This window comes from Salminus brasiliensis, chromosome 12 (genome assembly GCF_030463535.1).
Source record: "Salminus brasiliensis chromosome 12, fSalBra1.hap2, whole genome shotgun sequence".
In the NCBI taxonomy this organism is placed as follows: domain Eukaryota; kingdom Metazoa; phylum Chordata; class Actinopteri; order Characiformes; family Bryconidae; genus Salminus; species Salminus brasiliensis.
The window spans coordinates 31,143,387-31,214,377 of record NC_132889.1 but is presented as its reverse complement, the minus strand read 5'-3'; the positions used below and the strand labels follow the sequence as shown (position 1 = coordinate 31,214,377).

At 41.5% G+C, this 70,991-nt stretch overlaps 5 protein-coding genes across 7 annotated transcripts; 2 read left to right on the top strand and 3 right to left on the bottom strand.

Moving 5' to 3' along the window:
* Window positions 1-28,327: 28,327 nt before the first annotated feature.
* On the bottom strand, window positions 28,328-32,741 carry lrrc3cb (leucine rich repeat containing 3Cb). Of its 2 annotated transcripts, none has more exons than XM_072694052.1 (3): window positions 32,665-32,741; window positions 30,390-30,567; window positions 28,328-29,281 (listed from the first exon to the last, which is right to left on the bottom strand). In XM_072694052.1, exons 2-3 carry the CDS (start codon window positions 30,472-30,474, stop codon window positions 28,554-28,556), a joined length of 813 nt encoding a protein of 270 aa, XP_072550153.1. In that variant the 5' UTR covers window positions 30,475-30,567; window positions 32,665-32,741; the 3' UTR covers window positions 28,328-28,553. The 2 variants fall into 2 exon arrangements, with proteins under 2 accessions (XP_072550153.1, XP_072550152.1); XM_072694051.1 differs by having other exon boundaries at window positions 30,408-30,567.
* A 1,637-nt stretch (window positions 32,742-34,378) lies between these two features.
* tmem86b (transmembrane protein 86B) lies at window positions 34,379-35,560 on the bottom strand. Its single transcript, XM_072694326.1, has 3 exons — window positions 35,510-35,560; window positions 34,927-35,170; window positions 34,379-34,839 (listed from the first exon to the last, which is right to left on the bottom strand). Exons 1-3 carry the CDS (start codon window positions 35,558-35,560, stop codon window positions 34,379-34,381), a joined length of 756 nt encoding a protein of 251 aa, XP_072550427.1.
* Window positions 35,561-37,402: 1,842 nt separating this feature from the next.
* On the top strand, window positions 37,403-41,910 carry aspdh (aspartate dehydrogenase domain containing). The gene is made up of 8 exons (XM_072693764.1): window positions 37,403-37,439; window positions 37,623-37,679; window positions 38,233-38,377; window positions 38,498-38,582; window positions 38,688-38,837; window positions 40,010-40,233; window positions 41,418-41,557; window positions 41,637-41,910. Exons 2-8 carry the CDS (start codon window positions 37,625-37,627, stop codon window positions 41,672-41,674), a joined length of 837 nt encoding a protein of 278 aa, XP_072549865.1. The 5' UTR covers window positions 37,403-37,439; window positions 37,623-37,624; the 3' UTR covers window positions 41,675-41,910.
* On the bottom strand, window positions 41,718-54,747 carry gys1 (glycogen synthase 1 (muscle)). Its single transcript, XM_072693763.1, has 16 exons — window positions 54,688-54,747; window positions 51,488-51,606; window positions 49,573-49,754; window positions 48,498-48,689; window positions 48,096-48,281; window positions 47,693-47,837; window positions 46,937-47,054; window positions 46,725-46,845; window positions 46,489-46,595; window positions 46,248-46,307; window positions 45,971-46,163; window positions 44,910-45,036; window positions 44,684-44,779; window positions 44,309-44,472; window positions 44,081-44,161; window positions 41,718-42,864 (listed from the first exon to the last, which is right to left on the bottom strand). The coding sequence occupies exons 2-16, from the start codon at window positions 51,603-51,605 to the stop codon at window positions 42,625-42,627; spliced, it is 2,130 nt and encodes a 709-aa protein (XP_072549864.1). The 5' UTR covers window position 51,606; window positions 54,688-54,747; the 3' UTR covers window positions 41,718-42,624.
* A 1,110-nt stretch (window positions 54,748-55,857) lies between these two features.
* On the top strand, window positions 55,858-69,895 carry pold1 (polymerase (DNA directed), delta 1, catalytic subunit). 2 transcript variants are annotated; one of them, XM_072693251.1, is made up of 27 exons: window positions 55,858-55,929; window positions 58,718-58,913; window positions 59,541-59,654; window positions 59,740-59,880; window positions 60,078-60,203; window positions 60,317-60,485; window positions 60,861-60,972; window positions 61,490-61,619; window positions 61,740-61,906; window positions 62,106-62,210; window positions 62,369-62,509; window positions 62,629-62,739; window positions 63,185-63,376; window positions 63,493-63,581; window positions 63,698-63,814; window positions 63,938-64,051; window positions 64,523-64,670; window positions 65,840-65,935; window positions 66,162-66,299; window positions 66,386-66,561; window positions 66,676-66,828; window positions 67,716-67,818; window positions 68,233-68,365; window positions 68,901-69,014; window positions 69,145-69,197; window positions 69,479-69,576; window positions 69,671-69,895. In XM_072693251.1, exons 2-27 carry the CDS (start codon window positions 58,727-58,729, stop codon window positions 69,756-69,758), a joined length of 3,315 nt encoding a protein of 1,104 aa, XP_072549352.1. In that variant the 5' UTR covers window positions 55,858-55,929; window positions 58,718-58,726; the 3' UTR covers window positions 69,759-69,895. The 2 variants fall into 2 exon arrangements, with proteins under 2 accessions (XP_072549352.1, XP_072549351.1); XM_072693250.1 differs by lacking the exon at window positions 55,858-55,929 and adding an exon at window positions 57,496-57,606.
* Window positions 69,896-70,991: the final 1,096 nt, after the last annotated feature.

Sequence of the window (70,991 nt, the reverse complement as noted above, 5' to 3'; positions counted from 1 at the left end):
GTCAGTCACACTGAGGCAAGATATCGCCTCAGTATTTACAGGTGGAAAGTTAAAATGCTACTGTTACCAGAAAGTGTGGTATTGCTAACAAAACACAACTTTGTTTGTTTATGTTTTCTAAGGTACTAATCCCTCTGCAATTACAGCTATCACTGTAGGCCCGTCTTATCATTGATCTGATTAGTCAGCACAGATAAATGCTTATGACGTCAGCTCCTTGACCAATCTGAACCTTGACCAAGTTGACTTTTCTTAGTTGAGGTCACCCAGAGCTCTCTGCACACAACATGGCCACACAGGACACATAAAACACAGCCATAAAAACTATATACAGGTGGCTACTTTATGTTGTGTCCAAATGTTTGTGGACACCCCTTTTAATTAAGGCATTCAGATAATTTAAGTTGCACCCATCCCTCTCACAGATGTGTGAATACTTACACAGTTTGTCTAGTCTCTGTAGAGAAGTACTGCACTAGTATCACACTATTGGAATCATGTCTAATGCCAGGTGTGGGCTAGAGGGGTATAAAGCCCCCCTCTATCCAATACACTTTTGGGATGAATTGAGGAGTTGGGGATGAGGTAGGGTGGGGACCATCCAACATCCTGACATCCTGACTAATGCTTTTGTCGCTGAATGCAATCAAAACCTCACAGCAATGCTCCAAAATCTAGTAGAAAGCCTTCTTTCTTGGACAGTAGAGACAGTTACTCAAATAAAAGCAGGATATTGTTTGTTTTTTTTTTAAATTACCCTTGATTTCGGTAGAAACAATGAATGAGCAGGTGTCCCAATACTTTTATTGTTTTTGTGAGTGTGTGTGTGAATATGTATGTGTGTGTGAGAGAGAGAGATGGTAGTTCTTCCATTTCAGACAGCCTCAAATCTCAATCAATTCTTAGACAGCTCACCATCCAGACCAGTGTGAGCAATTATTTAAGGGCCAGTGTCCTTCTCAGAGTCCTTTGTACTTTTCCTGCTCAAATCACACCTGATTTGCCTCCTGTTGCTCACCCATGATCCAGGCCCTAAACAGGGTTGTTTTTATTAGTACACAACACCAGAACATCAGTATTTGCATAAACCCTTTCTCAGTTCTCAATTAAGTTCTAAGACTCAAGTTGATTTATTTGGGAGGGTCACCATACGCCCTTTTTTCCTGGATATTATTACTTATTACTAAATTACTTCTGTATTGTGTCTGTTAAGTCCCGCCTTTTCGTCGTCACACCTGGTCTTTACAGTCATGGGAAAAAACTAAGCACACCCTCTATGACTTGTATGTATCAGGACATAATAGAAAACACCTGGTCTTTAGTGGGTCTTAAAATTAGGTAAATAAAACTCAAACGAGATGGAGGGTAAGTAGTAGCCAGGTGCTGCTAATTAAATGCCCTTGATGGATTGATCATCACAAGCGTAACCACCTCTATGAAAGCAGAGGTTTCGTGAGCTGGTTCGGAGCATTCAGATGTTTGGAGCATTCACAATGGAGGAAAGACATCAGCAATGATCTTAGCAAAGCAATTGTTCCTGTCCATCAATCTGGGTAGGGTTATAAGGCCATCATTCTACAGTGAGAAAGATAATTCACAAGTGGAAAACATTCAGGACACCTGCCAATCTTCCTGGGAATGGACATCCCAGTGAATTCCGTGTAATGCTCAGAGAAATTGCAAAAAGCCCAAGAGCTACATCTCAGACTCTACAGTCAAAAATGTTCACGCTCATAAAAATGACTGGACAAATTGGGCTTATTTGGAAAGACTGCCAAAAGAAAGCCTCTTTTTTCTAAACAGAACATGGCAGCATGGATTAAGTTGCATCTGGACAAACCACAAGACTTCTGGAATAATGTTCTTTGGACAGACGAGACCAAAGTGGAGGTGCTTGGCCATAATGCCCAGAGCCTCGTTTGGCAAAAACCAAGCACAGCATATCAGCATAAACTTCTCATACTAACTGTCAAGCACGGTGGTGGAGGGGTGATGATTTGGGCTTGTTTTGCAGCCACAGAACCTGGAAACCTGTGAGGCCTAACATTGGTTCATGCAACAGGACAATGATCCCAAGCACAGCCGCAAATCTACCTCACCCCAACTGAAATGCTGTGGCTAGAGCTGTGTATAAATTAGACGAGTCGAAGTTCCTCCAGATTTATGTGAGAAAACCATTACTTTAAGTTACTGCTGCTAAAGGTACTTCTATAAGTTAATGATTCACAAAGTTTACTTTTTTCCCACATGGCTTTTTGATTTTGGCTTAATTTTTGTTAAATAAGTAATGGCATGGTGGAATCTGTTGTGGTGATTTATAAGTTATAGACCCTATTTACACCTGCTCACTTCATGTGACTGGTGTCTGTATTGTATCCTGATGGGATTTTAGCCACATGCATTAACAGTGGGTAGTCAAATGTGTCTCCGGTTACCAGACTGAAATCTGATTGCTGTGTGGGACCAAATATGCAAATTTGCTTATTGCACAGCAATTATTTCTGGGGTTTGGGTTGTACTGGGAGGAGTTGTGGTTGTTGAATGTGTCTTGGAGAGACAGATGTGTTTATACTTGTATAACCTGTCTCCAGCCACATCATCCCAACCACAATGGATGCTTGTGTGTCTCCAATGTCCTCTTCTTTTTGTAAAACAAAATATGGTTCAAGTAATGTTTTACCCTTTAACCTTCCAGTGCTAATCAGAATGTATTCTTACTGATCAGAATCTATGGATTTTTGTCTGATGCATTGTTCTCCACCCACTTCACACATCTTCACTGCAGCTTCAGCATGAGGACGGTGTTTGTGTTTGTGTGTGTTCAGCTGTTTTTTCACTTTTCCAAGAAAAAGATCTTGTGCTGCTTTATAACTGCCCACCCACACACAACGCACACCCCACACCACACACACACACACTCATATTTTCTCTCTTTTGAATAGTTAAGAAAGAGTGAAAGTGAATAAGCGAGAGAGAGAGAGAGAGAGAGAGAGAGAGATCCACAGTAAATTTTAACAGACTGGCAAATGGGGGAAAATCTTAGAGAATAGTGTGTGTGTGTGTGTGTGTGTGTGTCCCACTAATGATTTGTGTTTGCTGGCTGGTGTCACCACGCACACCACAGTGGCTATAACTCTGACATCACCTGACAGTTTCTTTCTTTCTCACTTACTCTCTCTCTCTCTTTCTCTCTCTCTCTCTCTTTCTCACAGACTTTTCTTTTCTCCCAATCTGTCCCTCTCTCCAGAAAAAAAACTCTCCAGAGGTTTTCCTTTCTCCCCCCCTTTCTATCTCTCTCCTTCTCTCTTTCCATCACTCCCTCCCACCCTCCCTTTGTCTATTACTCTCTCACACACTCTTCATTGCCCCCTTCAAATAAATGTAAACGATAAACCTGTATTGGTGTGACTCTTTTTGCTTAAAGTATTGCTAAAGCATCATTGCAATAACTTTCTCTCTCTCTCTCTCTCTCTCTCTCTCTCTCTCTCTCTCTCTCTTTCTCACACTCTCCCCCTCAGCTGTTTAGAAGGATCTGTGTATGTATGTGTGCGTATGCTTCCACACTGACCTTCCTCCTTCTGCTGTTGACACAGAAACGCACCAACGTGAAGAAGAATGTCACCCTCACACAAAAGCTGTCGAGGTGTCCCGACCGCTGACGCAAAACTCCGCTGACCTCACCAGCATCCTGCCATCTATGGGTGCTACGTTGCTCTGTCCAGCTGATGTAAGACCAGCCCCACTGCCTAAACCCTGGTTAGAATGACCCTGAGAGGAAGACTACAACTGGCCTGAGATCAGACGATTCATTCCACAGACTAGTCTTTGGATACTTTTAGTCAGTCGTGTGATAGAATGGGAAGGTCTAGGTGAAAAACACAGAGAGACAGAGAGAGAGAGTACCAAAGGGCATAACAGGCCTCGCTCTGTGAGTGGGTTGGATGGGTAGGCCTGTAGCACAGTGGATTTTAGTGGCAACTAGACCCCCCAATAGCCTTTTTTGGACCCCCTTATAATATGGAGATCACAGAATTTGCTGTCAGATTCATTCACATGGATTTTTTTGCATGACGGTGTGGTGTTATGGCATGCTAACTGCACCAGATAACACAAAATAGGAAAAGCCACATATAACAGGTCAGTAATCGTGGTTTATGGATGTGCAAATGTATTACAACAAGATTATTTGCTCTTAATACCACAATAAATCAGCATGTGCATTTTTTATCTGACCTGTATTAGGGATAATCAGTTTCGTATCAAGAGACATTCATACATATGTACCAAAAAGACCATTTCAGGATTCGCACAACATGTACTAAAGGCAAGTCGACCTTTAAATTCCGTTCATCATCAGATTTCTGCAGTTATCTGAGCAAAGGGCAAAGGGCAAAGGGAATTTCTCAGTGCATGTATACCCTTAATCTAAGTACTCTTGGTTTTCTCAATCTGCACTTGCATGAAAACCGTGCTAAAGCTGTGGTACCAGAAATAAGCAAGCTGCATTTAACACAGCACCCACAAGATGACTAAAACTATGCTGAAACTAAAAGACTTAATATTCAACATCTTCTTGATGTGTGTGTTTATATTTTGGGATTCGTTAAATTAAAAAGAAAAGTCGCAGCATGAAGAAACATTTAGGTCATATCTTACTCTGTGTTTATTGGCTGAAACCTGTCTGACTCACGCAGACCCATTTTATTCCCATTATCTGATTACTCAAGTGTATGTAAACGTGTTGATTGGTTTACTGACAAAAATCTGATTTTCTGCAGTTGTCAGACTGATGTGCATGTAAACACACTCACTGATGCAATCCAGACATTTTCAACAATTTGAACAGAGACTGACCTTAACCTACTAAACCTAAACCTAAACCTCAATTTAAACTACTACATATAAGCCTAATTCTAACCTAAACCTAAACCACAACTAATCTACTATACATAAGCCTAATTCTAACCTAAATCTAATTTAACCCACTACACCTAAACCTCAATTTAACCTAACCTACTACACCTCAACCTAAACCTCAACTTAACCCACTATACATAAACCTAAATCTAACCATAAAGTACTACACCTAAACCTAAACCTCATCTTAATCTACTACACATAAGACTAATTCTAACCTGAACCTACTTAGACTAAACCTAATTTTAACCTTAACCTACTACACCTAAACCTCAACCTATCCTACTACACCTAAACCTCAACTTAACCTACTACACCTAAACCTAAACCTCAACTTATCCTACTACACCTCAACCTCAACTTAACATACTACACCTAAACCTAAACCTAAACTTAACATACTACACCTAAACCTAAACCTCAACTTAACCTACTACACCTAAACCTAAACCGAGATAAACCTCATCTTAATCTACTAAACATAAGCCTAATTATAACCTAAACCTGAACTTAAACTACCACACCTGACCAATAATGTAATCATAGTAGAATGTGAAATTCTCACAGTTACAGCAGGAGGTTCTCTCTAGTAATTCCTGTTTTAGAAGCTCCATAACAAGAACAGCAGCATGAATGTAGCTATGGCAACACTGGTTTCTTGTGATACACTTTTAGTCGTATATGTACAGATTTTATGGGAACTTTTAAGGAGCACAAAACACCAATTCTCACATAATACTGCTGTAAAATAAGCCATAAAATGCCTGGAAATTTGTGAAATCACAATTTTCTTATAACAATCTCAAAACAATATTTGATTTATCAACTAAATATGAGATGATTTAACAATGCAGAGATGTTTTTTTGCAGTGTAATTTTCTGGTTAATGGCTGTGGCAAAGTTCCACGCCACAGTTTATGGAATTCACAGATGCTCTGCTGCCCCTGTGCCCAATTCTGACCAGCCAGAGACTCTTTTCCTATACTCCTGTGAGGTCAGTTTGAAGGAATTCTGACCACTGACAGAAAGCTAACATTTGCTGCTATCAATATAAACAAATACCCACCCATTAGGATTACAGATAATGATTAAATGCTGAACAATGGCCACTGGCATGCATTAGTTATGCCACTGGTCATCTTTGGTTAAAAAATTCCTTTAATATGACAAATCACAGCAGTAACGGACATGAGCTATTATGCAATTACACTCAAAAAGACAGATTGCAGGCCAAACGCAGACATGGGAGGAGAGGTCAGATAGCCAGGGCTCTTTAGTCAGGAATTTGTCCAGTGATGGGGACGCATGCTTCAAGGCACGTCTGTACTGCGAGGCATGAGTATGCCATAAAGTTGTCGGTGTGTGACTTTGCTGAAGACAAGCAGATGCAGGCTAATGCTCACAAAGCACGTACATCCTTGTTTAGCGGGGGTAGGACAGCACAGTTCATTCACATAACTTTTAATAGCAAGCCCCCCTTTGGAAATGATGAGCTTAAAAGATGTACACTGGAATGTGCTGTGCTGTGTGCGAAGGCCTATATGTGTGTCTGTGCAATGTGCTGATGTAGGTAGTGTGGCTCCATTTTACATTATGCCCCCCAGCACAAGTTAATCCCATAGGTAACAAAGTAATGTCTGAGTCCATTCTCAAGCTTTAAGTGCACTATATGGACAAAAGAATTGGGACACCGGCTCATTTACTGTTCCTTTTAAAAGAGTTTCTGCTGCTTTTGTTGGAGTAATCATCATCTCCAAACTCTTCAGCTCATCCCAAAAGTATATGATGGAGCACTGTCATTCCAGAGGACAAAGTTCCACTCCTCCACAGCTCTACATCTCTAGCCCATGCCTGGCATTAGGTCCCAATAGGTTCATATTTATCTGCTCCTGAGAGTCCTATTCTGTTGACTGTAATTTTCTACGGGGACTAGACAAGCTGCGTGTGTGCATTTGCACATACATCTCAGCAATGGATGCAGTGGTAGCTGAAGTAGCTGTGTCCACAAACATATGGACATTAGGTGAGGACACTGATTAGGAGACTCTGATTCTGACTCTGTTTTCATTGGATCTCCTCCGTGATGTGGTTCATTGTGAGAAGGTGACATCCTGCCATATTTATCTTTTATCACTGTAAAGATCTACAGTGACACAGTTACCAAGAATAACCACTGTTTTTTCCACTCACTCTTTTCCTCCATCTTGCTTACCCCGGTCATTGAGGGCCCGTTGGTCTTCAGAAGTTAAGGTGGTTTCAGATTTTTATTGAGGCCTTGGAAACTCTTCTAATTGCACTTTTGCTGTCAGTGAAATTGATAAAATTCACATAATCTTTGCATACTTGACAGAGCTTGACAGGCTGTATCTACATACATATCATGGGACACAAAATCCTAAGAGGACAGTTAGATATTTGGAGGGCCTTATATTGAGCCCCTTGGTTGCCAAGCAACTTAACAATGGAACAAGAGAAACCCTGACCACACAGATCTGCTAATATGGTATAGCCCCCCCCCCCCCCCCCCCCAAACACCAAAACAGCTAATCAAGACATGGTGTTCTATGGTATCTGGCACCAAAACATTACAGCAGATCCTTTAAAAACTTGTGGCTGTGTCTTGTGGCTGTGGATCACATTAATGAGCTTTGGTCACCCATGACCTTACCAAATGTTCACCGAATGTTGTTGTTTGGGAACATCCCACAAGATCAACTTCAAGAACTGACTGTTTACCTACTGCCTAATATGTATCCCACCCTGACAGGTGACATTGGAATGAGATAATAGTATTATTCACTTTTCCGGTTAGTGGTTTTAATGTTATGGCTGAATTGTATATTGTCTTTAGTAGGACTAAGACTAGTCCCCTAAATATTAGCATAATTACAGACCTGTCTTTTCGAGTTTCCAGAAATCCTTACGCCTTCTCTTAAGACCTAGAATGAGGTCCTGACAGTTTCACTCTGTGTAAATTAAATCAAGGAAGCACTGTGTACAATGCCTACACTAACTGATACAGTCTTTGGCATAATACACTATATGGACAAAAGTATTAGGACACCTGCTTATTTATTGTTTATTTATTTATTTAACTGCTTTTTTTTTTCAAAATCAAGGGCATTAAAAAGAGTTTTCTGATTCCTGATTGTTGACTATCCACTGTAAGGTTTCTACTAGATTGTGGAGCATTGCTGTGAGGATTTGATTGCATTCAGCGACACAAGCATCACTGAGGTGAGAAAGCTGGATAATCACCACCCCCACCTTATCAGTTCCACTGCTCCACAGCTCAAAACTGAAGTGCTTTGTATCTTAGACATGGTGCCAAAGGTTCACGTTTATCTACTCCAGAGAGTCCTAATCTATTGGCAATACTTGTCTACAGGGACTAAACAAGCTGTGTGTGGGTGCATTTGCACATCTGTGTCAGCAATGGGTATAACATAAAGAAGCTGAATGCATTCATTAGATGGGGTGTCCACAAACATTTGGACATGTATTATAGATATGGTTATTTTGTTGATCAAAGGGGCTCAGCTCCTCTTCACATCTACACCCTGGTTCAGAACTACGCAAATGAACAGCAGCTTAGGTCCAGACGCTTGTCTAAGCTTGTTCTCAATGGATAAGTGATGTGATGATGAGAAGATGAGGAGTGTTATTATTTCAGAATTTCTGAGGTCGGGGCACAGTAACTCCATACTGCGCAGGGCCACCAAGCAGTGTTAATCTGGCTCTGCCAGTAAATAAACAGTCAGTAAATAAAACGCAAGTGTGGAATCCAAGTGTGGAATCTGAAACTGTATATGAAGCATAAAGAAACCGTTCCAGAGCACTTCATAGTGCGCTTAAGGCCATTTATGGTCAAAATCAAAAGTGCCATTGCTACTGTGGAATGTTCAGAATGAGGCCAGGTGACATTTCTTGTGAGTGAGTTCTTGTTTTTGTTTCAGTAAGTTCTCTCACACAGGCATCAGGATTAGGCCACGCATGTTAGAAATGCGGGAAAACGCCCAGCGCTGCTCCAGCCTGACACTGAGCGCTCATGTGACGGCTAAGCTTCTGTAATGCTCGGTGTGAAGCGAAATAATGCACTCAGACAGCACAGGTGCGTCACTGTATCACATCACACAATTCACACACACTGAAACAGCTTCCCAGGAATGGCACAAAAGGGAAAGAAAATGCGTTGGTGTCCGTGGAATTTCAAAGCCTGCTGTTCTGGTTTTGATTCTTTAAATAAGCTGTTTATGGGAATATTTGTTGACAGTTGGTCACACATGTTTCTATGGAAATCACCAATACACTCCCTTTTTTGGTCAATTACGTCATTTAAGAGTTGCAATGAGGAACCCCAGCTACAACTCTCTGGATACAGTTAGGGCATGGACATTCGGGGGAAAAATGGAAAAATAAAAAAAAATAATAAAATGTGACACGTCATTAAAAACAAAACAAGCATACTTCTAATGTATACATGAGTAACGTCTTGTTTGAGATACATATCCTTCCAAAGAAGATGCCATAGAAGACCTTGTGGTTTCGATGGTTTCCGTTTTCTTTGGTGTATTAATAGTAAGTATGTGACCTCGTTTGGGGCGACAAAATGCTCAGATGCAGTTTTACAAACCTATTATTTTTATTTACCACCCTGTTATTTTACCTCAGAAACCTGCTGTTTTTCCTTTCAAGGGGGGCTCATGAACAAAAAATATGAGCTCTGCTGTTATTGGCTGATTTCCATCACCGTCCATTAGCCTAGCCTAGCCTAGCTTAGCAGTGTATCATGAACAAATTATTTTCTTACTGGATATTGTTGCTGTCCACTCACAAAAGCTCACACAGTGTCTGGTTAGCTGGCTTAAAAGATTGGAGCCATATAGTCCTTCCCCTTTCTCTGGTTGGCCTAGCAATAGCTTTTAGCCTTTTAGGTCTTCCAGAACAGTGCCTTGGGTTCCTCGCTAACATTGTACCTTGGTTTCCATGTGCCGGCTTTGTGGTTGCCTCTCTGCAAGCACCTTGATGCTGCCCCTTGTCTTCCCTATGCAGATACCTGCAGGGGAGCCTCCTCTGCTGGTTCATGGTATGTCAGTTCCATGTACTGAAATCTCATTATTCCACCATACCAAGCTAAATACAGTTCTAGGGCACCTTTTGGTGGCAATTTGGTAATCATTTACCAGACACACATGTTGGAAATTAAGAAAAAACAATGATATAGTCACTGGCCATTTTATTGGAAACGCGACCTGTATGGAGTATAGGTCATTTGTGTTCTTCTTCTCCTAGCCCTTCATAAATGGTCATTTTCTGGCCACAGAAGCACTCCTGGATATTTCAGGGTGGCATCCTGATAACACATTGATGCATCTGGTATAAAAGTACTCTAAAGACTAGTGTCTGCATTGTGATTTCATGTGTAGCACTGTGTGTATTTTAATGGCTCATGGAAAAGTGTGCTTGAAGGATGTGAGAAACAAACACATGCAGACTAACATCCTCACCTCAAAGAAAGAAAACAGGAACAAGTCCTTAACATGAGTATGAAACTGTTGAGAGGAAGAAAACAGGAAGCACTCTAAGACATGAGCAGACAAGAGACGTGTGCACCTACACCTGAGCTGGCCTACAAGAGTCTGCCTAACAAAGACAGTGTCTTAGCTACTGTCTTACTGCACATTCTTGCATGTTGTTGTTGTGTATAGGAGAGAGGGTGGGGGACGTTCTACATCCTTGAGACAACAGACTTATTATTCAGTTACTAAGGGAATTAGAAACAGTTTAAGCACAGCAGTACAACAAAATCCTACCTGTGCATTTAACCCATCCCTAGTGATTAGGGCAGTGAACAGAGACCCGAAGCAGTGGGCAGACATCTCAGTGCCCAGGGAGCAATTGGTTAGGGGTTAGGGGATGAATGTTGCCATGAATGTTGCTGGAGAAGAAGGCATTGTTCCTTAACTCCCCTCACCCTCTACGTCCTGCTGGTCCAGGGGATTGAACCGGTGACCTTCCAAGCCCAAGCTGTTTTTCTGACCATTAGACCATGCCTGCTCCCCATTTATGAACTGCTCACTTTTCAGTCCCATCCCAGTGTGCTGCATTTGACGGTATGGTCAATTACCCAATGACTACAGATCTAATATGTAATCTATGTACTTATAATAATGGGGGATTTGAGTGTAGGCCACCATACAACCCCGTTACGACCCAGTCTAGGGTCAGGCCACAACAAAAGATGAAAGTAGGCTCTGCCAGAACCAGTATAGATTTAATGTTCATCAGTGGAGAAAATCTAGTTATAGGGGTGAGCATATGCCAAAATAACCAACGAACCTACACAAAAAACACTCATGATGAACATTATGAACATGATGGGTCCTGACAAACCCATATATGTAACATTTAAGAGATCAAACAGACATTTTTGATCATTTCCTTTTACCCATTTTCTACTAAAATAGTCCTGACATGTTCTTATTATAGCAGCAATCTGCATTTAGTGGAAAAATAGCAGTTATGCCTCCAGACTGATCAGGCATGAAGATTGCTGCCACTCCCTTTAGACAGAATCCTTCCGGAATCTTCTGGAGCTGATTCAGTCTTTCTCACCTGAAGTGCAGGTGTGGCTCCCAGCCATCTGCCCGACATTCCTGTCCTCCCTCTAACTCTCTCTTTGACTCATTTTCCTCTGTCTCTCATCCACCTTCTGCAGGAGATCAAAACATTCCACTCCTTGGTTTCATCAAAGCAATTATAAGGTACAGCAGGAGAATGACAGGGGCTGTAAGCTTCTCTTCCTTCAGAAGTCTGGCAGAAGCTCGGCTGGGACAGAGCAAAGCCCAGAGGCCTTTCTGGAGGCCATGACCTTAGCGTAGTAGCAAAAAGTTGTGCAATGGATGACCTCGGGTGAGTTAAGGTGAACTAAAACATAAAACCCTAAAAACTAAAGAAAATCTTTAAGGCTCAATAGAACATAAAAGTGAAGGTTTGACAAAAAAAAAAAATACACAATTTCCCCTTTTTCCCAGAAGCAGCTGATCAGTCAAGACACACTTGGTGTTTCAGTGCTTCAATGCTAAAGACTTCTTTAGTGCACTGGCGGTATGAGGCAGTATGAGGCTAATGTTGTTATAACAGAAGTCAGTAGTCGCCCATATTTCCAAAATATGGATGCTTATGTAGTTCTTTAGTGCAGGACCTATGAATCTAATATTGTGAACAAACAATATACCTCAAAACTCATCCAAATTCAATAAAATAAAATGTATAAAATTGGATTGTAGCAATTTTGAGCTATGAATCTAATGTTAACAAGCAAGATAAGTCAATATTATAGTAATATAGTCAGAATTTCCAAAATATGGAGGTCCAGTTTAGCTTCTTTAGTTTTTAGCACTGAAGCTATGAAACTAATGTTGGTAACAAACAATGGAAGTTAACAGTCACCCAAATTTTCAAAATATGGAGGCTTCTTTAGTTCAAGGTGCACGTATTTGTTACTGCACTATGTATAGCGAAATGTGTCCTCTGCATTTTACCTATCTGTGGTAATGAACACACACACTAGTGAACTAGGGGCAGTGAGCACACACATACACCCAGAGCGGTGGGCAGCCAACTCCAGCCCCCAGGGAGCAGAGAGGCTGAAGGGCTTTGCTCAAGGGCCCAATAGCGGCAGCTTGCCGAGCCTGGGTATCAAACCTACAACCCTGTCATCAGAAGCCTGGAGCTCTAACCGCTGAGCCTCCACTGCCACAAGGGTGGCAGGATCTATGAATCTAATGTTGAACTCAATGCACAATCTGTGTGCAAAGTTGGCTTCTTTAGTTCTGTGGCACGGGAGCTATATGGTTTTAATAAACAGGACTTCAAAAGTCATCCAAAATTAAAAAAAATTAAATAAAATGATGTTCAAAATCAGCTGGTAGTAATTTTGAGCTAGGAAGCTAATGTTAACTAGCAGTAGAAGTCAATTGTCACCCAATAACCCCCCAAAAAACATGCCCTTCTCTCAACCAACTCAAACCGCATGCCAGTCTTCATTAAAGTAGTGTAGTCAAGTTAATGTGGTTTAGACTTACTGTGAACCATAAAACTAAACCACACTTCACTGGCCAGCTCAACATCAGCATTGTGCAGACCCCCCCCCCCCCCCTTCAGTACATGCTTGTCCCGCAGGCATATGGATGGATGCTGCAGACTATTCGTGATTTTTTTCACAGCAAACACCAGAACAGTGGCTAAAGCAAAACAAAGAATCAGACACTGATGGCTTATTTAAAAAATTTCAAATAGTCGCTATGCCTGTGTGACATGCACGCAAAGGGGAGTTGACATTTTAATTGCATAATTTCAAGCCTTGTAGATGAACTTGTTTAGTAAACTGGCTTTATTGCTTTCTCAACAAGGCATGAGAAACAAGAGCCTAAGAATGCAGCCCATATTAAGCAGTCAAGTTCAGCTTAAACCCTGACATATTGTGCAAGGTCAGAACTGGGACCCTTCTGAACATACAGTAATAAAAACGGCAGCTTTTGACCTTTTACAAACACACACACACACACACATAGTAGCAGCAGCTTTGACCTGAAAGCACAGGGAGCAGAAAGCATGTCTCTCAGCCATACAAGCTCCGGGCCACTTCCCACGGACCAATTCCCAAGCTCCCTTTCCCTCTAGAGCCGAACCAGGGACTTAAACCAGAGCTACCCTAAAGTCTTAAATCTGTTGAAGTCAAAAGAAGATCTCCAAAGCTCTCCTCAACAGAGTCTAGTATTATTTATAGTGATGATCCAATGCATGCTTTGGTAAATCAGTGCTTAATGATGTTAAATCAGGTGAGCAGGTAATGGCGTCCAGGAAAACCCTAGAACCAAGCTATGTTCTTTAGATTCAGCTCAGAAGATCTCTTGTTATTTTTGACTGTGTTTATGTTTACCTCTCACATGATCTATTCTACTGTGATCTGGAATTTCGACAGCAAAAATTGGCCTGACAGCAATGACACATTGGAATATATGTGTGTGTGAAATGTGTTTGAAAACATTTTTGAAAGGGTTGGACCAAGATGTACACTCCCTCATAAACACATCTAGGCTTTGAAATATGGTTCAGCCATATTTCTGTCAGAGTGACCACCTATGCCAGATAGCTAAACAGTCAAACAGCCTTTGACCTCATTTGCCTGGTTTCCCTTGTCAAATAATTAAAACCCAATCCCCAAAACATGACTTTCAACGCTGTGATATGACAGAAATGATACATATTTGTTAACATTTTGAAAGGGTTGGACCAAGATCATCTACAGCGAAGATCTACACTTCCTCATAAACACACGTAGGCTATGAAATATGGTGCAGACATATTTTGTCAGAGTGACAGTGTCCCCCCTCAGGTCAGACAGCTAACCAATCAGATGGCCTTTGACCTCATTTGCCTGGTTTCCCTTGCTTTCCCTCGGGCCCTGGTCAGAACATCTAAATATGACCCAGAACAAATAACAAGCCTCTCTCTGTGGCCGTTTGTTTTGAGAGTGGAGTTCTTCTATTCTGGTCTGGCTCCTACGCTGTCCATTGACCACAGAAGAAAGAATGCGCTGCAAGGGGCTGATCGGAGATCAGCTTTACTGCCCTCACTGGGGTGAACGCCGGGGCAAGGCTGGCCTTGATCAGCAGTTCTGTTTAAAAGAAGTCCAATAAGAGTTTCAACAACATTTCACCAGTGTGTCATCAGTGCACTTTCGATGGACCTAGAAGAACACCTTCAGGCTGCCTCTTTGGCAATTCATGGTCACCCTACTTATTTGTTTGCCTTAGCCAGGTAGCAGTATGACCCCTTTTCTACTTCAACTACACTATATGGACAAAAGTATTGGGACACCTGCTCATTCATTATTTCTTCCGAAATCGAAGGAATTAAAAAATTTGTTTATTCGGCTTTTGTTGGAGCAACTGTCTCTACTGTCCAGGACAAGTTTATATTCGATTTTGGAGCATTGCTTTGAGGATTTGATTGCATTCAGCAACAAGAGAGTTAGTGAAGTTAGGATGTTAGATGATCACCATCCTACTTCATCCCCAAACACCCCAATTCATTCCAAAAGTATTGGATGGAGCACCACCATCATTCCAGAGAACACAGTTCCACTGCTCCACAGCTCAATGCTGGAAGGCTTTGTACCCCTCTAGCCTACGTCTGACATTAGTGTTTATCTGCTCCAGAGAGTCATATTCTATTGGCAGTACTTTTTTAATAGATCATACGCTTTTATTGCTGTTTTTCTACGTAAGGAAATAAATCAAATTCAGCAAACCTTATACACCGAACCACAGCTTTAATGCTAACTGATATGATATAACATGAGAGTTACCTATGGGTGTGTGCTTGTAATGTTTGCACATGTACATGGAAACAGACTAACAGATTAGTACACACACACCTCGAGGCAATACCTGTCCTCCATATAACTCTCTCATGCTCCGCATCTGCCACACTCCTGATGACTTTCCCAGAGAAACCCAAACTTATCCTCCACTGACACACACTGGAAAAAATGCTCCACTGGAGGATTCCAAACACACACATTCACACGCACATACACAAACACACTCACACACACACTCACATACATACATACACATTCTTCTAGTCATAGTGCTTGGTAAGCAGAGGCACTGTAAACTGCTGTTGGCCTTCAGTCCTGCTGCTGTGTGATTCTGATGTGTTTTGCAGGTCTTTTCTTTTTTGCGTTTTGCAGAGTGTATTTATACCCCCCAGAGCCAGAACACTGTATATCACTGCATCACAGGAAAGAGGATACAGCAGATATCCAAGGATAGGCCTGTTCTTTGTGTTTTTACAGACACTGGTGGGTGATTCTTCAAGTTGGGGGACTTTTATGTCCCCAGGTTATAAACTCATGTTGGAATTACTTTATAGCTTAGATATTAAACATATTATTTATTGCACCACCAAAAAAAAACAACTATGTTTATTTTTATGTTTTAAACATAAATATTTTGCTACTACAAAACTACTAAAACCATTTTAACATTTTAATAACATGTATTGTTTACATTATTTTGCATACTGTTGAACATATCATTAGAGACGGTTTTAAGAGTAGTTTTTAAAGGTAACGCTTGATTATGCCATAACCGTGGAAACATGGATACTGACAGGGGAGCATATGTCTGTTATGAGAGAAGAGGGACACTTTGATGTCTGGAGAAGAGTGATATCACTTTAAAGCATGTGAACATTGTCTTGACACACTGTACATGTTAGGATGGTAAAAGGATCCCCCAACCAACAACCTGCCTGTTGCAATCAGACAAAATCATGCATTATAAACTACTATAAAGACATTGAGCAGATGTTACTATGCACTCTACATAGACAGGACAATGTCGACTCTAATTGGTATAGAATGGTGTTCTTGTGCAGGCGTATATTGAGATACGCAGTGTTTGCATGCTTACAATTCTGCACTGTATTTTGTAGGTATTTTCCCACTTGTTTGACCTAAAAACAACAGATAACAGCCAGGGTTTACCCAGCTATCTACTGAGGCCATCAGCAGTAGCAATGGCCCATAATATCCCTTACCATCATCACATTGCAGCTGGTGCAGCTGATGAGTGTGCATGCAAGAAATTTCATGGTGTTTTTTTTTTTTAGTACTGAATTGGGGCATGAAAATGCGTGTGTGTGCATGCGTGTGCCCTACATCAGTACTCTTACAAAGTCCTTTTTAGTAATTTGGTCAAAGTCCAAAGTACCGATAGTTTATTGAAGTATTTGCATTTTTAGAGTCTTTTACTTTAACCCTCTTAAGCAGCCTATGGCCCACAGACAGGCCTAAAGTGTACTAACTTCTATTACCAAAGAATAGCCCACTAGTTTGTACAGAAGTCCCTGTAGTTACTGAATAATACACCTTAGTGTGTAATAAACCTTTCTTCCCTAAGGGGCTAAATATTCCACTTTGTTCTGCATAAATGTGTCATTCTTCATTAATGGGAAGTTTGAAGTTTGAATCCCTGACATAAAAATGCAATTTTCCATGCTACCAGTGTCTTGACTGGCTGTCCAGTGGTTTTTAGGCTGAACAAGGAGGAAGAAGAGCTTTACTGAGGGTTTCAGATGGTAAAAAAATATGTGTTATTCACACTTTTCCTCGCAGTTGTAATTTAACAGGGTGACTGGAAATTCCAGCATTTGTTAAAAATGCAACAGATGGGGCTCAGCGGTCTGATGTGCTACCATGATGCACATAATGCCGAGCCATGCCACTTTGCCATCAGCGGCCGGAGTCTGAGAGAGCACAACTGACCTTGCTCTCTCCAGGTGGACAGATGGTGCACTCTTCACTCATCACTCATTGCCTGATAGCTGGTGCTGCGGAGCTGGCAATACAGGGCTTTTCTCTAGTTCGAATAGAGGTGGTTCGTCTAGAGGTGGGTCAAATAGAGGTGGTAGATGGCCTCACATGTATCGAAGAAGCCGTGTTAAATTCTTCCCCTCCCAGTCGGGAGCATTGCTAGGAGGAGCTATGATTGGGTGGGTAAATTGGCAGTACCAAATTGAGAATTTAAAAAAATTATATATTTTATAAAAACAATTATTACAAACCACAAAAAGTTATAAATGCCTAAAAGACATCCCACCACTCCTGGAAGCTGCTGCAGGAGTTTTCCCACTTATTGATAGTGATTACCTGACAATGACAAATGGTATAAAATATCCTGATAATCAGAATTTTGTATATTTGTCTCATTCTCACACTTTTTGGTGGTGCTACCTCCTTGAAATGATTTTCTGCAGGGTGAGATTTTGGCTGACATCACTTCTGCAGTGTTGCTGCACTGATAATAGTAATGCATTGATTTAATGCATTGAATGCAATGATTAAAATGTGTCCAGCACTTTGTGCATATATACAATTAAGCTACTTCAATATATTTTGCCTTTTATTTTACTTCCCTTTTGCAGTAACGGCACATGTAATATACTGTATGAGAATTTCATGTGGAAATGATGGACACCCTTACACTGAACATTTAGTGCATCACTTTTCTGAGTGTGTTTGTTGCTCTGAGGAAGGAGAATGCTTTGCATGTGCAGCTATAAGTGTAACATCCTGTCTGAGTGCGTGAGAATGTCTTACCTAAAAACCAGTGTGGTTGTGCAGCTTTGAATCAGTCTTTCACTTCAATAATAAGCTGTTTTGTTTTTCTGCATTCTGCAACCAACCCCCCCCCCCCCCCCCCCCAACCCCAAGCACACAAAAACACTACAGCACTGTTTACCAAAACATGCACTGTAAAATTTAGACATACAAACTCATCAGTCCAGCTGCAACATAATGACCGTAATTGTCATTTTGGGACATTGTTAGCGCTGATGGCCTCAACTGATAGCTGAGAAAAGATTTGCCCCTTATCTGTCGGCGGTGCAGCCGGACAGCAGCCAATCTGATCTGAGAGCCGCTGAAGGAATCTGTAGAAATGAGCGGAAATTCCACTTAGAGCAGCTCCTAGCAACAGGGAATGCCCTGAAAAGCAGGCTAAGGGAATGTTACATAAGGATATAAGGACTTTAACATAGACGGAAGGAATGCTTTTCCCAGAGAAGCAGAGGAAGACGACATAGGCAATGACTTCTGAGGGCATAGTGCAGCTGGAGATGAACTGAGGTGGGGGGGTGATTAGGGTCAGCTGATGCTGATGATCCTGCAGGCTAATATATAATGTCCATTGGGTTATTTATGTGTCATATTTTCAACCTGCTGATCAGCTGACCATTATGATTGTAGAAAATGGAAGTGTGTGTATATGTGTGTAAGCCACTATGTTGAGATGTCATCAGTACAATTACAGACAGTAGCCAATGGACCTTTTAAAAAAACTCAGAGGTGACAACAATGTGTTTTGGTCAGAAGTGCACAACTCCAGTCCTGGAGGGCCGGTCGGCTCCAGGACTGGACTCCAGGACCAGCCCCCCCTGTTGTAGTGGTTAAGTCATCACACTCAGGCTGCATTGAACTGTCACTGGGGTAATAGTACCTTAGACATATGTCTCTCTTCCATACCTTCCACACCTAGTTAAGATACTATGCAGATAACTTACATTATGGCATACATACTTTCCCCACTCCAAGCTTTTTAATTGCATTTCGATTTAATAACAGTTGGGTTATGAAAAATGTGCATCTTCCACTGGAAAAGTGTGTCTGGAGAAGCTTTAAGGTGCACATTTGGACCATTGGTACATTTACATTGTTTGCATCTTGGTAAACCTGAATATACCTAAGTATTATCCGTTCTATCTGACAGTTTCAGAGAGGTCTGCCTGTTTTGTCACTACTTCTGGCCAGAACCATCTACTAACAGGAAAGGGTCTTTTGACTGATAAATGAAACAACCAACCACAGACTGCTGTCTTCCTTAAATTCAACATACACTCACTTTCCACTTTATTAGAAACACTTACTGTGGACAGCACAGCAATGACACAGATTTAGTGTTATCTGTCCACTTATTTTATGTCCCTGCTACAAATATATATGGACACTTATTGACACATTTTTAAATAAGCATCGACAGCTACTGAAGCGTCTTCTTGCGGTAAAACATGAGTAAATGGTACCCTGGGCGCTTTGCACTGAGGAGATAAACACAACAGTGAAGTTTTACTACCATCTGGTGGATAGCATGGAACGTTCAAATCTTTTTCCTGAAGTGATTCTTCAAGCTGATTCATGATTCTGAATCAGACATCTAATTTCACTGATTCAATTTAACTTCAGTCTTCAGGGTTTGATTCTGTGCCAGTTGTTAGATGCAGGCAGATTCAGTAAAAATTACTTGGTTTTTATGCATTGGATCGGTTGCTCCAAGCTTTCGCTATTTTTCCAAATGAACTGGTGCAATAAATCGACTCTTTGACCAGTGAAGTAAAAAACATTATCTTCATCTAGAGTGGCATCTGCCAAGCTGTGGATATATTATTAATCAAGTGAACAGTCAGGTCTTGAAGGGACTGTATTAATAACAGGGAAAATGGCCAAGCCTAAGAATCTGAGCCACTTTGACAAGAATCAAATTGTGATGGCTAGATAAGGGGGTCAGAACACCTCCTGGTATGCAATGGTCAGTACCTACCAAAAGTGCTCTCAGAAAGGACAACAGCTGAACTGGCGACAAAGTCATGGGCACCTAAGACCTCAGGCGATCCAAAGAAGCCCCACTTCACAACAATCTGCTGATAACGTCTTGGTGCCAGATACACCAGGACGCCTTCATAGGTCTTGTGAAGTTTATCTTATGGAGTCCATTGCTTGAATTGTTAAGAGTGTAATTCCTTATATATTTATTATGATGCATAAAAATAAACATCCAATTGTCACTGTCATGCAATATTTATAAATATATATCACCTGCTATCTTTACTGAGAGCACTTGGTAGGTACTGACCCTTGCATACCATGTTGTGTTGCAGATGTTCACATCACCATATTTATAGTCTTGCATGTTAATAGGACAGAAACAATGGGCCTCATGCTTTCTTTTTAAACCCCGATTTTAATGAAGATTCTGATATTCACCAATGTTTCTTTTTGGGATTTGTTTAGTTTATGAGGTCAGTGGGATCCATCATTATAAGAGCAGAGCTGTGAGTCTTGTCATGAATGAAACACAATATGAATCTACTTAGACTTTCTGTTAGGACTCTGTTTAGGACAAATCTAAGAAAATTCTTACAAAGATATCTGGGAATGACAGCCCATTGTGGCTTGGCAAAATGTCCAGGTGAAAGAGAAGAATCTAAAACACCTTCTGTGAAACTCTCAGGACTTTCCCAATTATGTTAACCTTACAACATTGTCCTGTGACACCTGTCGGAGCAGCTTATCATGTATCGTGTAAAACCTGTATGTGCGAGTATGTGTAATGTTCATTTGATGAATCTTTGATGAATCTTTAATTTCCTGCATGGACAGTGTCATTCATCACTCTTTTAAATGCCGAAGTGAGACTGATTTCCCTGCGGTGCTTATCTGAGCATGTCACCAGACACTGGACTTGGCGTACAACCACCCAGGGCTGATATTCTATCCACTGTTTCCTGGGTTTTGTTACCGTGCTAGTTTTACTATCACTACAACATCGCCAGAAACAAGCCGACAAGCAAGTGTTTGCATCAGCTGTTACGAGAAAGAGAAGCAAAAGAGCCTATCTCTGTAATGAAGTGTAGGTTCATTTCATCTTACATACTGTCTGCTCTTTTAACTGTACATGAGAGAATAACATTAAAACACTTCCCTTCTTTTCCAGCACTGATCTTACACTTTCAATGACTGGCCACTTTATTAGACAAAACATACCTTATAGGACCACTATGTGTATATATATGTATAATTGCAGTTTGTAGCTCATCTGTTGCAGCTTCTCTACCCTATGACTGTATCACAGCAGTGTTCACATACAATAGCGTCACAGCTCCCATGTCTAAATAAAAATGATAATATTAATATGAATTTGATGCTTTAGGTGGAAAAATATTTTTTTTGGAGGTTGAACATATTTTTTATTAGATATTTTTATTAGAACATATTTTTTTGTGGTTTCAGTAGATGGAAATTATGAACATTGCAATGTGGAAAAGTCTCTGCACTACTTTACACCAGCAAGGCAGAGTTACAAGGTTGGGTTTCTAAATTAACTGGTCTTTCTAAAATATTTAGGGCATTTTCACATCTGTACTTTTAAGTCTTGTTAAATAGGACGGGACCAATTCGATTTCACCCCTGGTGCAATTCAGTTGGGCAGGTGTGAAAACAGTAATCACACTTTTCCTGCTCCCGTCCCAGACAGGTCTGACCAATCAGTGAATAGAGCATTGTCACGTGGTGAACCAGAGCAAACCAACTACAGATGTGAAAACGCCTGTAAACCAGGGGTGAGGTACTGAGGGCCGGAGCCCAGCACGGTTTGGTGATTTTCCTTCTCTTACACGCCAACTAAACCTGGCAATTAAGATGTGAGTTGAATCAGATGTGCTTGAGCTGGTAAACCACAACACTGTGTAGGAATCCATGCATCCAGGACTGGAGTTCCCAAGCCCTGATTTACACTGTGTTCTCATGTGTCTCAGAAGGTATGAATGTCGAACTCGACCTTGTGCTCCTGTGCCCTGTGAGGTAGGAGGCACAAGCTTTAGTACCGAGCTTTACTGTGGGTGGTGGCCACAAAGACCCTTCATCATCATCGTGCCTGAGAGAAACGCTCCTGGTTGCGCCCTTGAGCTCCGACATGTGAATGTTTTGTTGCCTTTCAGTTCATGAAGAAGCTGTGCCACGTGACCAGCACTTTTCAGAGGTGGAGAGGGAAAAAGACATACCAAAGACTGCAGGGAAACACATCAACAGAGACATACACCTGTGGATAAGTGGTGAATCATTAAATATTGCATTTTTTACAACACTATCATTCTGAGATCAATGCTAAATATATACACAGACCAGTCATTACATTAAAGCCATCTGCCTAAATATTGTGTAGGTCCCCCTCATGCCTGTCCAGGCATGGGCTTCACAAGACATAGCCAGCATGAACATTTTCAGCAGTTTGTGCTACAGTATTTCTTCAGTAGAATCACATCAGAATCACATCCCCATGTGCATTAGTGAGCCTACAGCACCCATGACCCTGTCTCTGGTTGACCGGTTGTCCTGCCTTGGAGCACTGTTGGTATGTACTGACCACTGCATACCACTGACCACTGGACTTACCAGATGTTTTGGAGATGTTCTGACCCAGTCATCAAGCCATCACAGTTAGGCCCTTGTCAAAGTAGCTTAGATTCTGGCCCTTTTCCATTTTTCCTGCCTTTAATACGTCGCCTTCAAGAACTGACAGTTCGCTTGCTGCCCAATACACTATATGTCCAAATGTTTGTGGACATCCCTTCTAACGAATGCATTCAGATTCTTTAAGTTGCACCTATTGCTGAAACAGATGTGCAAATACACATTCACACGTTTGTTTAGTCCCTGTAGAGTATTGCCAACAGAATATGACTTTCTGGAGCAGGTATGACCCTTTGGGAGTGCTGGGGATGAGATGGGGTGGTGATCACCTAACAGCCTGGCCTCACTAATGCTTTTGTCACTGAATGCAATCAAATCCTCACAACAATGCTCCAAAATCTACTAGAAAGTCTTCTTTTCTGGACAGTAGAGACAGTTACACCAACAAAAGCAGGATAAAGACTCAAGAAAAGTACTCTTGACTTTGGAAGGAACAATGCATGAACAGGTGTCCCAATACTTTTGTCCATAACGTGTATGTATATCTCACCTCTTAACAGGTGCCACTGTAACCAGATAACCAATGTTATTCACCTCACCTGTCAGCAGGTTTAATGTTATCAGACAGGTTTAATGTCATCAGACAACCTCCTAATTACACTGTTTATCATTTTCTTTTCTCCAAATTTGTTCTACAAATCTTGCTGTTTCCAATATAGCTGAAATACAGTATTGAGTAAAGGTGTTGTTTTTAATATTGTATTATATTGTATGCAGTGGATTTAAAATTTTCCATTTGCTAATTTAACATGTTATGATGAACATCAACCTATAATTAAAAACCAATGAACATTTTTTGTATTCTCCTGTAAAGATACCAATTTGAGATACAGTTTTACATGATAAGAATAATGTATAATAAATCATCAAAATAAATATTGGTCCTAAACCAGCACTCAATTCACAGTGCACCCAATACAACTCCTTGGTCATTTGCACCTGTTGTGAGGTGCTCTGGGAATAGCACAGCAGCTCTAAACCTTTAAAGACTCTCGCTCGCAGTCTGGGCCACATGCTATACATAGTTCACTCCACACAAGGAGCAGGTGTTGGCCAATAAAGGTACCTAGAGGCGACAGGGTTGACGTGTTGGGACCTTATGCCCAGTCGTGCATGAACTACCCTGTGGTAATATGAGTAGGCTGAAGTCTATGTCCAGCCTAGGGGGGCAACAGTACTAGCTGTGTCATCCTACATGGAGCAGAACAGGGCAGTGGTTGCAGATGTGGCACTAATGAGTATGAGGTTATTACAATACAAGCAAACGTCACGTTGTATTTTTGGTTCAAAGCAGAGTCTTACACCAATCATTGCAGTTAACATTTGAACTAAAATATCTTTCATTTTCTCCAAATCTGAAGTGTTTGACTGATAGTAGTAGTTACTGCCCATTTTAAAAGAGTGTACCAGTGCTGGCAGGGTGAAGTCACATAAGGTCACTCAGTCCTCTGAGTCACATAAGGCCAGCCTAACACTTCTTTTCAACTGTCACTATTGCAACATCACTGAGAGCTGAACACTCTCAGAGATAAACACTAACTGCCTATTCTGTTATGTCAGTTAACAGATGCCCACACTGCCTAACACCGTTCTGAATAATGGGGGAGAAGGAGAGCCTTTTCCCAGAGGTTCAAGTTGTCAGTTATGCTCGGTGCTAATGGGGAATCACACTTGCAATCTTGCAATGTTAGGGCAACTGCACGATCTGGGAGACCCCTATTTTGTCATTTTTTATAGATAGCATGAAAGGCAAAGTAAAACAACTCTCCACTAACTAACAAAGCGAGGCAACTCTCCACTAACTAGCAAAGCGAGGCAACTCTCCACTAACTAACAAAGCGAGGCAACTCTCCACTAACTAACAAAGCGAGGCAACTCTCCACTAACTAACAAAGCAAAGCAACTCTCCACTAACTAACAAAGTGAGGCAACTCTCCACTAACTAACAAAGCGAGGCAACTCTCCACTAACTAACAAAGCAAAGCAACTCTCCACTAACTAGCAAAGCGAGGCAACTCTCCACTAACTAACAAAGCAAAGCAACTCTCCACTAACTAACAAAGCAAAGCAACTCTCCACTAACTAACAAAGCGAGGCAACTCTCCACTAACTAACAAAGCGAGGCAACTCTCCACTAACTAGCAAAGCGAGGCAACTCTCCACTAACTAACAAAGCGAGGCAACTCTCCACTAACTAGCAAAGCGAGGCAACTCTCCACTAACTAACAAAGCGAGGCAACTCTCCACTAACTAACAAAGCAAAGCAACTCTCCACTAACTAACAAAGTGAGGCAACTCTCCACTAACTAACAAAGTGAGGCAACTCTCCACTAACTAACAAAGCGAGGCAACTCTCCACTAACTAACAAAGCAAAGCAACTCTCCACTAACTAGCAAAGCGAGGCAACTCTCCACTAACTAACAAAGCAAAGCAACTCTCCACTAACTAGCAAAGCGAGGCAACTCTCCACTAACTAACAAAGCAAAGCAACTCTCCACTAACTAACAAAGCGAGGCAACTCTCCACTAACTAACAAAGCAAAGCAACTCTCCACTAACTAACAAAGCAAAGCAACTCTCCACTAACTAACAAAGCAAAGCAACTCTCCACTAACTAACAAAGCAAAGCAACTCTCCACTAACTAACAAAGCGAGGTAACTCTCCACTAACTACCAAAGCGAGGCAACTCTCCACTAACTACCAAAACGAGGCAACTCTCCACTAACTACCAAAACGAGGCAACTCTCCACTAAGTAGCAAAGTGAGGCAACTTCTCACTAACTAGCAAAACAAAGCAACTCTCCATTAATTAGCAAAACAAATCAACTAACTAGCAAAGCGAGGCAACTCTGCACTAAGTAGCAAAGCGAGGCAACTCTCCACTAACTAGCAAAACAAAGCAACTCTCCACTAACTAACAAAGCGAGGCAACTCTCCACTAACTACCAAAACGAGGCAACTCTCCACTAACTAACAAAGCAAAGCAACTCTCCACTAACTAGCAAAGCGAGGCAACTCTCCACTAACTAGCAAAGCGAGGTAACTCTCCACTAACTAGCAAAACAAAGCAACTCTCCACTAACTAGCAAAACAAAGCAACTCTCCACTAACTAACAAAGCGAGGTAACTCTCCACTAACTAACAAAGCGAGGTAACTCTCCGCTAACTAGCAAAGCGAGGTAACTCTCCACTAACTAGCAAAACAAAGCAACTCTGCACTAACTAACAAAGCGAGGTAACTCTCCACTAACTAGCAAAGTGAGGCAACTCTCCGCTAACTAGCAAAGCGAGGTAACTCTCCACTAACTAGCAAAACAAAGCAACTCTCCACTAACTAACAAAGCGAGGTAACTCTCCACTAACTAGCAAAGTGAGGCAACTCTCCGCTAACTAGCAAAGCGAGGTAACTCTCCACTAACTAGCAAAACGAGGCAACTCTCCACTAACTAGCAAAACGAGGCAACTCTCCACTGACTAGCAAAACGAGGCAACTCTCCACTAACTAGCAAAGCGAGGCAACTCTCCGCTAACTAGCAAAGCGAGGCAACTCTCCACTAACTAGCAAAACGAGGCAACTCTCCACTAACTAGCAAAACGAGGCAACTCTCCACTGACTAGCAAAACGAGGCAACTCTCCACTAACTAGCAAAGCGAGGCAACTCTCCGCTAACTAGCAAAACGAGGCAACTCTCCACTAACTAGCAAAACGAGGCAACTCTCCACTAACTAGCAAAGCGAGGCAACTCTCCACTAACTACCAAAGCGAGGCAACTCTCCACTAACTAGCAAAGCGAGGCAACTCTCCACTAACTACCAAAACGAGGCAACTCTCCACTAACTAGCAAAGCGAGGCAACTCTCCACTAACTAGCAAAGCGAGGCAACTCTCCACTAACTACCAAAACGAGGCAACTCTCCACTAACTACCAAAACGAGGCAACTCTCCACTAAGTAGCAAAGTGAGGCAACTTCTCACTAACTAGCAAAACAAAGCAACTCTCCATTAATTAGCAAAACAAATCAACTAACTAGCACAATGAGGCAACTCTTTACTAACTAGCAAAATGAGGCAACTCTGCACTAAGTAGCAAAGCAAAGCAACTCTCCACTAACTAGCAAAGCGAGGCAACTCTCCGCTAACTAGCAAAGCGAGGCAACTCTCCGCTAACTAGCAAAGCGAGGTAACTCTCCACTAACTAGCAAAGCGAGGCAACTCTCCGCTAACTAGCAAAGCGAGGTAACTCTCCACTAACTAGCAAAACGAGGCAACTCTCCACTAACTACCAAAACAAAGCAACTCTCCACTAACTAACAAAGCAAAGCAACTCTCCACTAACTAACAAAGCGAGGCAACTCTCCACTAACTACCAAAACAAAGCAACTCTCCACTAACTAGCAAAACAAAGCAACTCTCCACTAACTAACAAAGTGAGGCAACTCGTCACTAACTAGCAAAGCCAGGCAGCCCTCAACTAACTAGCAAAATTAACTATAATATCACTAACTATAATAACCATAAAACTGAACCTAAAGAACATGAAACAGTTACTGCATCCTCTACTGCATCTAAAGGCCTTGGTGAATGGTCAGTGCCCTGGATACTATGTGACAAGTTTATGAACCGTTACCTTCGAAGCAAAAGCGAGGTGCAGTTACAGCTACATATAGGCGGCGGCCATGAGTGACTCCTTAGGAATGAGTGTAAATGATTAGTTTTGACCTCTACATGCTTGGAACATAAATATCCCATACACCTTGACGTCTGTGGTCATGAGGACATGAGGTCAAAAAGAACACACTCACCCAAGTATGAACTGTGGCATCTTCTGTGTATCATGTCAGGCATTACATACATGATCTGCAGTCACATGAATTTACACAACATATTGCACTGGCTATTGGGTTTGACCCCTGAAAGGCATTTTTGGGACATGTTCTAAATCACTGACTATAGTACATACATTTCCTATAGTTCATAATCAGGTAAATTGATAAAAATAAAAATAAGAAGTTTACATGCACTTTCTTAGACTGACATTAGGGTAAATTGCACTTCCAGTGTCAATGTTTATACGTGTAAAATATTAAATTCACAGATGGGAAAGACCATTTATGTAATTCCCAGCTGCCGTCCACTTCCTTTACTTATAGCAACCACCTCCAATTACCACAGCAGAAGACAGACAGATGGACAGCACAGGAATCACAATCAGTCTACGCAGTACAGTTAAGTAAAAATAAAAAAGGCAATGCATCACTTATCACAACATAGCCTGCATACAGTGATCTACCACTAAATGAATGCTGTATTTTGCAGCGTCCACTTTTAACTGTGGATAAACTAGACCATTATTACTGTTTGATGATTACTGCAATGCTAGATGACATTACTTCAGTAATGTTCAGTCCAATTAAAGTCTCATTCTAACAAGGGATGTCACGATCCACTATATTAGTAATCTACTGATAATTTAGAGGATAAGTCAATGAATCAAAGCTGAACAATAACAAACCGTCTTTCAGAGATGGCGTAACTGGAAAAAGATAAAAATGGAACCATTCAATTTTATTGAAAATATTCAATAAAATAAAAGATTGTTAAAAGATATAATATGTGTGGGGGAAAACGTGTAGATGAGTATAATATAACATCTTTATGATCAACATGCAAACTGCCAACTAATTTTTGCAGAAATTAGTTCTAAACCCAGGAATCGTGTCCCTAATTTTAACATGTTCTTCACGACTTGAGCCAGACTCATACCATGGTGCTGAGAGTGGACGCCTCATCTTTCCAGCCCTGCTTATTGGGCAGTGACTTGAGATACTCCAGGTGTCGTCGTGCATCCTCTCGGTTGTGCCTCACATAGTAAACCAGGTAGGAGATAACCATGGTGAACCAGCCAAACATGGTCACCAGCATGGCCACGTCGGTGGTCCTCTTGAGAGCAGCGCAGAGGTCCAGATCTGCAGCTACCAGCACAAACGGCACACCGCGGGCACCCACGTCCTCTGGCTCCGAGCTGTTACAAACCACTCCAGCCAAGGAGGATGGCTCCAGCTGCAGCTTGGGCATGGCCACCTGCAGGCGACAGTCGCACATCCAGGGATTGTGGGTGAGGTTGGCCTGTGCCCGCAACTCTCCCAGAGCCTCTGGGTCCAGCGTCTCCAGCAGGTTGGAGGAAAGGTCCAGGCTGGTCAGCGAGTCGGCCAGGCCGTGGAAGGCTCCGGCCTCCAGTTGGACCAGCCTGTTGTGGGAGAGGTCCAGCTCGGCTAGAAGGGGGAGCCCCAGAAAAGAGTCTGGAGGCACACTGACTAGCAGGTTGTAATCCAGGTAGAGGCGGCGCGTCTGGTTGGGCAGGTCACGGGGCACGGCCAGTAGGTTCATGTTGCTGCAGCGCACCACCAGCCCACCGTCCCAGCTCTCTGAGCAGTAGCAGCTCTCTGGACATCCAGCCATCAGCTGCCGTGACCCAGACCCCAGGCCTGAGTGATGTAATGACAATTATTTTTATATATTGGTATAACATATTTCAGACACAGATTGTGTATAAGTGTGGGCTGGACGACATCCAGTATTTTTGTGTGTGTGTTTTTTTAATTCTGCAAGCTTCCCACGTTAATGCCCCCCTCAATTAACACGTTGAGACAGCTAATACTGACCACTAATACTAACCACTCAATACTGATTCTGTTTTCTTGTTTCTAAGGAAAGTTTAGTCACCGTGTGCGCTGTGTACAGCGACTATATCTCGCTCTAAAAAGCTTATGCTAAAATGCTTCTGCAATGCATTCTTCACACCTCAAACCACAACATCTGCCACTTGCCTCTTCTGGCAAGCTATCAACGAAACACTTATTTCTGATAGGACAAAAGCTATACACTCTAGGACACTTGCATTTTTTTATAACAGTAATTATGACTTTTTTGAATGGCTAGTTGCCTAATAAAAAGTTAATATTCATGCAACCCCTGCTAGCTAGTTATCTCAAATGCTTAATGGGCGAGAAAATGATAACCATGATCCTTGAAATCAAAATTGTTCCAATATTGGTAATTGTTTTTTTTTTTATTTAAATTATTATACTGTTCTGTTCTTCTGGCCTGTATTATTATCAGCATACTGCTACTCTGGCATAGTAGAAGGTAATAAGCACCTTCACTCACTAGACATTCACCCATAATAGGGAAGGAAAGTAGAAAGTCTATGTTTTGTAGTTTTACAACATAGTGTGCCATATTCCTATACATATACTTTATTTTACTGATTATTATGTTCAGTTTTTGCCCCAAAACAGAATACAATGTTGGATAATGTTATTGTTACACATACTTTTAGGCTTCTACATTATATGACTGTGGCTAATGTATTGTGCTTATAGTTTTTTGTAGCTACTGTGTATAAGTACAGATTTTTGGTCATAGTGCCAATCTGACTAGTGAAGTTACAATAGCAGCACATATCATTAGAGTGCTGTTTAATTCTTAAAGGTAAAAGAGTCTCGTGAACTGATCTGAGCCTGTGTCTCTCTCTGTCTGCGTACACCTTAAAGCCATTTTGCTTTTATTTTTGACCATACTGCCCAACCCTACCAGACACCCAGTACAGACCCAGCACTCGAAGCAGCAGGCAAGGCAGCGCCAGTCGCAGGAACAGGAAGCCCACTGGGTGCAGCATGGCAGGACACTGGCATCTCCTACCCGGGGGCGGGCACTGGGATGCTGGACCATCAGAGAGAGGCGAGCTGTGCAAGCTGCCTCACAAACATGACTGCAAAGAAACAAGCAGGATGCAGACGCAGGAAAACAAGTTATTACAATTGACACCCTGCAATCACTGCCACAGCTGATTGTTGTGGAGTTATTCTGAGGGCAAATGGGCCCTGTCGTTAAGCTTAATTAGCATCTAGAACAAAGATTGCAGCGTGTGACACTGCAGCTGTGGGGAAATCAATGAGCAAGAGAAAGACAGACAGATAGAGATGAAAGCAATGCATTTACACTACACGGACAAAAGTATTGGGACACCTACTTAGTCACTAAGTCTTCCAAAATCATGGGTCTTAAAATGAGTTCATGCTGCTTTTGTTGAAGTGACTGTCTCTACTATTCAGGGATTATTCCTTGTTTTTTAGCATTGCTGTGAGGATTTGATTGCATTCAGCAACAAGAACATTAGTGAGGTCAGGATGTTGGATGATCGCCACCCAACCTCATCCCAAAAGTATTGAATGGGTCATCTCCATAATTCCAGAGAACACAGTTTTTCCACTGCTCCACGGCTCAGTGCTGAGGGGCATTATACTCCTCTAGCCCACGCCTGGTATTCCAGAGAGTCCTATTTTATTGGCAGTACTTCTCAGCAAATAATACACAAGCTGCGTGTGTGTGTGCATATGCACATCCGTATCAGCAATGGGTGCAACTTAGAACAGCTGAATGCATTAATTAGAAGGGGTGTCCACAAATATTCGCACATATAGTGTATGTATGTGTGTGCTGCCTAACGTAAGGGCCAGTGTTTCCTTTTTTTAAGCTTCACACAATCAGTTCATAACACTCCCTCCCTGCAACATTCTCTTAATCAACACTCACTGTTGAACCCGCAAATACCTAAAAGAGGATCGAGCTAATTAGCTTGTCAGCACCGTTTCAAGATGAAGGTAATGTGTTTTGACATTCTGCCCTACTTTCAGAGTTTCCTTGTGGCGCCTGCGGACCATTCCTTTTAAGTACATCTTAGGTCAGTGCGTCTCGTGTTTCTTGGTCAGTGAGTAATCAACAGTTCACTGAAACATAACACAGGGGGTATTCAGCACATTCTCGGTGTCTAGCAGGGTGCATCCCTGCCTTCATGCTGCATGCTAAGGCCTGACCTAAGTGATATATCTAGTTCACAGCACAGGAGTACGGGTCAGAGAACGTGTGACAGGTCACCATGGCTAGCTTCACAAGCTTTGTGTTTTCCAGTTGCTAGCTTAGCATAGTTCCTCAAATGACACACAGTGGGTTAAATAGGATGTTCGTTTGATGTCCATGAGGCTTATGTCTAGGTAGAGAGAGAGAGAAAAGGGAGAGAGAGAGGGAGAGAGAGAGCATGAGCAAGCGAGAAAGAGCCCATCAGCACTGTGGGATGTGGGCATACATGCAGATGCATTAAGGAGCTATATCTCCAGCTTTACCTCACTATATTAGAGCTTTAAGTGGTGTACGCAGAGATAGGTTAAGACAGAGGGGTAATGTAGTCTATTACATCACATGCTAAAGAGGGTTATAGAGGTTTATGAGAATATTTCAATAAAACAACACTGAAAGTTTGAGATCCACACTTCAGCCATTATCAGGTGCATCCAGAGCTCATAGTCTCAACAACTTAAAATTACTTGTAATATACGATATATATATATAAATACATATATGATGATTATATATATGTGTGTGTGTGTGTGTGTGTGTGTATTTCATGTTATCTACACCAGTTATAGCAGTATATTATATAAATCACTGTGTAATACATGTATAATAATGTCTTTATTAAGCATCCTCTAATAATCATTTAATAGTATGTGTAGTATTTAACATTTTATAAGAAATCTATCTATTATTTTTCTAAATTGACAAATATAGGGAAAAAATATTAGTTCTGTACAAAACATATATATATATATATATATATATATATATATATATATATATATATATATATATATATATATATATATATCTTCATAAAGTTAAGAAATACATGTATATACATATGTGAGTGTTAATGTGTGTGTGTGTGTGTGTGCTTATTTTTCATTTACAGAAATCCTGTATTATTAGAAGTGACTGTAGTATTATTATAGATATTTTAAAGGGTACTTGCCATATCCCCTGTTTAAACACTCAGCTCCTTCATCACGAATCTTCTCTTCAGCTTCTTCAGCAGCTCCTCAGTAACGAAGCTGATCCACACAGCCGGACAGCCTCAGCCACGGTGACTCCCGGGAACTGAGCACCAGCGAGCGGCTCACACAGCCCTGGCAGCCATGTCCCCTCCACACGCTAGATGGCGCCAGATTGCTCTTCTAAGGCTAATGTGTGTTATTGCTGCTGAGGCAGGCGTTTGCTAAGCTGTGCAGTTCATTCTCAGAAAGTGATTCTCCATTAGGACAAGAGCAACCCGAGACCTAATTACATATTTCCTAGTTCTGCAGAATCAGCAGCTGAAGTCTGAGTGCATCTGCACGGCTAAAAGATCTAGGCTGGATTTAGGCATTAAGATCTTGGGTAAAAGTGACACTTAGACTTCCCTAGTTTAGTACCTTGTTCATACCAGTTTCTGCTGAAGCTTAGCATGTTTCTTTTAAATTCCCAAAAGAAAAAAAGCTCCTTTGGAGGAAACCTATTAGTAAACCTTGCTCATAAGACTTGCATTGCATTGAACATGGGCATAAAATAAGCTGAATTAGGAAACTAGGAAACCCCCCTTCTGATGATGTATTTTGAAGGCAGAGCTTTGGGGTGCTTTGAGTGGCTGTAGTATAGTGTGATGATACACCTGTAAGCTACCAAAAACTACCAAGAGCATCCGATAGTTGGGAGCCCTGTCTGATAAGTGCTAGAAAGCCACCTCCCAAAATGCTGTCCTCTGATGTTGGCGAAAGAAACTTGGTGCCCTAACAAACCACTACCTACTGCATGGAAGGGCTGGTCAATTCCATGCGTCGGGTAAAATCTCGGACACTGATGCTCATATGCCAACTGGAGTAGCTCACTATAGACCTCCATGGTCACCCAGTTCAGTGTTCTCAGTTTTTCCCCATGTCAGCCAGCACCAACCTTTACTCTCAATTTCTGGGCATGTGGCAAAGCAGGTGTGTCTTGTGGTGGTGCTGAAAAATGAGGTTGTTCAGCAGTGCTTGGAGGGTGCCTCCATGTAGAAAACCTGTGAAGACAAGTACGGTGACTCAGGGAGTTGTCCTTTCAGAAGTTCGTATGGCTTGGCAGTATGCAGTAATCACTCACAAGACAGCAAGTCTCATTTAATGTATTTATTGGACAACATAGGACTCATGGGCTCACAACATTATGACCGGACTGAAAATGAGACTCTCCTAGTCGTTGTAATAGCTCAGCACAAAGACAGTGATGTCTTAAGAAATACTCACAATTAACACCAATTAACATAAACAATAATATGTAGTGTAATAAGCTCTGATAAGCTTAAAACGTTCTTGCATTTGTTGGGCTGCCAGTTATTTTAACATTTTAACTTTATATGGTACTACTAAAATATAGAGCGCAGGAGTTCTGACATCTGCTACCTTTGGACACGTTCAGGTTAATCCTAGCTGTAGTCCTATTTCGACAGTGAACAGCACCTCTACAGTAAGAATAATTTAGGTTCTTGTGCTACACGCTGACAACCATGGACACACTTCATCACTTCACACTTCCACACATCATCATGGATATGTATAGGTTCGCACTTTTCTGGAAACAATCCTCAGGAGCCTGAGGAATCTTCTCAAAGTCCCTGAATTTGTGTGAAGTCTGTATTACTCCAAAATGCCCATGTCTCCATGTCTGTGCTGGACCTATGATCTCTTCCATTTGCTGAACTCACTGCTCTCCTCGGCCAGGGTGGCCTTCACATCACCCACGGCAATCAGCAGCTGGGCCAGGTAGTACGTTGCCATGACGATGTGCCTCCCGTATTCCAGGGATTCGATGACTTTGAAATGCTGCAGTGCAAGGGTGAGGTCAGAGGCCATGAAGACCAGGCCTCCCAGCATGACGAGCGGGCGCCGTGTACGTGCGCCCAGAGTCGCCATGACCACAATGAGGAACGCATAAGCCCCTACGGCTGGGACGAAGACATTGGGCTCGGGGGATTTCTGCAGGAAGGGCAGTAGGTAGACATAGGCTGCGCCGGTTATTCCCCACTGCAGCAGATAGAGGATGTAGACCCCAGATGAAGGATAGGAGTGAGGGGTGTAACGTGAGGACAGGAAGGAAAGGGAGTACAGCAGGTGGGCCAGAGCGAAGCAGCCCATTCCTACAGGGAGGACGAAGATGGTAGTTAGAACTTGTGTCAATGTTGAAAATGAAACACTGGAATGCAGTCAAGTTCTTGTTTTGTTACCATGCAGAAACAGTCCCGGCCAAATGAGACAGCTGTCCCCACCGGCTGACAACAGCAAACCTCCGGCAACACCCAGCAGGCTCGTCCCTCCATTGTAACTAAGCACCATAAGAGCCAGTGAGAGCACAGGGGCGGACTTTACACCAGCAGCCAGGAGAGACGGTGCGGATTCTGGGATCCACAGGTAAAAATACAGCGCTGCGGTAGCGAAGAAAGGGAGGAGACACACAAACAGAACACAGGACTGAAAAAAGGAGAGGTGGGGTAGAGAGAGGAGAGAGAAGAGTATAGTGATGTACCGGTTTCAAAACTGGTCAAAATCAAGCAGGCCTTATCAATAGGCAGCTGAAATGCTATGAAAACATAACAGAAAAGAAATGTAGATGATATGTACATTGAGAACACACTCGAACACACACACACTCACGGGATCAGGATCGTTTGTGTGTGAAGTTCCAGTAGATATCAGTAGATACCAGCCATTAGAAACCAGCCAGCAGATCTCATATGTATACATGAGAGTAAGGAAGGAAAATTTAGGAAGTTTCCTCTGTATGTTTGTGTGTGTTTTAGCAGTGATTACCGTGTTCCTGCGTTGCCTTCGATCATAGGCATCAGTGTCAAGGATGTCCATCTTTCTGCCCCCTCACACACTTCCACACAGCACAAACGGAAGGTATGTCTCCCACAGGGTCCTCCGAATGTCAGTATCTGTGGACCTGTGTGTCTCGTTGGCTAGGCTAACTTTGAACTTTAGACCATTATGTGTGATCTGTCAGATTGTTCAGTCATAAACACAGTGCGGCCTCCCCCCATTATGTGGTGACATCGTCAATATGAGCAAAGGTTTCATGGCTTAATAATGACATGCTGATAAACTCTCATCCCAAAGCCAATAAAATGACTTTCTACTGTCTATTTCAGACTCAGGAGGTTCTTTAGGACTGGCCAAAAATGTGCTAGCTGAACGTTGAGCTATTCATAGCCATAATGAGTCTTATATCGTCCTATGAAATTTATATTGTGTCCTGAAACAGGGCGTGTAACAGGGAAGAAAATGTGAAGTAGTGCAGTAGTACTGCACTGGTCCTCATGAGGGCAGCATAGGGATCAGGGACCCTCTGTAAAATGTCAATAAGTCAAAAGTATTGGCACACTAACACACCTACACAGCTTTTATGACTTCCCATTCTAAATTCATAGGCCTTAATTTGGATTAGGTCCCCCTCTTTAAGCAGGTTTGTAGCTCTGCAGTTATTGAGCCAGCAGAGCGTTGGAGACTTTTATGCACTATGCTCTGAGATCAGCACTCGGCACTCAACCACCCATCATTTCACTAATGTGTGTAAAGGCTAGGTGCTTGATTTAATGCACCTGTGGCAATGGGACTGAATGACACACCTGATTAAGAGGCATGTCCAAATACTTTTGTCCATGTATTGTATTTAGATATGCAGAGATCCCCAAAACAGAATCAAAGTCAATGAGAACAACAAGTCCTCATTTTTAGGAATGTTCAAAGAGGTCTTGGATCAGACATTATGTCCAGGTCTTGGTCTTTAGCTGAAGGTCTGACTCCAGATTGCTAAGAGTTTGACCCTGGTTATGTGGTCTAAAACATTCCCATTGTGTTGAAGCCTATAGGCCAGGCCTTATCTCTTTGAGAGGCCTGATTGGCTGAACGTGACTGAACTGTGGTCAGTGGAGATAACGCCATTGCACTTGTTTGTGGACAGAGAACGGAGGTGAGCAGCGTTGGAAGTGCAGTATATCCTGTAGTACTCCTACATAAGGTTTCTTTGAGCGATGCCATGGAAAGAACCATCTTTGCTTCCAGAAAGAACCATTTTTGTTAAAGATGTATGTGTAAAGAACCTTTTAAAGTTTAAGGCTTTATCAGTGTAAAGGTTTTCACACTCACATACATCACATGAAGAACCCTTTGGGGTATTTGAAGGTGCTGCAAAAAAGCTCAAATTTTCAGTAAATCCATCTGTACTCAGAGTCTTACAAACCCATAAAAGATTTACCTAAATACATACAACTGAGTAAATTGTCACTGTCATGCAAAAACCTTGTATCTCCAAAACAGCAACTTTACAGGAGAAGAAACAATTTCTCTTAACTTTCAATGTAAAATGATTTCTAATGAAATTCTGACACAATATAAATATTCAAATTATGTAAATAATTGGAAAACTGTAAAGGTTTTTGTGGGATGAAATGCAGATAGTTAACACCCACTTCAGAATATTACACAGTATAGTATGTAGGTACAAGTGTATATGTGTGTGTGTGTGTGTGTGTGTGTGTGTGTTTGAGTCAACACAAGAAGTGTAATCATTAACACACATGCTCTCCCATGAACTTCAGCACTCTTTTCCCATAATCCTCTAGGGTTACTCATAACACTGCAGTGTGTTGATCAGAGAGAGAGAGAGAGAGAGAGAGAGAGAGAGAGAGAGAGAGAGAGAGAGAGAGGAAGAAGAAAAGAAAAGGTGAGGAACTGGCAGGTAAGTGAAGGTTGTGAAAGGCCTGAGGAGATTACTGTAGGAGTAAGTGAGTGAGGCCTTTCAGATAGATAGCAGACGGGGTGGAGAGATCGATAACAGAGAAAGAGGAAGAGAGGAGGGGCTGTGGCGTGGAAGGAGGAGTGTGTGAATTAATCTATAAACCATGAGTTTGTTTCTATGCAGACATGACTGACATATCATCACCAATAAGAGTTGGCATTGTGGGATATGGGCATTTAGGTGAGTCCTTATACCTTATACACTCTAAAACTAAAGCTGTGACTGCTGATCGAACTATTGCTCCATAAATGACCAGACCTCTGGAGCTCTGTGCCCTATTCCCTATATAGTGCACTAATCCGAGGTTCTGTTGTTTTGTGGTGGTGTCCGGAAAAAATAAAAATTAGAGCTCACACACATGATAATGTGTCTTATTGTCGTTTACTACCTTGTCAAATTCCTATAGTAGAACTCTGTATAGTGATTACCTAACTCCTTACTAAGTTAAAGTGGGTGTGTCAAAACAGAGGAAACACCAAAATGTGGAAGGCAGTGGGCCTCCAGGGCTAGAGTTGGAGAGCCGTGGTCTAGGGCTTACAGGGATGGGCAGTTCTGGTCCTGGAGAGCCTGATTCCTGCAGAGTTTTGTGTTTTTCCTGCTCACCTGATTCATCTCACCTGACCTATGGTTTGCCCAGACCGCCCATGTTTGCCCAGACGTTTTGCACAATCTGAGTTCCAGCTGAAAAGCCATAAATCATACCACCAGTGGTTATCTCCTCTGTTCTCTACAGGTCAGTTTCTGGTGGATCGAATACAGAGGGAGGGGCTTGGGTCAGGCCTAAGTTTGGCCTTTGTTTGGAACAGAAATGCAGACAAACTCAGTGCCTCGGTCCCAAAGGATCTAATCCTGACCAACCTCTCAGAGTTCACACAAAAGTATGCTTGCACATAAACACACACATGTAAACACATGTATGACAAATATGTATGGCTTGTTGTTGTATACAGGATTACATTCATCACTTGTTGGATGGCGCTTGTGCTTGTGTGTTTCAGAAATGCTGACCTGATTGTGGAGGTCTGTCATCCACAGATAGTGAAAGATTTTGGGGTTCATTTCTTATCACATGCAAACCTCCTGGTAAGGTTGTTGTATGTATGGTTCTTGATGTGCTTATTAAAAAAGACCCAGGTGAACAGTGTGACCTTATACTTACAGTCACTGCTGTTTTTTTCTCACTTACAGGTGGGCAGTCCCTCCGCACTGTCAGACTCCCATCTGGATCAGGAGCTTCGGCTTACTGCACAGAAACACGGGAACACACTCTATGTCCCCAGCGGTGCATTATGGGGGGGCCAAGACATCCAGAGACTGAACGACAGTGGATCTTTAAAAGTAAGCAACTGCAATCTTATGGCGATGTTTCCACAGTGCTCAAACCTTGCCTGTCGCTGCATTGATTCAGTGTTGTACAGTCATTGTACAGTATTACAGATTGCTTGTTTTAGCAATTGCACTCTTTTAGTGGCAGTGGTGTTTGAAACTTTCTTGTGGCTGACTGGGGTTTTACTCCAGAATCCTCCTGGATGCAGGCGGATTTGTTCGGTTCCACCATCAGCTCACCTTATTATTATATATATATATATATATATGAGCTGGTGAGCTGGTGGTGGAACCGAACAAATCCGTCTGCATATATATATATATATATATATACATAAATTATAAAAATATACAAAAAGAAGATATCCTAGCTGTCTCATTGGTTAATGCCTCAGTATACATGTAGGGGTGTATGGGTATGTATATTCATAGCAAACTGCCACAATATGGACATGCCGGTTTGGTGTGCACAGTTGCATGGAGACTACACAGTATGCATTATTAGGGTAAATACCGTAATTTCACAAGGGCACGATTTGCAAGGTATTGTGGGAACTGTACTGAATTCAGGAGGATTTCTATGCTAACTGTACCATGATCTTTGTGTAGCGTTACACTCCTAGTTACACAGTTACACTACCCACTTTTACACTACCACATCATTTATAGTGTTAATCATTTCCGCTGTGCTGCCAACCTTTACAATTTTGAATAATAAAATTGTGTGAAAAATAGTGTGGCACTTTCCCAGCAGGCCAAGCATTAGTATTATTCAATGGAGGAGTTACCATTGGGCCTCTGCATGAATCTGTACCACTACAGGTGAAATGATTTATATGTATTCAGGTTCAGGAAGTTTAAATTTCATATTTTATGTTAGTTTAATACTACACTGATTGGCTTAGTTATACTCTATCCATCTAACATAAGGCCCAAAAGTCTTTGTAGTTATTATATAAAAAAAAAGCCACACAGGTCTAGTCTTTGATTGGAATAGAAAATGTGAAGGAGACATCCAGAAGAGACTGAGGGTCATGTCAGCAATACACTGACTCCATTTCACGCTTCGCTTCTGCAGTACCAGAACTGCGCTGCCCAGTGATGCCTGACTTTGGCATAGAGAACATGGGGAGATATGCAGTTTGCCAGTCGAGGTCTCTGATGTTTCCTTGTCCCCATTACAGGCCCTCTCCATTCGGATGTCAAAGCACCCCTCCTGTTTTCGCCTGACTGGAGGCTTGCTCTCTGACTGGTCAGACAATGAAGGGAGGCGTGTCTTGTTTCATGGTTCAGTGGCAGAACTGTGCCCCATCGCCCCCAACAATGTGAATACCATGGCAGCTGCTGCCATTGCTGCATCAACCCTGGGTTTCCATGGAGTCACTGGAGAGATTGTGTCAGATACTGCGTGAGTTGCTCTGCAAAAAGGTCTAAACCCCGTTTATGTCCTCTTCATTATTTTGAAAATGTAATATTGTGCCCTGCTGATGACTTTTGGATCTCAGTCAGTTCCACAGTACAGGTTGTGAGGCCTATCTCTTCCCAAATAAACAGTGTGTTAGTGTCAGTTATCCACAGGGGTTATTTCACAAAGCAGGATTTCTCAGTAAGCTGCATAACTTACGCCAAAAGTGAAGACTTCTCTTATTATTTTGGCTTTATCTGTGATACCCTGCTTTGTGAAATGCCTCCCAGGTGGAGGAATCATGGAACTTATTATTCAGGGCCCCCTTGGTTTGGGGTGAGCATTGTAAACTCAGTTTTTATTTTGGTTGTTTGTGACAGAAATTCGTGGATCACTCTTGTTCCAGCTATTAATTTCTCTTTTAGTAGTGAGCCAGCTTCCATGGTGGGAACATTTCCTGACGTGTGACCATACAGGTTTGTGTGTCACCCACATGGGTTAAAACAGCATTATGTAGTTTTTTACCTATGTAACTTTGGTGAAGCGGGCTGGACATCGCTAATGAGAACTACAGAATGCTGTGCAATCTGAGTCATGTTCATGCAAAAAACATGGTTTCTAGCACTTTCAGAGATGGTTCGACATCTCTTAGCTTGTCCAGAAATGCATACATAAAGCACGTCCTTTAGTAGTGGCTCGAATCATAAATTACACTTTATGGAAAGCCCAGGAGCAAGAAGTACAAATTTTTGCATGATGCGGCTTTAAATGCCAAAGAATCGTTACACCACTTGACTGTACTGATGAAACCTCTAGAATACCAAAACGCCTTCACAATTATACACAAGTCCAGTCTGGACTTTTTAGTAGTAGACATTAAAGCTTTATCTAGACTTAAGTGGGAACAATTGGGAGATACCAGGAGGTTTGCATGTGAATTTGTGTGTGTGTGTGTGTATATATATATATATCCTTGCTGGGAGGACATCACTGTCTCCCCAGCTCCACCACACTCGCTAACAGACGCCTGTGCTAGCCAACACCACTTAAGAGTGATGAGGGGAGAGAGCGCCATCTACCCACCCAAAGGGAGCAAAGCCAATTATGCGTTCTCTGACTCTGACCACTGATGGCAAAGCTCTATTTCTTCAACTATGCCAATTCTTTGCTTCCATTCTTCCATCCAGTCTGGCTGATTACCACCTAGTGGAGGTTGAGGTGACAGGCCCTGATGGCTTCTCAGTATCAACTGTGAGACGCAACCCAGCCAAGTTAGGAGCAGTTACTGGAAGCGCAACCTACAACTCATTCTGGAGCAGCTTACTAGGTACAGATGCACAAAACAGAAGGATTAGAAATCTGAATAAACTGTGTGCAATTTTAATGTATAATGTATTCTCTTTCAGTTTGTAAAGGCCACGGAGGGAGAGTCTATCTGTGCTGAACCACTCACATTTATCACAAAATATTAAAATAGAGACAGGTCATTGAATTATATCATATCGTCTTTAATTTCTGTTCCACTGCTGTGACACAAACTCATACTGTGTGTGTGTGTGTGTGTGTGTGTGTGTGTGTACATTACAGTGCATTAATTGCTCTTGCACATTATACTATAGTAAATCTTTTTAGCTCTCTAAACATTAAACACTCAGGTTTCAATTTGTTAAACCTGGTCATCACAGCTATTCTGAAAATAAAAGGACTCCCTGGACAGACATTTGAGAAATACTGACTTACTCTGTTTGCAAAATGTTTATCCTAAGATAGAAACTCTTTAAGAAGACAGGTATTTGTGTTGTATTGCCTTGATAAACCATAAAACTGGGACAAGGCTTGAAAAGGTTGAAAAATACCAAATGTATGTAATGATATTGCACAGAAGACTCCCATGCTAGTTGACAGGAAACTGCCTTGCCTTGTTACAAACCCATTTTTTGGTAGAAAAAGGCTTTTTTATTAAGCTCTAGCTCAAATGACCCATCAGAAGTAAAGCAGTGGAGTATAGAAGAGGTTGAAGAAGTGGTGAGCTTCAACTAGCTGCCAGTAGCGGAGGCTCTGTTTAACTTCTTACTGGAACGGCCTTTCACAGTCAGAGAGAATAAACGGTTTACATCTAAACCTCTTTCTAGCAGAATTGTTCAGTCTACTAACACCTGGAAGACATTAATGTGTCTGTCTTCAAGATAAAGAACAGTAGCTCCTCACAGTAATAATAGTTCTACACCATTTAGCTTTCACATAAATATCTCGGTTTACTCCCCAAACCCAGTAACTGCAGGACCAATACAAGCAGGGAACAGGTCAGGAGTGTGTTGGCGATGTGCGCATGTAGGAACGTCGCAAAAGGAGATGAAGCATGTGCATGAGCAAGTGTGAGTGTGGTGTGTAGCGTCAGTTTTTCTCAGGCAGGTCAACAGCATCGACTGCGTCAATGGTGTCAACTGGCAGGGTCTTGTTCTTGGGTGGTAAACTAAAAGGTTGCCTGATGTTCACGCGGTCTTTCTCTGCCTCCAGCTCCTCATCGTATCTCTCGTCTTCATCCTCAGCTTCGCTGTGATGGGGGGATGAGTGGAGCGAGTGGGCAGGGGAGGGGGGCACTGAGGCAGGCCGTGGGTAACGGAAGCCTGTGGTCTGCAGAGGGGGGAAACCAAAGAAACAAGATCACTCTTAATTAATGGAAATAATATATACACTATATGGACAAAAGTTTGTAGACATCTGCTCCTCCAGAGTTGGTAATGGAGGGTAATTAAAAGATTTCCCTTTGCTGCAGTAACAGCCTCTACATTTCTGCAAATGCCTTACACTAGATTTTGGAACACTGCTGAGAGAATCTGATGGCATTTGGCTATGAGAGCATTAGTGAGGTCAGGTACTGATAATGGATGATTAGTCATAAATCAGAAATGACACTCAAACTTATTCCAGAGATACTGACTGACTGAGCTATAACACTCTAGAAAAGCCAGTTCCACTGCTCCCCAGCCCAGTGCTGCAGGGCTTTATACCCCTGTATTTAACAGATGGCCCTGGGCATTATGACTTTAGACTCAAGCGTGGCTGCTTCAGAGCATACTGTTATATTGGTAATGCTCTTCTATGGTGATTAAACAAGCTGTGCATGTGCAAGTAAATGCCTGTATCAGTAATGGGTGCACCATAAAGTAGATGAGCTCACTCATTAAAATTAGTGTCTAGAGAAGTTTGTTTGCATAGTGTAGCTTAAGATGAAAGTCTGTGAGATCAGCTGTTGTCAGGAAACATTTGTTACACTGAAATATCCAGAATTGCCAAGACATTACTTTTAATTAACCACCCAGGGTTTAAACAGGTGTTGAGATGGCCATAGTAAGCCAGATTACTATGTAATCTTCACAGAAAAGCATTACAAGTGGAATAAGGCGATCTGCAGCAAAGCTCTAGATCACCACGGCTAATGCCATGCAATGTCAGCTACACTGGTGTAAAACTCCCCAGCAATGAATTGTGGAGCAGTACAACTGCCTTCTGTGCAGAGATGAAGTGCCATGAAACATTTTTGGCAGAAGATTGAGTGCCGTTTGTTATCCAGGACTAAACCTCACTAGCTTCCTTGCCAAAAGTTGCATTGTCTAAAGCCTTACTAAAAGTGTAGAGGCTGTTGTAGCAAAAGGGCAGAAGCAAACTCTATTAAAACCCTTGATTTTGGAGCATATATACAGTGAATCTAGATGTTTAAGAGCCTGGATACTTCTGGATATATACTGCATCAGGAACCTCTTGAATTTACAATGAAATGCTTTATATAAAAGTCTGTAAATCCACTCTGACTCACTCATATTGGCACACATTTCATATGAAGGCTTACCGAGGTGGGATCATGGGGCTCATACACATATGCGTCAGGGAAGGCTTTGGACAGGGCCATATGGCGAGCAGATACATAGTACTGAGAAACAGAAAAAAAAACACATAAGCCATGTTTATGTGAATTCCTGAAGGAGGAAAAAAAAACATTTCCTGGCTCAACGGAATGGTGAACAAATCCTTTGTAAGTTGTTCTGAACAGTTTGTAAAGCGTGTGTATGTGGCTGACCCGGCCCAGGTATCTCCAGTCCAGCAGGTCACTGAGGCGCTCTGTGCGGTTCCTCTGGATGATACGCTGTCTACGGCTCTGCTGACAGAACTGGAAGAGGAAGGAGGTTAGCTGGTTACATGACTCATCCACACTACGATAACGCCGGTCTAGAATATAGATTCCTGAGAAAGATAAAAGGAGAGAGAGAGAGAGAGAGAGAGAGAGATTAGAGAGAGAGATTAGAGAGGTTAGTCACATTTACAGTACCTGAGCAGAATGGGAAGATATTACAAAGGAATACTTTAAACTGGAAATTCTGCATTTTTTTAAATAAAGTTTATAACATAGACACAATATTAGTCACAGAAAAGTAGAGTTTTTCTCTTCTCTTACCATAGGCAGATGGGTCTGCTATATGTTCCTCCATGAAACAGCCAAACCCAGAGAGGTTAGTGGATACAGAGGGAATTCCCATCACAGTACACTCAGCTGAGAGAGAAAAAGAAAGTAAAAATGACAGATTACACTTACAATTAACACCAACCTTAAACAGTAATTTACTAAATAGGACAGCATGTGCTGTGGTTATTTTATGCTGCCTATTTTTTTCCCCACCTACCAGGTGTGTAACCCCATGGTTCATAGTAAGAGGGGAAGACCCCAAGGTGGCAGCCTCTGACAAACTCCTCATAGTCCATGGGCAAAAGAGGAGAGGTAGACGACAAAAACTCTGGATGGAAAATCACCTGAAGCACAGGCAGAGAGAGAAAGAGAGAGCCCATTCAATATTTGTAACCTTGCACACAACTTATGCATAAACTGATTATGCCATTCTGCCCTACAATACAGTATTAGCAGTAAATATCGCTGTGTGTGTACAGTAGGTGGCAGTATAAGCTTTTACTTACTGGATGGTTGGTTCCTTTTAATAACCCTAAGGCCCCACTGGTATAAAAATCTGGCATCAATTTACACTGATCAGCCATAACAGTAAAATCACCTGCCTAATAGTGTATAGGTCCCCCACATGACGAGGCCTGACCTGTCAAGGCATGAACTCCACAAGACCTCTGAAGGTGTCCTGTGGTATCTGGAGTCAAGTTAGCAGCATATTCTTTAAGTGCTGTAAGTTGGGTAGTGAGGCCACCGTGAGTATTAATGCCATGACCCTGTCATTGGTTCACCGGTTGTCCTTTCTTGGTGCACTTTTGGAAGATACTGCTCACTGCATACCGTGCACAACTCAGAAGACATGCCTGATGTTTTAAAGATGTTCTGAGCCAGTCTGCTAGCCATCACAATTTGGCTCTTGTCAAAGTGGCACAGATTCTTATGATTGGCCATTTTTCTCTGCCCATTTCACACATCGCCCTCAAGAACTGAGCCTAATAAATTCACCCCTTAACAGATACCAGATCCGGATAATCCATTCAACTTCTAGTGGTTTCAATGTTATGGATGATCAGTCTAATATTTGTCCATTGTAATCTTATATTTCTAGCCGACACGCTTGGAAGAATGCACTGGGTAAAACAGACGACTGTTTTACCTGCCATTTACTCCCCTGGAGAGAGCATTGCCAGTTGTGCTCTCTTGGACTCCGGCTTATGAAGGCAAAACATCATAGCATAGGATTCAAACAGTAAATGCAATTACTAGTGTGTGTGTCTGTGTGTTCACCTTAACCCGGTCCTGAGAACTGTTAAAGAGGCCAATGCGGCGGATGCAGGTAAGGATGGGATCAGTACTGTCCTCCAGCATGTTGTGGGTGCAGATGGGCGGCAGGCACTGGCGCTGTGTGGCAAAGATGGCCCTTTTCATCATGGTGAAATCTTCCTTATCCAACATCTTAGACACTTCTGGCAGCTGTCCACTGAAAGGGTAAGAAAGAGAAAATTTTATTTGCTACCAATGTTTCAAGAGACCTTCAAAAGTAGTTTAAAGTAAAACCACTTACACTAATAACGATTCATAGAGTTTCTTTCCGAAGCGCTCTTTCACAGTCTGGGCTGTGTCCCTGGTGAGAACCAAAAGGCCATCAGTACAAACTTTAACAGCACTATAGACACCTATGGCTAGTAGTTACTATTTGACATGTCCTTTATTGGCTCCTATTTGAGGATTCTTAAGATTCTTTGCCAGGTGTGTTGTGCGCTAGGTGGAGGTTAGCAGTCCTCACAGTGCCTCATCATGGTTACCAGAGCTGTTTCCGTACGGCTTGGCCCTTCAGTGTCTCCACATTGAAGTTGTTGGTGCGAGCAGGCATGATGAAGAACGCTATCACCGTAACGTCACTGTGGTTTACCTGAGGACATGCACACACACAAAGCCGAGATTTTAGAGCTTTCTAAAAGCTTTGCATGATTCACTTTTTATTCACTTCAGTAAACACACTTTAGCACAGTATAAACCAGAGTTAGGTGATCATACATACCCTCAGCAGGTAGTTGAGTCTAGCCAGTGCTTCAAGGAAAAGATCAGCCCCTTTATTTGAGAACTCGTAGCGTCCAGCAATGAAGAGGAACACAGTCTTGTCCAGATTAAAATCTAAATGACTGTGGGAGAATAACATGGCGTTAAAATGAGACGTGTGCTGGTGTGTCTGTATGTCTCTTGTTTGTGTGTATTTTTGAGTAATGCTCCAACCCGTAGAAGTGGCCTCTGATGAACTCTTGAATGCGGGCTTTGCTCTGAGCATGGAGGTTCTGAAACTCGTGCATGGCTGAGAACTTTTTCACGTTCAGACCATTAGGGGTCACAATATCTAAAAGTGAGAGAGAAAAAGCAATGGAAACATAAAATGTGTGAAGTGAGAAAATACTGTCATACTGAGGGAGAAACAGCCTCAAATCATTACAAGCCTAATCCATGAGACCTCTGTAAGGATTAAACAGCTCTCTAATAATGACTACAATTTTAAACTCCTGTAACATCACTAGCTGGGTGCTATCACCCATTTTTCCAAATGATTTGAAATTAGTAATTATAATATGTATTTCCTGATAATGAAAAAGGGTTAGTTTGGTTTTAACACACAAAAAAATGTTGTATCTACCATCAGAATGAGACCTTTAGATTTTTATTAAGGTGTACAAGGAGAAAAAAAACAAACACAAAAAACTATCAGGAGAACACCCAGACAAAGACTTCTGAATCAATGTGATTTGGAGTCTTGCCCTGATGTTTTTTTTTTTGACAGCAAGGATTTTCTCCTTGTACAGCTTCCAAGAAACACTATTTGGACAAAAGTATTTGGACACATGCTCATTCAATGTTTCTTTCCACATCTTTTTCGGCAATAGGTGCAACTTAAAAGTAGCTGGATGCATTCATTAGAAGGGGTGTCCACAAACACTTGGACATATAGCGCAGGTGCATAGGGTAAAGGATTTAGAAAGGCACCTGGTTTCCTTTTGAGCAGATGCTCAGCCTCGATGGCTGTAATTTGAGACACAGTAGTGAAAACGTGAGTACAGCGCGCTGCAGCCCGCTCCAAACAGTAACGGTGGTAGATCTGCCGATCACCCGCTTCCTTATCTACATTAAACTACAGAGAGACACAGACCGAGAGAGAGAGAGAGAGAGAGAGAGAGAGAGACAGAGACAGAGAGAGAGACAGAGAAAGAGAGAGAGAGATTCACACTCATGTCAATTTCAGAGGTACCCTCAATTTCCTCCCCAATTTAATAATTTCCAATTCCAGCCCACTAGTTAGGACTCCCTCATCACATAATGCTAAAAGAGCAGAAAGTGATCTTTTTTTAAAGGTTGTTTTTATTTTCCACACCCACAGACGCGCACATACCTCTGCAAGGTTGTTATAAAAGTCGACATTTCCAGCACACAGGTATCGTCCGAGCAGTGTGGCGTGTGTGGTGAAAATGGTTGCTACGGGTAACTGCCGCTGCCTGCATAAAACCAGGCCCAGTCCAGCCAACCACTCATGAAAATGAGCCAAGATATGCGGAGGGTCTTCACATTGTGCTGCATACTGAAACACACATACACACACTTATAAATAATCACTTGGTAAAATAAACAGCGGGTATGTCCAGCCAGCCAATCAGCCAACTACACTCACACACACACACAATTACGTCACACTCATATACAATGACCTGGCCAAGCTGACAGCCACACACAAACACCCTATTAATTCATAAACACGCAGAATTACTTGGCCAAATAAACACCAAAACACACACACCTCTCCCAGCAACCAGGCAGTGAGAAAGCCGAAGAGGACAGCATCGTTGGCTTCACGGTCAAACCAAGGCACTCCAATTGCACAGTTCTCCCACAGCTCACTTTTCCAGCGGTCCAGAGACCAGGCCGTGAAGCCCACGTCCAGCAGGATCACGTATGGAGAGCCCTCAATTAGCCAGCGTCCAAAATACACCTACAAATACACCCACATACACATGTGCACACACACACACACACACACACACACAAACAAACACCATGTCTTTTTTAATATATTTAAATATATGGACATTTGATCTTCACTTTAACAATATTGAGAGATTGAGGTAATATAACTAAACACATACAGCTGAAGAAATGTCTGGGAGGAAAATGTTAGGACATCATTAGAGGGGATTTTGGAGGAGTTTGTCTTATGTAAACCTCACACATTTAGTCTGGTTTGCTCTTGATTGATAAAGTGAGTGTTATTACTAAGGTGAGATGCAGATGAGTCTGAGAAGGGATTGAAAAAGATCTCAGAACAATAGCAGCTTATTTTCCATATATGTAGTTGCAAGTGAAGGGTCTGTTTAGGAGTTTTAATCAGTCATGTTAACACCCACATCAAACTCTTCTATAAAAGAAAAATTAAACCCTTTAAGCCACTGGTGGCACATGATCATATTGGCATTGCACCAGCAGATAATATTATTATAAGATAATTATATATTATCCTATATACTATTATTAGATAATAACAGGTTAAACTTACAGTATATTCGAATGGCACAATGCTCAATATTCTTATTCGAGTTCTGTCTGTCTATCTGTCTCTTTCTCTCAAGGGAATTTTGTCAACGAACTGAAATAGACTGTAGTCTGTGTGCAAGACATGGATATAGCTTTTAACCTTTACACACGCATACCAGGGAGGTACACACACTTCAAAATTATGGTTTAGGGTTTCACTGAGTCTGGGGGCAGTGTGTGTGTGTGTGTGTGTGTGTGTGTGTGTGTGTGTGTGTGTGTGTGAGAGAGAGATGTCTAAAACAGGTTTGAGCTTTCCAGATGTGTGTCTGTACATGTGTGTGTACCTTGCAGCCACTGCTGTTCATCTTGTCGATAGTCCTCCTGAGTGCTGGGTTGGTGGGCTCAATTAGCTCAACCTGTGTCCTGACGTTGGACTCCATGTACGGCCCCACCAGGAAGTAGTTCTCTCCCCATTCTTCACAGGTCAGACGGGCCTTCGTCTGAATCACTGTGTAGATCCCACCAACTGCCAAAGCGCAAAGACTAGTTATCATAAACTCTTTCATATTCTTATTAAATTCTTATTCAATATTGGTTCTTTCTTTTTCACATCTGTATCAAATGTGTATTATAGTGCTGAACAATACATATCTAACATTACCTGGGCAGTAAGTGTTTATTTCCCCAGTAAAACTGTGATATTAGAATAAGCACTAAAAACATTCACGCATCCAAGAGACCAAGCTTTGTTCTTCAGACTAGCTCACACGATCTCAACTACTTTCTAACTACTGTATTTATGCTTACTTGCCTCTGTTGTAATGTGATAAGGCAAACGTAGATAAATCATTTTAAAAACCTTGTATCTCCAAAAAGGAGGAAAAAAAAAACCTTCACAACTTTCAACGGGATCCAAGGTCAAATTATGTTATTTTAGGCCATTCAAGAATTGCTGGTGGTCTGGGTCATGCTGCTTCCATCTTCAGCCTGACACAGCACTGGATGGGCAGATGTCTCTGTCTCTCTCTGTCTCTCTCTCACTCGCTCGCTCTCTACCTCCACATAATTTCAGTGTGATACTGTCCAGCATGGGCGTCAAGTGGGTTAGATAATTGGCTAAAATTGGGGAGGAAAAAATAAATAAAATAAAATCTAGACCACTTTGGAGCATTTCTAGTTGTCCATTCGTCGTGATTTTTTGACACAATGTAAATAACAACTACCAGATTTACATTTACCCTAAAAGTGAAAAACTGGATGAAATGGATGTTAATGGAGATAAAAGGTTTGCATTGGTTAAGTGTCTCTTGTGAAAAAGCTAAGGGACTTCTATGAAAGAAAGGAAGGTCAGTGAGTCTTAGTTTAGCTGAGCTGAGGCACTGAGCTGCGCTCATGTTGCATATCACAATATCCCTTTGACCCCTCTGTCATTTAGCTGTTACAACATTAAAATGCCTTCCATTTAGACACTTCTGTAGCTCTGGAATTCAGCAACAGTCCTACACACAAGACTAAGCATACAGTACTGTTCAAAAATGTATACAGCTTCCTATTAAGTATCTCAAAACTGAGAGGTTGCTCAGTTTCATGTAAAATCACACATCCAAAAGGTCTGAATAGTAGCGTACTGGCAAATCCATATCAAATACATTTGTGGTGCCCCTGCAGCCTCCACAAAAATGTTCTAAGAAACAGTTTAGCAATGTGTGATATGCTTGTGGGACAAATTTATCTGATCTATTTTTATGATCATTAATAGTTAACTGATAGATGGCTGATGCAACCCTGCAGTTAAGCAGTGTAACAGTGTGCCATGCAGGCAGGATTCTGTTTAGTGGTACAGGTCTAGCTTCGAAACATGTGGTCACAGACTTCATGTGCTGTGAAGGTGGTGTGTGCTGCCCTTTGGCCTTCCAGAGTGGTGACTGGTCGTGTGACAGCGGAATGACCAACTGCACTAGGAGACCCATGGGGGGTGATAAAGCAAATACCATGGGGTCAGAAGATAAGCAAATGAACATCAAGGTCAGTTATGTACCATTACCTACATCAAAGTAATCTGTACTCCGAAACTAAGCTGACATTTAGATGGATTTTTATTTTCCACTGAACTCCAAATTAGAAAAATGTACAGCTCCAATTCAATTGGTTAAAGGTATGGTTACAAAACTGATTCTGGTCAGTGTGTGTGTGTGTGTGTGTGGTGTGTGTGTGTGTGTGTGTGTGTGCGCGCATGTGTGAGCATGTGTGATACCATACCTTTATTAGCCACCTCCCATGCAATCTCGAAGAGAACTGCATCATCCAAATCAAACTCCTCGTCCCACTCGTCTAGGCCCGACAAGGAGGTGACTGAGAAACTTCGTGCCAACGGCATGCTGGGTACACAAAGGAAAAATATTGCTCATAACATGACATCCCTCCTCCTTAACTTCATGTGTATAAGAAATAAACATGTATATCGTCACACAAAAACGTTATATCTCCATATTCCTAATGAATACAGTAATCATGCAGACTACACAATTGGATGTAACTGGATGTAATTAGATTGGAAACATGGATAAATCAATTGAAATATTTATATTTAAATCTATTTTTTTATATTAAATTAAGCAAAGGAAGCATCTCAACCAGCTACAAACTATTACATTACTGAGGATTGCTCCAGCATTCTGAGCCTGATCTTTATCTGCCATGTGTAGTAACGGTTGATTTTCACAAACATTTCATTTCATGTTCTCCTGATCTTTATAAACAAACAGGAAACCCATTTACGTTTTTGTAAAATGAGCTAATGGGCAGCTGCTAAAAACGGTGAAAACAGGCCGTCCCCAATCTTATCCATAAAGGGCCGGTTTGCATGTAAAATCTCATCCCAATCTTGCATCAGCAGAAGAAACACAAGATCGATTGTTTTGAAGATTAAGATCTACTGATTAAACAAGGGGAATCAGGTGTGCAGCAGATTGATTGGAAAGAAAACCTTCAGCCACGCCGGCCCTTTGTGGAGACGATCCCTTTGAAGGGCCTGTAGCAGAGAAATGTTGGAAAGGGCCTTTAAACCAAAATCTAAACATATCATTGATTTCATACAAAAACCTCATCTCTTTAAAATGGCAAATTTACAGAAATACAAGAAAAATACATAACTTGCAATTGAGGTCAGTAATTTTGGAGCATTTCTATTGTTCCATTCATCCCAACATTTTCACAATGTAACTGCCAGACTCAAATACTGTCAAAAATACTGTCAATATATATATATATATATATATATTTTTTTTTTATAATGACTGAGCAGGACTGAGCAATTATTGTGTTCATTGTTTTTTTTCAGGGTTACAGTGTGATTCACAATTAGGCTTCAGGCCATATGTGTGTGTGTGTGTGTGTGTGTGTGTGTGTGTGTGTGTGTGTGTAACATGTGCACATATTAGTGTACATCACTGCCTTACATGATGTCAACATATGAGTCTGCAAGTGTGTGTTTAAGAACAGTGCCATATATCAGTATGCGACTGCCCCACACAATCTTTCTGTGCTCTCCGTCAAACACAGCCACGCACAGGCCTTTCCACAGATAATTTGATGACTGCCCCAAATAAACAAATGCACCTAGCATGACTCTCATCTACTAAATGTTACTCTCTCTCTCTTTGACTGCACCACAAACACATACACGAGTCATCCGACACTGGGCTTAAGCTCATATAAGTTAATGGTTAGAACCTTATCTAACGCATAAAAGACAGAGAGAACCAGGATTACAGCAAGAAGTGTAGGAGATTGAGAAACAGAGGAAGGAAGTGGTGTTTTGAGGCAACGTCAAGCCAACACTCGATTCAAGTCAAGAACACGACATCTTACATAGGTGGCATTGGGCACAATACACACAGCCCAAATGAACCGTTCAGACACACAAAGACATTAGGTATTAAAGACAGTTTAGAAGATGTGTACCTTAGTTTTACCTTAAACTTAACCACATTTATCTTAACATCATCTGAAATGTTTTTCTAATCCTAAACATTCAGAACATCTACTTTAAACCCAAAATCTAGACCCAACACTTAGAGCATTAGTAATACTTTTCCTCTGTATCAAAATCGTGACATATCGTGACAACCGGAGTCTTGTATTTGGATTGTGTGTGGCAATTACTGTCAGCGCTCAAAACTAGGTATCTGAGTGTATTCTATAAATCTCTTATCCACAGTAAAAATCTTCACACCCCTCCTCCCCAACTTCATGTGTATAAGAAATAGCAGCAATTGAAATACGTGTGTATCGTCACTGTCAAACAAAAACATTGTATCTCCATTTCTGCTGGTTTTGACTATTGGACATCATTAGCCTTTCAGGGAATTTTACATTGTATCAACATTTCATGATGACTGGATTACTAGCTTACTGTGGGACAGCAACACACACACACACACAGACACACACAGACACACACAGACACACACACACACACACACACACACACTATATTGAATGAAAAACATGCATCTCCAAAAAAAAGGGTGATTTCTGAAAGTGTTTCTATTGGTCCATATATACATACATGTGGTACAGATCAGCTACAGGGTGCAAACAACAGAGGACACTGTGTGTGTGTGTGTGTGTGTGTGTGTGTGTGTGTGTGTCTTTTATTAATATTACTGTTTTGTTTTTGGTATTTCTGTGGCATTACTACTGCTATTAATTCTAGCTTTGCCAACACAAGTTGGATAGAAGACTGTCCAAAAAGTTAGTGAGCCTGGCTCCACGATGATACCCAAGGAAATGTCACTTACACAGCGACTACCCGCCCCCCTCCAGCCACACATACACGCCCCCTTCTCGCTCAGACTCTCACTGGCAGCCTCTATGAAAGGACACGCTTGTATCTCACGGCTCGGCCTGAGGCTGAAAGACGTTTTAATGCAAGTCTGGGTCTTTATTTACTTTTACAAAACGTCTCCAGTGGTTTGTTTGTGTGTGAGAGTGAGAGAGAGAGAGAGAGAGGGTGTGTGAGAGTGTGTGAGTGCGCGCGCGCGCGCGCTCTCTCTCTCTCTCTCGCTCGCTCTCCCCAGAGTGGCGTACGTGCCTTCTTTCTCGCCACGCTGAACGTCACACGGTGACCACGACAACCGCGGCGCCTCAGAATAATAACAACCAGTCCTGCAGGGCAGCGCGCCTTTTTCATTAAAGCCATAGCATACGTCTCCTGTGCACAAGGGCAATACCTGCTCCTTCCCGACCCCCCTCTTTACCCCATTTTTTTGGACACGCGCCACCAGGAAGGACCGACAGACAGACAGAAAAGTGATTTTCTATTTTTTTCGCCGCACTAACAGGATTACGATTCTCCCGCGCGCGTTTTTCGACGTGCATGCGACGACGACTGTATTAAAAACATGTAAGATCATGCTCTCAGAAAAAGGGGAATATTGAAAGAGACCGAAGCTCACCCTGCGGCAGCGTCCTCGCCTGCGACGCTCTCGCATCTGCTCGAATCAATCACCAAACAGCACGACGTGACCGCGGAGTAGGAGCCCGACCAATCAGAGAACGCATAGTGTATGACGTGAGAGGCGGGAGCGAGTCGATTGGCTGATGCGGAGGCTTCGGATTCACATGATTGGCTGGAGCTCGTGTCAATTAGGGGGTGGCCGCTCGTGAGGAACGTGAGAGTGTTGTTAATGCTGGATGAATTTCTCCAGCAGAGTGAAGGGCAGAGCGGTTATTTATACAGCGCGCTGGCGGCCAGAGGAGAACAGCGTGGAGATTACGATGTGATGAGATGTTAGGACGTCACGAAGCACACACCAACACACACACACACTCTGTTGTCTCATGCATTAATTTCTATTTTATTATATTAGTATATAATACTGAGTGCCTGTGTTAGGGCTATCTATCCTCCTGAGCCTCATCACTGGCATGTCAGTGCATGTATGTCCTGGCATGTTTTGTAAATGGCAAATGAACCTTGGCTTGACTATCCAACTATCCAGGTTCACTTGCCATTTACAAATGTCAGTGTTACATAATTACTAGTGTAACAAGAGACACTTTTACCCTGTTCTGCAAATAAACACAGACATTGTCTTATAGTTGCTTACAGTCATGTGGAAAAAGTTAAGACACTCCATGAAACATCCCGTGGGTTCTTTGTCTTTTATAATAGATATGGACATTTGACCTTCATTTAATCAATCTTGAGAGATAGAGGTAATATAACTAAGCTAATAAAGCTAAAGAAATGCTTTTAAAAAATCATTTGTAAATAAGAACTTGTTTATCCCCCCCCCTTGGCCGAAATAACTTCAGTTAGATGTTTCCTATAATGATCTGCAAGTCTCTGACATCAACTGGGAGAACGTTTTACCCACTCCTCCATGCAGAATTCTTTCAGCTGTGTGACATTTCAGTGTTAGTTTTTAGACAGGTGGTCTCACATTTCCCTCAAGCACCCTCTGATACATTAAAGAATTCCTAGTGGATTCTATGTTGGAGAGCTCTCCATGCCCTACTGCAGACCAGGCCCAATCTATGACATTTCCACTCACTGTTGATATGAGTTCTTGTGCCTAAATGTTATGTCTTCTGTTACTGTGTCCAAAGGTGTTCTCTGGAAAACTATTTTGAGCGCAAAGGTTTCCTCCTTGTATCTCCTATGCAAATCAAACATCTGTGGTCTCTTTCTGAAGGTAAATGCTGTACTTTGACTTCAGCAACTACCTGTATATCCTGTGATGGCATTTTAGGAGTGTTGTGGTCTGCTGACCTGACCTGGCCATGTTGGCAGTTATTGCAAATTGTAAATTATTTAGCATTTTGTAAAATCCCTTCCCAGACATATACAAGCTTCTGTCTGAAGGCCTCAGGAAGCTTTTAGGATCTCACCATGGTAATGACACTCACTTTATTGAACTGAACTAAACAAGAGCAACTAAACAAAATGTCTGAGATGTAAATAAAGCTCATCTAAAACCCCTCTAATGGTGTTCTAATCATCTGCAGCTGATTCTAATTTTAGACATTTGAAGTAGAAACAAATGTGGGGGTGTTGTGACATTTTCCTCACAGAAAAACTGCATTTATATTAATGACATTTATTTATTATTATACATCTATATTTATTCATTTAATATACATGTTTACAATTTTTGTTTATTTTTGTTCAGTTTTATGTATTAATGTGACCTAATTTATCTGTATTGTCCAAATGAAGATCAAATGCTCATATGTTTAAATGTATTAACAAAGGTAACAAAGGTCATTAATTAAAACAAATGTCTTTAATTAGAGTCTCCCCTGGCAAAATGCCATAAATGATCACTTGTGAAATAGTTGAAAACCACATGTGTGTTACTCAAGTTTTACCTGTAAGGGTCATTTTACTCAAGTAGCCTATGTTTTGAGGGAAGTGAGGGTGGAATATTGCATGAATACAATATAACATTACAAAGATGCCACAATTGATTGACAGACTGATTTATGAAGGACATCAAAAACATAAAAAAAAAGAATCAGAAATGATGAAAATCAATTATACTTATTCTGCATTTCCCACACTGGTCTGCACTGCATTATTACTACTACCACTACTACTAAAATTACTAAAATTAAAAATTCCTAAAAATGACTACTACTACTAATAATAACAACAACAACAACAACAACAACAACAACAATAATAATAATAATAATCACAAATAGTAATACTTTCTTTTCTATTCATATATTTTATTATTATTAATATAATAATAATAATAATAATAATAATAATAATAAATATTGTCATGTTGTCCAGCCTTAGAGGAAAGAAATCTTAGAGAACAATACAATGAGGTGTAATATGGCAGTGTTGCAGTTTTAAAAAATGACATTAAAAGTCATGCTTTATATGAGGAACAAAATTTAGTTCCTTTTTTCCCTCTTCTTCGGTTACAGTTCCTGTGTAAATTCATTTTAGTATTTATATGATGCCACGACATGTATCGGAATAGTTAGTGAGGTTTAATGAGCTTCAGAAAACAGCCCTAGTAGTGCCAGCTTCAATAATACTGTCCACGTCTATTCGTGCTCCCTTTTTAAAATAAATATTATATTGCGTACTAATGCTACTTTTACTTGAGCGTGATTTATTTAAATATAGCGTTTGTCTTTATGTGAACTTACTTTTATTAAAGAACTTTTATTTTGCACCGCTGTCAGATTTGAGCCAATCACCGTTAGCGCCCCCTTTCTCGCAAATTTGCCGGGAAAACGGAACTCGCGCGCTGGTTCTGACCGGAGGAACGTTCAGTGCGTGAATGCGACCGGAGTGGCGGGAGATTCGGGCTGGATAAAGGAGCAGCTACACATTATTATATATCTGAAACGTACGAGCTTCAGCACAGACACGTCTAACCGATCTCTGCGCTCTGCGGTTTGATTGTGTGCAGATCAGCTAGTTAGCATGCTACCTGCGGAGAGACCAGCTTTGGCAGAGTGTTAGCTAGCATTGGGTTGGGCTAAAGCTAGCTAGCTAACTGATGGACTGACCTGTTTGTCGAGTTTGTTGTTGTGCTTTAGGTCGCAGCTACCGATGAATTGGACTTTACAGGGGTGTATTTTCCAGTTTGGATATTAGCTGTATATTCTGAAACTGCTCCTGTAGCTCTGTGTAGGACCTTTGTGCGGACCTGCTGCAGTAAACTTAGTAGCTAGCTCAGTTATGATTGACATTCATATTTAACATATGAGTAATGTGGTGTTTACAGCGACTTTCAGACTTCAGTTATTCTACTTTTTGAGGTCTTTCTGAGGGTTTTACAGATTGTTTTAATATACTAACATGCAGAAAAATAGACTAAGCTAGCTAATATTCCTGCTTTCACTTTGTATTAATGACAGTTTCCTCTACTGTCTGAGGAGCTACGAAAAAACAAGTGATCTTGGGTCTGCTTGGGTCTCTTAAATCTGTTGTACAGTAATATAATGTCTGGAAACCTCTTCACACTGCTGACATGAATATAAAAGTGTGAAAACGCCTAAAAATAGACTTAGTTTTCTTTCCTCAAGTCCTGAATCACCAAGTTCTCAAGTCCCATCACTTTTGTAGCTGGGCTGTAGACGTTAAATGGGCTGATCCTTGCATGCTTGAGAACAGTCACTGTTGTCTGTACAGTGTATGTATAAAGTGATCAATACAAATATACTGTAATAACACAACACAACACCCCCAGTAGTGCAGTCATCAGAAATACAGTCCAGCTAAGTACAATGCCTTTGGTCTAGTCTGAAACTGTTTGTGTTCTTTAACACAAAATGCAGGTGGTCCGTGATGTTGCCCACCTATATCTATTCTAAGTAAATATTGTACAGAGTGGTGCTCCACTCTGATATCAGAGATCTGATACAGGGATGTTTTTGTTTGCATTTGTGTGAAAGAGCTGCGTGGTAAATGAGCAGTGTTGACCTGGTTGATCTGTTTGTGTATTTCTACTGTAGGTGCTGAGGATGGATGGGAAGAAGCGGAATGGTGGGCCTATGCTGGGTGGAGCCTCCCAGACTAAGAAAGGCAAAATGAGTGCAGATTGGGACGATGGTCCTTCCCATTTTGAGGAGGAGCTTGCTTTACTTGATGAAATGGAGATGGAGGCGGAGTCGGGGGAGGGGCAGGCAGGTCATGATGTCATACCAGTGGGTAAGTGGTGCTGTCGGTGTTGTCTTTTCCCAAACTAGTCCTTCTTTACAGTCACTCCATTATGGAGTCACTGTGCTGTGTTTAGTGTTTCAGCGTTAAGTGGTATGGGGCACAAGGGCAGCGGGGGCTCAACGTTTAGAGCTCATGGGTTGAGGGTTCGATACCTGGGCTCAGCAAGCTGCCATGGATGGGCCCTTGAGCAAGGTCTTTCACCCTCTCTATTCCCCGGGCGCCACAGCAAGAGTTGCCCACTGCTCTGGGCACGTGTGCTTAGTCACTGTGTGAATGTGTGTGTTCACTGTATGAATAGGTTAAAGGCTGAAGCCAAATTCCATGTGTGTCTGACACAAATGGTGAATGTTTTTTCTTGAATGTTTTGTGTTGTATCTACACTGTACATAGCAGGATTTCTTAGTTATACAGATAACTTAAGCCCAAAGGTCAGGACTGTCCAGTAAGGATGTCTGTCAGCTCCTCTCCTGTTGTACAGGCAAGATTTGGCACCTAAGATATCTAACTGAGAAATCCTGCATTAATATAAAATACCTCTTTGGTCTGTCTGAGAGAGTGTGATTTATGTTGGCAAATAAATGCCGACCTTTTTTGACCCTGTATACTTTTGTTCAGGTGATTTATTCTCTGCTGATCTGAACCCTCGCTGGCGGCGTCCTGTAGCTGCTGCTCTCCAGCCTGACAAAGACACACTCATCTTCCAGCAAATAGACTTGGACTATTACCTGGGTACAGTAGTGAGAAAACAACGACCAGTCTACTGTTTTCCCAGTTCTGTTCTATTCTTTCTGACATTGTGTGTGCATGTGTGTAGGCTCTGCAGTAGCTGGGATGCCAGGACAGGTCCAGGGGAAAGTTCCTGTGGTCAGAATGTTTGGAGTGACCGATACTGGGAACAGTGTTTGCTGTCATGTGCACGGCTTTGCACCCTACTTCTACGTCCCTGCTCCAGCTGGTGAGCCACAACCACACACACTTTCAGTAATAACCTTCCATCATTACAGTTTAGGCTTGTGCATGTTCTGTCAGAATCTGAGAGATTTTCTGCTTACTTTTGTGGAATATGGGAGCTAAATATTAAGTGTGATCTGTGCACACAGATTTCTGTTTTGATTATTAGATGTAAATACATGTTGTTTTTCTTTCTTTCAGGCTTCACTACTTCTCACCTGGTTGAGTTTCAAAAAGAACTGAACTCTGCAGTGTTGAAGGATATGCGCTCCAATAAAGACAACATATCAGTCACTGTGTTGGCAGTGGACATGACCCGCAAAGAGAGTGAGTCTTATATCTGAGATATATAGATATGTGTGTGATGCATGTTTGTGTATATATATTTACTAATGTATATGTTTGGCTTATTGAAAAAGTATTTTTTGCTTTTATTTGAGGTATGTATGGTTACCATGGAAGCCGCCCTTTAGACTTTCTGCGGATTACCATGGCAATGCCTCGTCTGGTTGCCCCGGCAAAACGCATCCTGGAGCAGGGCTTTAAGTTTGCAAATTTCTCTGTGCAGAGCTACTCTGCCTATGAGGCCAACATCGACTTTGAGATCAGGTACAGGTTGTGTGTGGGGCTCACCTGAGCAAAGTTTTGGGATCGTATAATTGTGTATACTGTTACTGTTTACTTATATTTGGAGCATAAGGAGTAATCCTTTAGATATAAATCAGTGCATTGATCTTGATTAGACTTCTACTAAACCTAACACTATAGAAATGAATGCCTTACATTATTTTTCACAGCAGAGGCCTTGATTTCATGTCATGTGTCCAGTATATACCGGCCCTTTCTGTAATGTGTAGTATGATCCATGTCATTTATGCTGTGTGAAAACAGTGCTGGATTTTTATCCAATAATTAATCAGACTTATTGTTCTTTATAAGTGAAGTATTTGATTAATGTTACATGCATGTGTTTGTGGGAATTAGGTTTATGGTGGACAGTGATGTGGTGGGCTGCTGTTGGATTGAGTTGCCTAAAGGGAAATACAAATTAAGGGAGGAGAGAACTGGAGACACAGACTCCCGCTACCCAGGAAAGGTAATAGTTGTCGTTATATACGGTTGTATGTGAAGGTGTGAAAAAAGATACATTCCATACATTTCCATTGAGAAGTAGTAAACACAGACTCTAGCTGATCAAACACTCCATTATCATTGACCCTTCAGGTATACAATCTTGCCGTGTGACCCATACAGTCAGTCAGAGTTTAGGGGTACACAGGGTTCTCATGTATCCTGGAAATATGTGGATAAAATACACACATTTAGTTCAGAATCCTTAATTTGAAGACAAATGGGCTACAAACTTTGACCACTTCATCCAGTACTTTATTTCTTTCCCTTTCTGTAATCTCAAATAAAAGGTCATCATTTCCATTAGGAAGAGTAAAAGGGTCTGTGTCTAACTACCTACATTGTATTAAATATGTTAAACCTCAGCCTTATGTACCTCACCTTATACTGGTACATACACCTACATACACCACCCTTGGCCTTTGTGTCTGTCTCTGTTGTGCAGACATCAGAGACATTAATGCAGTTTCTTTCTCTGTTAGGTTTCTCTGTGTCAGTATGAGGTTGATGTGGGATGGACCGATTTGATCAGCCACCCAGCGGAGGGAGATTGGCAGAGAATTGCTCCTCTTAGGGTTCTCAGCTTTGACATCGAGTGTGCTGGCAGAAAAGGTGAGTGTGTGTCACTGTGCATTCAGTCAGACCCACCTTTCATCCTGTAAAGTTTTAGGATATTTTCCTAGACTGCTATGGGGCATAGTGTAAAGACTCAGGTTTGTTTGTGTGTCGTAGGTGTGTTTCCAGAGGCTGAGGTTGACCCAGTGATTCAGATTGCCTCCATGGTGCAGCGCCAGGGAGAGAAGGAGCCCTTTATCCGCACTGTTTTCACCTTGCAGAGCTGTGCTAGCATAGTGGGCTCTCAGATCCTCTGCTTTACTCAAGAGAAACTGCTACTCCAGGTATGCAGAGAACGTTTAGACCATAAGCACCTCTCCAGCTCACATGCACACAGCCACTTTAATTTTTCTTTATTTAAGAACTCAGCACATGTTAACTCGTTGTGCATGTGAATATAATTCTTTTTGTTGTGTTGATCCCATGAACCATCACTTGATGATTTGATATGCGATGAACTGATGATTATATGCATGTTTTCAGAGTTGGGCAGAGTTTGTGAGGACCGTGGATCCTGATATCATCACAGGCTACAATATTCAAAACTTTGACCTGCCGTATTTACTCAACAGAGCTGCTGCTCTGAAGGTACGTATGCTGTGTGCATGTTTTGTTACACATGCTGTAATACAGTCGTCCCTAACCCTGGAGCTGTAGGATGCCCTGCTTTGTTTCCAGGAAATTACAGGACCAGGCTTGGGAACTACTGCTGTAATATATATAAAAATAATTGTTTGTCTGTGTAGGTGAATCTGTTTCCCTATCTGGGTCGGGTGAGAGGCATTAAGTCTGTTCTGAAGGACTCCAGCTTCCAGAGCAAACAGATGGGCCGCAGAGAAAACAAAACTGTCAACATGGAGGGAAGAGTGCAGTTTGATCTTTTGCAGGTAAGAAAAAAAGAAACCATCTGAACTTGTTCTTTTGCACAAAAATGTTTGCTGTAATATAACATATAAAAGGATGCAAACAACCTATAAACCGCAATGTAATATGCTTTCTTCTGCAGGTACTCTTGAGGGATTATAAACTGCGCTCATACACACTCAATGCAGTCAGTTTCCACTTCCTGCAGGAGCAGAAAGAGGATGTTCAACACTCCATTATCACTGACCTTCAGGTACACAATCTTTCTGTGACCCTTACAGTCAGTCAGAGTTTAAGGAAACACAGGGTTCTCATATTTCTTCAGCCATGGAAACCTCTGAAAATAAAAAATTGCTGGAAATATTAGTGAGATCCTGGAAAAGTTGAGCTGTTAAGTCCTTATATTTTATTTACTGATGCCCTGTTTGTTCAAGGTTTTAATGTTGCACTGTCATGTGGATAGATGTTACACCAACACCAGTTTTTAATGTTGTACATGGAGATAAGATAAGTTTTACTCATTAAACGAAACATCGCTGCCTCGCATAAACCTTGTATCTCCAACATGGCAGCATTACAGGAGAAGGAAAAACGTCTGAACTTTCAGTTCATAAGCTACTATCCATTACTTGGTAGCTACACAAAGTATGAGGTGAAAAGTCATCAATTAATATGATCATCCTCTGTATTTTCTACAGAATGGCAATGAACAGACGAGGCGCCGTTTGGCAGTGTACTGTCTGAAGGATGCCTACCTGCCCTTGCGTTTGCTGCAGAAGCTAATGTGTGTAATTAACTACATGGAAATGGCCAGAGTGACCGGCGTGCCTTTGACCTACCTGCTGTCCCGTGGCCAGCAGATTAAAGTAGTGTCCCAGCTCCTGCGACAGGTATGTGAAGTCTCCCAGACAAAGTTCAGTTCTCCCCCATATATCCAAGTCAAGTACATAAGGGAGCTGTTCGCATTTGTTTTAAGCGATGTTTGGGTGTACTTGTGTTTGTCTAGGCTATGAAGCAGGACCTGGTAATGCCAGTAGTAAAGACTGAGGGAGGTGAAGATTACACAGGTGCCACTGTTATTGAGCCAGAGAAAGGGTGGGTATCTAGTGTGTTGCCCATTTTATTATTTTATTCATTTTACTTGAATCTATTCTTTGGTTATCTGTTAATTAACCCATTGTAATTATAAATTATAAATTTGTGTGAACCAGATATTACAGCGTTCCCATAGCCACACTGGATTTCTCCTCCCTGTATCCATCAATTATGATGGCTCATAATCTGTGTTACACTACCCTGCTGCAGAAAGGCCAGGCAGACAAACTGGGGTAAGTACTGGTGTGTTCAGTTTGGTTTTGATTGTAGAATCTTGTGCATAAGAAAGCCAGGCTTTGAGGAACACTCATCATGTTTGTGTTTGGTTACTGATGAGCGCTTCCATGTGTGTGCAGTCTTACCGCAGAAAACTTCATAAAGACTCCTACAGGAGATCTGTTTGTTAAAAGCTCAGTGAGGAAGGGCCTTCTGCCTGAGATCCTGGAAAACCTGCTGAGTGCCAGGAAGAGGTAAGAGAATGCTCGTTTCACATCACCACAAAGCAAAACAAAAGTGAAATAGGGCAGGACTGACGTTCGTGAACATTCAGATCATGCAGAAGCACTGCAAAAATTAGCAATTGATGTCTGCTGGTCTTTCACATTCAAATCGTCAGTTCATCAGATTGTCTCATGCCCTTACATTGGTGTAGATGGTACCCAGAGTGTTTTGGAAATTGCTTTGTTTACTTTCTTTTGGTCCTGTAGCTCATGAGTCATAAGTCCATTAAATCATGTGTGGTTGGAAATGTTTAATTTATAAATCACATTTATTCCCAGTCATAGGAACCTGAACTTTAAAAGAAGGGCTTGTATGATTGTATAAAAATAAGCTGGGTCAGGTGTATTACACAGCAGGATAAAGACAAAAATGCAGTCCTTGAATCCCAAGGACAAGGAATTATTGATGCGAACGCTCACCTGTGTTGCATGTGCTTTTAGGGCGAAGGCTGAGCTGAAGAAGGAGACGGACCCTTTTAAGAAGCAGGTTCTGGACGGCAGGCAGCTAGCTCTGAAGATCAGTGCAAACTCAGTGTATGGTTTCACTGGGGCACAGGTGGGCAAACTGCCCTGCCTGGAGATCTCACAGGTTAGCTTCAGTCCTCACACCTGAGTGAAACCTTTTTTACTGAATACGTCTATGTTTTTAAATAAATTGTTGTAATTTCACAGGAAGTAAATAAAAAAAATAATGAGATTGCTCATAATCTGTTACATTAACCTGCTGCAGAAATACCAGGTGGACAAACTGCTATTAATGTATTTATTGTGGCTGATGTTCGTCTAAGATGAAATCATACCTGATTCTTTGATTGACTCAGTTTATCTTTGTTTTGGGTGTATGTTATTTAACATACTACCTGGTAACCTACAGGATCTTATATATTTCAGTTAAAGGTTCAGTTCAGTTAGAGGTGTAAGAAAATATTGATATCAAAGTATCACAATATAATGTTTTATCAGTTTTTAATTCCTAAATTACATATGAAAGTTGGTGGCAGACAGTGGTTCATTTTATGTTGTTTAAATCCCGCTAGACAACAGTGTTGTACAGTGTAGTAGTAGTGTTGACTTCAGATCTCACTGTTCTTATTGGATAAAAAATTCAACCTTTCTTTTACTCAGATTTTATGCAGATGATGGTGTGTACACAATACACAACCCTAGTGAATAGGTCATCTTGGATTTTACTTAATTTGAGGCTCCATATCATTAGCAAGGGAATACTACAAAATGTACAAGATAATATCCAGTTCTATATTTATTACAAACTACACAGTGCTTTTCATAATACCCAGACATCTAAACAATATAGTCATGTGGAAAAAATCATTTAAACATGTGGACATTTAATCTTCACTTAAACAGTATCGACATAGAGGAAATATAACTAAACACAATCTGATAATGGCTTTAAATCGTTTGACAAAAGGAAATGAACAATTTTTTAACAGTAACAATTTTCTTGCAAGGATAAAGATTGGACAAACCCACACATTTATTACTAATTAAAATGTCTAAAATTTAAATCAGCTGCAGATGATTAGAACATGGTTAGATTGGATTCTGGAAGCGCCTGTCTTATTTGCTCTTGATTGATTTTTAATGGGAGCCAGGAGGAAACTCTTGCTGTTAAAGTAATTGTCTCGCAATGCTGTTTTTTAACGACTAAGGTGACTAATATAAATGAGTAGTTTTGCAACCCTCTAGGACACAGGATATATAACTGACTAATTGTGTGTGGGTGTGTGTCTGTAGAGTGTGACTGGCTTTGGCAGGCAGATGATTGAACAGACCAAACAGCTTGTGGAATCCAAGTACACCATCGCTAACGGCTATCAGGCTGATGCCAAAGTAAGTAAGACACACCCACGCAGCAGTCACTGATGTAGGTGACGTACATAAACGTGATTGTGGACAAGAGAAGTTCTGTAAAAGCAGACTTTGCTGTTCTCCATAGACATGAATTGTAGGTGCGTTCCAGACTTTCATACCGTGTGTGTGTGTGTGTGTGTGTGTGTGTGTGTGTGTGTGTGTGTGTGTGTGTGTGTGTGTGTGTGTGTGTGTGTGTGTGTGTTAGGTCATCTATGGAGACACTGACTCTGTTATGGTGAAACTGGGTATGGACACCGTGCAGGAGGCCATGACCGTGGGAAAGGAGGCAGCTGAATGGGTGTCTTCCCACTTTGTTCCACCAATCAAACTGGAGTTTGAGAAGGTAATGCTGCTGGCAAAAAAAGATACACACACATACACAAGCACACACTTCCTGAGTTTATATTACATTTGTTTCCTGTCTTTCAGGTGTACCACCCATATCTACTGATCAATAAGAAGAGGTATGCTGGACTGTATTTCTCGTCCAGTGCAGAGCATCATGATAAAATGGACTGTAAGGGAATAGAGACCGTTAGACGAGACAATTGCCCCCTAGTGGCCAACCTCATCAACACATGCCTTCAAAAGATCCTGATAGACAGGTACACACCCTTATAAACCACAGAGCTAGGCATTCAGGAGTTTTCCAATGAGGCGCACAAACTGTTATACCTATATATATATATATATGTATGTGTGTGTGTGTGTGTTTGTAGAGACCCTGATGGAGCTGTGGGTCATGCGAAAGAGGTGATCTCAGACCTCCTATGTAACCGGATTGACATCAGTCAGCTTGTGATTACTAAGGAACTGACACGCACAGCGCAGGAGTATGCAGGCAAACAGGCCCACGTTGAACTGGCTGAAAGGTGTGTGTTTTGAATGTACATTCAGTGCTGTTAGTGAGTAGGTGAATTACAGTGTCAAGAAAACCCAATGCACTACAAATTAAAAATGAGCTGCAAAAACACTCAATCAAAAAGCCATTTAAAAAACACCACTTGCCTTTACTTCCTAACTTTTTTCCATGTTTGCAGTGAGCAAAATGAAATCTGTGTCGCACAGTGCTTTAAAATATATGAATTAAATAGGTCATCTTTGCTTTCGGGTTGTGTTTTTTTGTCTCTGCATGTCCATTTACCAAATCATCTCACACACATGCATGATGATGGCAATCATAGTTAGAGACTATTAAAACGTGTTTGTGTTTTTTTTATTTATTTTTTTTATTTTCCAGTTGCAGCTATGCAGCATTGCATAACCTCAGGCTATGTCCCAAATCCAACCTCTGTACTGTACATACTACGCTAATTAATGCACTTCTAATGGTGGTGCACAGCATTTACACACTTTTAGTGCGGTAGTATATGATGTAGGGTGCAGCCTTAGGGTTCCAGTCTCTTTTAGTCATTCTGGAAACAACACTTGTTGAGTTGTGATTTTGCAGTGTGCTTTCTCTGCCACTGTAGTGAATCCACACAGAGTTCCCATATAGTTATTTTTAGAGAAAGTGAACTCAGCTTTAGCACTGATGAGATTCAGACCACAACTCATTTAGAACTTAGACCCCTGCTGAAGAACAGTTTTTAACCTTACCTTGTCATCATTGCTCATTAGATCATGGTTTGATGTTTTGTTGTATATTTAATAGAGGTCTGGTGTGTGTGTGTGTGTGTGTGTGTGTGTGTGTGTGTGTGTGTGTGTGTGTGTGTGTGTGTGTGTGTGTGTGTGTGTGTGTGTGTGTGTGTGTGTGTAGGATGCGCAAGCGAGATGCAGGCAGCGCTCCTAATCTTGGAGATCGAGTTCCATACGTCATCATCAAGGCAGCCAAAGGGGTAGCAGCATACATGAAGTCAGAGGTTGGTTGTGTATTTCTGTGCAAGTCTGTATTTGGGATGCGTTTCCATGCCTGACCTTATTGTTGACAATAAGCTCCTATTTCAGTTCTACATTTCTAAAGCGATAGCTTTAAAGGAGTAGGAGACAAATGGTTTGAGTAATTTCCATTGATTCATCATTGTTGATACAGTTTAAGTGAACTAACCTTTCAAATGAGGAATAAGAAAGTATTATTATCTCCTTTATTTTAATGCACAAGACTGTGCTGCACTATGCTGTTTTATTCTAAAAGACAGGTCAGTATGGTCAGTAAGAATCAGTCAACATCTGACTTTTTCTTTATTATTATTATGGTGGATGTTTTCCTTTTGTACTTTCTAATGTGAAATAAAACAAAACAAAACAAAAAAATGCCTTTTTTTGTCTGTGTTTAGGACCCCATTTATGTGCTGGAAAACAACATCCCCATCGACACCCAGTACTACCTGGAGCAGCAGCTGTCTAAACCTTTGATGCGTATCTTTGAGCCCATATTGGGAGAGACTAAGGCTGAGAGTGTGTTGCTCAGTAAGTAAACATCTGTGCATGAGTGTGTATGTACACATACAGACTTTCAAAGTATCTAAAACCTTGTAGCTTAATTTTATTTTACTTATGTATACTTATTTTATAAGTTTTGAATATAATGTGATACTGGTAGATGCTCTTCATATTGTGTTCTTTTTAAGTTGACTTTTATTGAAAGTTTCCTGTTTACTGTCAAATTGCAGTTTTGTTGATACAAAGTTGTTGTGTGATCATAAGTATTCAACAAGACATTGTAAGACGAATAAGCTGTATTTCCATTTATGTGTGCTGTTTTAGATGCATGTCTGTGCTTTATTATTATTATTATCATTATTATTTTAATACTTTAATTGAACAAACAATTTACTATGTTTAGTATGTGCTGATTCTAGCATTCATACATGATGAAATGGCTACAGGCCTGTTGAATCTGTAACACCAGCTTTTGAGGAACATTTATTCATTTCAGTTAGTGATGAATGCCGAAATATCTGTCATTGTGTAACTGCTTTGTTTGACGTCTGTTTTTTTTCAGAGGGAGATCACACACGCTGTAAGACTGTTCTGACCTCCAGGGTGGGTGGCCTCATGGCATTTGCCCAGAAACGCAGCACATGCATTGGCTGCAGAGCTGTTCTCAAAACGGATGGTATGTTTGAGAGAGGGGGTTTCTGAGGGATGTGGGCTGCATAAAGCATGTTGTGTGGGGGAAAAAATTACTCTTAATACATTACTGCTTTAATACTTTTCTGCTCTAATCAATTTTTCTCTCCCTGTAGCTGCTGTTTGTGACTTCTGCAAGAAGAAAGAGTCTGAGCTCTATCAGAAAGAGGTATGTGGGTGTTGATTCTCATCCTCATGAATTATGCATGTTTGAGATAATAATAGGTATTTCCGGTCCAGGAAGGCTGTGTCACTGTATAGGACAGCTGACTTGCACCATCAAGGGCTTGATTATTAGCTGATTGACACAAATCAGTTTATATATTTATATATGTATATAAAAAGAGAACACTATACTGTAAACTACATGCCATCAGAAACATGTCAAACAGCCAGTTTGTTTATTGGAAAATCATGGAATTTGACTCTAAATATGGGTGTATTCTTCAGATTGCTCATCTATCAACTTTGGAGGAGAAGTTCTCTCGTCTGTGGACTCAGTGTCAGCGCTGCCAAGGGTCGCTGCATGAAGATGTGCTATGTACCAGGTGGGTGAACATGTGTTTTAATGCTTAGTGATCACAATATGCATTGTTATACATGCATATTTTACTGAATTTCTCTGTTTATCTCTCCATATAGCCGAGACTGCCCTATCTTTTACATGAGGAAGAAGGTGCAGAAAGACCTTGGCGATCAGGAGAAGCTTGTGTCCCGTTTCGGCTGGTGAGAATAGTCCAGGCATTTGGCCCATTTCACCTTCCATCTACTCCGTTCAGCTTTCCTCCTCTGAGAGAGGAGTTACTGTTTCTTCATATTTGTAAAAAAAAAGAAAAAAACTTTAGGTGCCTTTCTACACAATTTAAATAAAATGGTTTTTTGTAAAATGCTTGTTTTTTGTCTCGAGTTCTTGACTGTTTTTAATCTACACCCTGAAAAGAAGCACAAACTGCAGACCCAATGTGTCTATTGGATACAGAGTGCTGTGGTCAGAGTGCTGTGTTGTTGATCATAGGATTGAGAAATAAATGCCTAGATATATTAAGGTGCCACTGTTGGCAAGGCATTGAACCCTAACTGCTCCAGAGCTGCTGTCGTATGGCTCAGCCCATGCACTTTTCAAGCTGGGAGTTGAATTTCATTGGGCTGTACAAGTATAATGACAATAAAGCCACACACACAAAAATACATCACATTTGTATTTTGTTGATGTTTGTCAAATCTGTCTGAGACTGGTAGTCTTATTTTCAATGTATCCATATATGATTCACTGGGCTCCTTTAGTGATAGGCTGCTTCACCCCAAGTGTGTAAAGGAGCGATATCACAGGTCGTTCCTTCCTGCTGCAGTCAGACTCTACAATCCCAGACTCTTGCTATCCCTTTGCTGCTGTGACAGTGAATTACCCCTTTGTGGGAGTAATAAAGGATTATCTTATCTTATTCTGACACCATCCTTAATAGACCCTGGGTGCAGGTTTACATGTCTTAGCTGACTGCCCTCATGCCTACATGCAGTCTTATGCCATTCACCCTATTGCTGAACCAGGAAACCAGCATACCCACTCATCCACCTGACAAGATAGGGATGTTCTTCAAAAATTTCTCTTACTGATGCAGTTTTCATACAAAACGTCCACTGCTTCTGCCCTCTGCCAGAACGGACGGAAACAGCATCAGGGTCAGCAGCCCCATCTTCCCATCCACATATCACAGACCTACTCCCACCTGAAAGAGGGGGGGGGGGGGCAACACTGTTGAATGCTGTCAGTTGGCATTACTGCAAAGTTAGTTTATTTAAATAAAAGTAATGTAACACTGTAAGAAATGCAAACTATGGTGTTTAGCACTTTTCTTATAGAGGTTATTAGTCTGGCATCAAATAGTAAATTCTGTCTGCACATTTTCAGGGTTGCCATGGTGTGGCCCAAAATCCCCAGCAGCCCATATATATAATCTCATGC

Coding starts and splice junctions, on each gene's coding strand:
- pold1 (XM_072693251.1), top strand. CDS start 58,727: ATGGATGGGAAGAAGCGGAATGGTGGGCCTATGCTGGGTGGAGCCTCC. Junction 63,815..63,937: donor GGCCAGGCAGACAAACTGGG/GTAAGTACTGGT, acceptor ATGTGTGTGCAG/TCTTACCGCAGAAAACTTCA. Junction 66,562..66,675: donor CAAAAGATCCTGATAGACAG/GTACACACCCTT, acceptor GTGTGTTTGTAG/AGACCCTGATGGAGCTGTGG.
- aspdh (XM_072693764.1), top strand. CDS start 37,625: ATGACTGACATATCATCACCAATAAGAGTTGGCATTGTGGGATATGGG. Junction 38,583..38,687: donor TATCACATGCAAACCTCCTG/GTAAGGTTGTTG, acceptor TCTCACTTACAG/GTGGGCAGTCCCTCCGCACT. Junction 40,234..41,417: donor GAGATTGTGTCAGATACTGC/GTGAGTTGCTCT, acceptor TCTTCCATCCAG/TCTGGCTGATTACCACCTAG.
- lrrc3cb (XM_072694052.1), bottom strand. CDS start 30,474: ATGCTGCACCCAGTGGGCTTCCTGTTCCTGCGACTGGCGCTGCCTTGC. Junction 29,282..30,389: donor GGGTCTGTACTGGGTGTCTG/GTAGGGTTGGGC, acceptor TACATCACTCAG/GCCTGGGGTCTGGGTCACGG.
- tmem86b (XM_072694326.1), bottom strand. CDS start 35,560: ATGGACATCCTTGACACTGATGCCTATGATCGAAGGCAACGCAGGAAC. Junction 35,171..35,509: donor GAAGGCAACGCAGGAACACG/GTAATCACTGCT, acceptor TCCTTTTTTCAG/TCCTGTGTTCTGTTTGTGTG. Junction 34,840..34,926: donor GCCGGGACTGTTTCTGCATG/GTAACAAAACAA, acceptor TCCTCCCTGTAG/GAATGGGCTGCTTCGCTCTG.
- gys1 (XM_072693763.1), bottom strand. CDS start 51,605: ATGCCGTTGGCACGAAGTTTCTCAGTCACCTCCTTGTCGGGCCTAGAC. Junction 46,308..46,488: donor GCCGTACGGAAACAGCTCTG/GTAACCATGATG, acceptor GGTTCTCACCAG/GGACACAGCCCAGACTGTGA. Junction 44,162..44,308: donor ACTGGAGATACCTGGGCCGG/GTCAGCCACATA, acceptor TCTGTTTCTCAG/TACTATGTATCTGCTCGCCA.